Source organism: Macaca mulatta, chromosome 9 (assembly GCF_049350105.2).
Source record: "Macaca mulatta isolate MMU2019108-1 chromosome 9, T2T-MMU8v2.0, whole genome shotgun sequence".
In the NCBI taxonomy this organism is placed as follows: domain Eukaryota; kingdom Metazoa; phylum Chordata; class Mammalia; order Primates; family Cercopithecidae; genus Macaca; species Macaca mulatta.
This window is the reverse complement of record NC_133414.1, coordinates 59,834,057-59,905,486: the sequence shown is the minus strand read 5'-3', so window position 1 is coordinate 59,905,486 and position 71,430 is coordinate 59,834,057. Positions and strand designations below refer to the sequence as shown.

The window sequence follows — 71,430 nt, the reverse complement described above, 5'->3', positions numbered from 1 at the left end:
AGGCCTGTCTGTACACGGGCTCTCATTCTCTTTGCCCAGGCCCTGGCTGTGGGAAACCCCCTGGCTGGCCAAAGCTGCCAAGCCCTAGTGTGGACAGCAGTCCCATCCTTCCCTCTGGTGTCCTCAAACTCAAGCCCAAGTTTGTTCTGCCTCAAGGACAAGTCCCAGTCCCTCCTCTTGTGACCAGTGTCAATCTTCCACCAAACGATGGTCTGGGGATTCAGGGAAAAAATAAGAGAGAAAAGTGCTGAAAATCCCTTCACTTAGGAAGAGCAGCCTTCAGTCCCTACCATCTGCCTCCTTCCTGCTGCCAGCCTGGAATGCTGACATGATGGCTGGAGCTTTGTCAATCATCTTGGACCATGAAGTAACCTTGAGAATGAGAGCCACATGAGGGTGCCGAGAAGAAAGAGGGGAGCCTGCTCCACAATGACATCATGGGGTTGCCTTTCTAGTGCTAGACTACCTGTCTCCAACCATCTTCTTTGGACCTGAAAACATTAATTTGATTTTGTTTTGCATCAGGGTCAGATGACTGTCATCCAGATGTCCCTCGTCATTGTTTGTGAGCTCAGATGAAGGACAGTGGCAAGGGCTGGGATTCTGGAGTTAGGAGCCTTCCTTCTAATTCTAGTTCCTTCACATTCCTAACTGTTGCTTTTCTCTGTGTGAAATGGGAATGTGCTACTGACATTAACGAATATCTATTAAAAACCTATTACATGCCAGGTGCTATGCTGGGGTGGAGGGAGATTATGATAAGCAAGCCTGCCCCGGTGTGATGTGCAATGTGCTGCCCAGAACTCCTGAAGGGAGGATTGCTGCTCAGAGGCTGGTGGGGGGTGTGGGTGGGCAGCCTCCAGCGGTTGGCCCCTTTAGGGTCCCATCGCCACAAAGCCACCTGCCCAAAGGCCCACCCTTCTCTAGGCAGCCCCCATCCAACTACAGATCAAAGAAGCAGGATGACAAACTGGCCATATTAACCCAACTCAAGATGCCTCTGAAGGGCTATGCTAGCCCCAGATCTCCCCATGGTGTGGTCTGAGTCCCCATCGGGCCTCCAGGAATCACACCTTGATTTTTCCCTCTGTCCACACATGATTCAAGCCCCTCTCTGCCATGGGGGTTGGTCCCAAGGGCCGTCCTTAATAAACCTTTTGCCCACCAAACTCTATCTCAGAGTCTGCTTCCCAGGAAATCCAGCCTGAGATAAAGCAGGCTTCTCTCTCTCTGGCCACCAAGTTGAGGAGATAAATGATAAAGCAATTTTGTGAGGACTGTGTAGAGGAGCGAATGAGATTATATGTGTGAAAGCACTTTAGCAACACACAACTACTATTGAAGCTGTGGGTTACCTTTATTTCTAGTGGTTTGGAGTGAGTCAAATTGCTTGGGAAAAAGAAAAAAAAAAAACCCTGCCAATTTTCCTCCTTCCCCATCTTCAAAGCCCGCAAGGTGTGTCTGACCCAGGCAGCGGTGGCAATGCCTAGGGCCTCTCAGGAAGAGGAGCAAAGAGGACTTCAGGTACCCCAAGGAAATCTCGTAGCTTGTGTCTGCCAAACATCTGTCTTTAGCGCAAGCCCAATTCCAGAGGTTGCAAAAAAGAGAGAGCCGTGTGACCCCCAAGCCCAGCTGACAACTTTCCAAGTTCCACTATGCTATAGCCAACACTGCAGAAGCAGAATCCTTGGCTCCAAACCACTAATGAACTCCTTCTAGCTCCAGGTTTAATTAGTTTTCATTGCAATATTAATGATCCTAACAAACCATTTCAACTTTCCTGTTTCACAGTTGGATTTCTTTATTTGGCATTTGGTCTCTTTATAAGAAAATCCCACATGCATCCTCCTCCCCGCTTGCCCCATCAAGAGGGAATAAGTTCACATTCTTATTTTGCTTATCACTTTGGCCAGCCCGGGGATGGTAGCTTTAATAATTTTGAAACTGGGAGCATTAAACACATCACAAACTGCCATACAAATAACACATAACTCCAGGATTTTAATTACAGTGACTAATATATGTACCAATCCTAAAATCTCTGTAGTACCATTAGGCCACATGCATGGACATTATTGGGAGGTTTAAAATTTGCACAAGGTGTGTCATTAGTTGATCCAAGACCTTCCAGATCTAGTTCTCACCTGGGACTCAGAATTCATTTGTTGGGCACTTTGAACTACCCAGCCACAGGCAGAGCTATTTTCATTAGTGACAAGGAAAAATGATTAAACACTGCCACCAGCTCAGGTCAGTTTTTGTTGAGGGAGGGTTTGGCCGCATGGCCGAGCAAGTAGGCATTTGCTGGGGGATTCCACTGGCTCTTTATTTTCCTTGCCTCTTTAATAGAAGAGAGAAGAAACAGCAAACAGGAACTATGCCCTGCCTGCTTCCAGAAATTCTCCAACCTGGCCTCAAGGGCATGTGATCTGGGTTTATGTGAGAAGTCACTAGATTTTAGGTGCAGTGTCTTTCCAGGAAGAGACTGGAATGTGGGCAAGCTGTTGGATGGTGACTGCTGGAAACTGAGTTGCGTCCCCCATGGGCCTCTCCAAAGAAAGACCAGAAGCCTGGACTCAAGGTCCAAGGATGTGCAATGAACTCACACTCAACACAACTGGCAGCACACAGCAGCCAAGCCACACAGGGAAGCCGGGCTGAGCTTGCATTGAGCAGCCAAGCTCAGAGGTGCAGTCCACATGACCAGACCCCAGCAAGCAACCTGGAAAGGGACTCAGGACCAAGGAAGGCAAACTGGTCACACAGATGGGGTGAGGAAAGGGGCCAGTCTTGGACATTCACACTGAGGATGGAGAGCAAACCACTCCAGAGTCCATATGCTAGTGAGGAAGGAATTCCTTGCATTCTTCCAGTGCTTAGAAAGGGAAGGCTTTTACTGCCCACAGCTCGGGGAAGCAGCTTCAGTCAGGACCCTTGACGTCGCCTCCTGAGTGAGAGGCCCCACTACAAAGTTGTCCAGGCCAGGACCACTCCTGGGACAACATCCCCAAACAAGTGTCCCTGCCCCAAGCCTGGTTTTACCAACCCCTGTGCCCGTGGACACACACACCACAGCCAGAAGATTCCTCCTTGAACTTGTCCTATTCCTGCTTACAACCTCTGAAAACCCATAAAGTGCTACCTGCCACACACACCAAGAGGTCGGTGTCCCCAGTGGTCCTCATAGGACCTGTTTATGTCACTGCCCAGGACTTCAGAGGGCCCCAGAGCTCCTGGTAAGATCTCAATAGCCAGTCAGAAAATGGAAGAGGATGAGAGGACCGACGTGCAACCACAACTGTGAATTATTTATTAATAAATTTAACAGAAAATATGCACAATCTATACATTTTCTAATTACTAAATATAAGTGAAAAAAATAAAAGAAAACCTAAGAAATGAAGGGACATATCTTATTACTGGATGGAAAGTCTTAATCTCTTTAAAAATCAATCTCTCCAAATTGATCTATATATTTATTTCAATTCCAAGTGAAATCCCAGGACATTTTATGTTTCTGGAAAGACAAATGATTCTTAATTCGCATGGATATGTGAAGACCTAGAGTAGGCAAGTCACCTTGAAAAAAAAGAACAAAGTTGAAGGACTTGCAGGACCAGATCTCAAGACTTACTAGAGAGCTATAGTAATTAGCAGTTCAGGTTTGGGCATAAGAATAAACAAGGGTACCTGAAAGTTTTCAGAAAGGGAAAATAAAAATGGGCCTCAGCCTGGGCAACATGGTGAAACCCTGTCTCTCCAAAACAAAAACAAAAAAAAAATTAGCCAGGCATTGTGGCATGTGCCTGTAGTCCCAGCTACTTGTCTGGGGGCTGTGATGGGACAATCGCTTGAGCCCAGGAGGTAGAGGCTTCAGTGAGCCAACATGATGCCACTACACTCCAGCCTGGGCCACAAAGTAATATCCTGTCTCAAAAAAAATAAAAAATAATAAAAATAAATAAATTTAAAAAAAAAAACTGGGTTTCCTAGCAAGGAGGTAAAACCATTCACACTTCTGGCTCTGCATCAACCACACTAACCGCTAAAAGATTATGAAGCAATGCCTTTAAAATCCTGGGAGAAAAATTTATTTTCAACCTGAAATTTCACACCCATACAAACAGTGAAATGTCAGAAAGGAATAAAGGCCATGTTTACAGATGCCAAGGTTTGGAAAGTGACTTGCCTCACACCCTTTCTTATGGTTACTTGAGAATGGACTCCAGCAAAACAAGGGAGGCAACCAAGGCTAAGGAAGACACACTGCACAGGGAGTGCTTGAGCAAGCCCAAGAAAAAAAGGAAGGCAGTGCCCAGTGCCAGCTGCAGACAGTACTGAGAGCCAAAGCCCAGGTCAGAAAGGAGGATGGGGGTTCCAGGATGTAAAAAAAGGAACATGACCATGGTGAATTTTGGGGGTTTTCTTTTTGTTACCATATATTTCAGACTAGGCACCAGTGAGCCTGGAGCCCAGAAGGGCCAACAGGCAAAAAGAAAAACAAAAGAGAAACAAATGAACAAAAAGCCCATCTCTGGCCAAAATACAAGGTGTCAGCAAACCTTCCCACAGCTGTAGCACCAGCAGAGCTGGGAAGAGGAGCAGCCCGCCTGCTGTTTTACACTCAGGAGTAGCAATGAATTCAATGCGCCCATGTGTGGCAAGCAGGGCCAGGGCCAGGCGGGCCCATCCATATCCTGCCTCATACAGGCCAGCAGCATTGGGCCTGATCTGCCTGCAGATGCAGAGCCAGCAGAGCCCAGTGGGAACACCCTCTACTGCTTCACAACAGCCAACAACAGTGGTCCAATCTGCCTGGAGCAGTGTTGACAATGGGGCTGGGGGCCAACCCATTTCCCATATCACACCTATGTATTCAATATCTGTGGCAGCAGATTACCATAAAATTAGTGGCTTGAAATAACACAAATTTATTATCTTACTGTTCTGTAGGTCATAAACTGGTTGTGAGTCTCACTGGGCTAAAATAAGGGTTTTGGTAGAGCTGTGCTCCTTTTTGGAGGCTCTAGGAAGAACCTGTTTCTTGCCTTATCCAGCTTCCAGAGGACACTTGCATTCCTTGGATCCTGGCCCCTTTCATCGTCAAAACCAGCAATGGCCAGTCAGATCTTTCCTATGCTGCCATCTCTTCCAATTCTGCTCCTCTATTAAAGGCTCTGTGATTACATTTGGGCCCACCAGGGTAACTTCCCTATTTTAATGTCAGCTGATTAGCAATCTCAATTCCATCTGCAGCTTTAATTCCCTTTTGCCATACAACATCACATATTCATGGATTCTAAAAATTAGGATGTAAACACCTTTGAGGAGCCATTATTCTTCCTACCACACCACCTACAGTGGCAGGCCTATCTCCCCACATCAGCCATGTCAGCAGAGCAGGGAGGACTGCCAGAACCTGCATGCTAAACCTAAACAGAAAAACATCCTGCTAAAATTGAAGATTCAAATAAAATCAAGAGTGTCCTAACATAATATCCAGAATATAACTGAAAACTACTTATCATACCAGAACCAGGAAAATCATAACTTGAGAAGACAATAAACCAATATCAATAGAGAGATGAATCAGATATTGGAACTATCTGACAAACATTATAAGGCAGTCATCATAAAATTGATTCAACTAATAATTATGAATTCTCTTCAAACAAATGAAAAAATATAAAAGTTCAGCAAGGAAATTCAAGTTACATAAAAACCATAAAACTGAAAAATACAAAAAATTTAAAACTTACTGGAAAGGCTCAATAATAGGGTAGAAATGAGAGAAGATAAGATAAATGAACCTGAGGATAGATAAATAAAATGTATTCAACATAAACGACAGAAAGTAATTAGACTAAAGCAAAAAGCTAACAGAGCCTCAGGCCACATTGGACATTAACAAAAGATCTAAAATTCACATCAATAAAGTTCCCCCCAAACTGGAGAAAGAACAGGTGACTTAAAAGTATTTGAAGAAAGAATGGGTGAAATCTTCCCAAGTATGGTGAGAAACATAAACTTACAGATTCAAGAAGCTAAGCAAACTTCGAATAGGACAAATCAAAAGAAAACCACATCAAGATGCATGACAATTAAACTTCTGAAAATTAAAGACAAAGAACAAAACCTTAAAAGTATCCAGAGAGAATGAAAATGAAACTTTACTTAATTATGGTAGATTTCTTATCTGAAACTATGGAGTCTAGGAGGAAATGGAACATTTTCCACGTGCTAACTGAAAAAGACTGTCAACCTCAAATTCTATATCCAGTGAAACTATCATTCAGGAGAATTTGTAGCACTGAATGCTTACCATAGAAAAAAAGAAAAAGTTTCAAATCAATAATCTAAGTTCCTACCTGAAGAAGCTAATAAAGAAAAACAAATAAGCTTTAAAAAGTGAAAATAATGAAATAATAAAAACAAGAGCAGAAATCAATAAAATTGAACAGGAAAACAATAGAGAAAATCAATAAAAACAAAAACTTACTGCCTAAAAAAATTACTAAAATTGATAAACCTCTACCAGGACTGATAAAGATAAGAAGAGAGAAGACACAAATTACCAATATCAGGTAGAAAAGAAGAGATTTCACTACAGATTCTGCAGCCATTGAAAAGAAATTTTTTTTAAATGCTACAAACAACTTAACACTCATGGATTCAACAACTTAGAAGAAATTTGACCAAGTTCTCAAAAACCACAACTATAAAATTCAACCAAGATGAAATAAATAACCTGAATAGTCCTATAACTATTAAAGAAAATGAATTTGTAATTTTAAAGTTCCCAAGAAATAAATCTCCAAGCCCGATGTCTTCACTGGATAATTTTACCAAACAGAATTATATCAATTTTATACAATTTTGACAAGACAGTGGAAGAGGGAATAATCCTTAATTCATTTTATGAAACAGGTATTGCCTTGATACCAAAACCAGACAAAGATATCACAAGAAAACTATAGACCAAAACCTTATGAAATTGGATGCAAAAACCTTCAACAAAATAACAGCAATTCTAATTCAATGATGTATAAGAATAATTATATACTACAACCAAATGGAGTTTATTTTAGCTGTGTAAGACTTCTTCAGAATTTGAAAATGAATCAATGTAATCCACCATATCAACAGGCTAAAAAGAAAAATCACATGATCCTATCAATTGACACAGGAAAAATATTTGACAAAAGACAACACCCTTTTATGATAATAACAATTAAAAAAAAACTCCCAGCAATTTAGGAATAGAAGAGAATCACCTGAAGATGATAAAGAGTATTTACAAAAAAAAAAAAAAAAAAAAAAAAATGTACAGCTAACACTATACTGAATAGTGAAAAAAAGTGAATCCTCTCCCACCAAATCAAGAACAAGGTAAAGGTGTCCATTCTCATCACTCCTATTCAACAAAGTATCAGAAATTCTAGCCACTGCAATAAGATAAGAAAAATAAATAAAAGGCATACAGATTGGAAACGAAGAAATAAAACTGCCCCTATTTGCAGATGCATAATTGACTACATAGAAAATCCCAAGGAAACTACAAAAAAATCTAAAACTGGCGAGTTCATGAAGGTGGCAAAATACAAGACCAACACACAAAAATAAATTGCATTGCTACATACACAAATAAATATTCTGAAACTAAGATTAAAAACATGATGTCATTAACAATTGCTCCAAAGAAAATGAAACACTTGGGCATAAAATTGACAGTGTCTATAAGATCTGTATGCTGATCATCATTAAATGTTGAGGAAAGAAATCAAAAAAGACCTAAATAAGGGAGCTACATCATGTTTATGGATTGGAAGACTCGCCATAGTAAAGGTGCCAGTTCTTCCCAAATTAATCTATAGGGTTAATGAAGTTACTATCAAAATTCCAGCAAGTTTTTTGTAGACATAGACAAAGTATTCTAAAATTCATGTATACGAACCTCAAATAAAATAACTCAGACAATCAAGAAAAAACAGAATGAAGGAGGGTTAATCACTCTACTCAATATTAAGTCTTACTCTAGAGTTACAAAATTCAGCCATTGTGGTACTGGTGTGGGATAAATACATAAAACAATGGAATGGAATAGAGAACACAGAAGTGGACCCACATAAAATGTTTGTGTCCATCTTCTAGAAGTGCCATAATAAAACACCATGATGAGATGGCTTAAACAACAGAAATTTGTTTTCTCATAATTCTGGAGTCTGGATATTCAACATCAAGGTATCCACAGAGTTGATTTCTTTTGGTGAACTCTTCTTGGCCTATAGGTGGCTGTCTTCTCCTCATGTCTGTGTCCTCAACTCTTCTTATGAGGACACCAGTCTTACCGGATGAGGACCCACTCTAATGACCTCATTTAACCTTAATCGCCACTTTAAAGACCCTACCACTAAATACAGTCACATTCTGAGATACTAGAGGTTGGGACTTCGATACCTGAATTTCAGAGGGGACAGAATTTAGCCCATAATAAGTCCAGCTGATTTTTGACAAAGGTACAAAAGCCACTCAATGGAAGAAACAGAGTCTTTACGACTGGAGCAATGAGACATCCAAATAAATGTCTACATAAGTCTCACATCTTATACAAAGATTAACACAAAACAGTGGACTGCAGACTTCAATGTTAAACAAAAAACCCTAAACCTCTTAGAGAAAGACAGGAGTGAATCACTGGGATCTAGAGCTGGACAAAGAATTCTTAGATTTGACCCCAAAAGCACCAGCTATAAAAAGAAAAATGATACAATGATACAATGAGCCATGTCAAAATTTAAAACTTACTCTACAAAAGACCTTGGGAGGATAAAAAGACCTGGAGAAGATATTTGCAAATCACGGATCTCACAAAGGACTTATAGCTAAGTACAAAGAGCTTTAAAACTCAAGGGGAACAAAGCAAATAATCAAATTTTAAAATGGACAAAAGACACGAATTTTACCAAAGAGGATACACAGATAAAAAAGAAAACACACAAAAAGATGTTCAGTATCAGTAATCACTAGGAAAGTGCAAATTAAAACTAAGGAGAGCCATCACTACATACCTATCAGATTGGCCTTTTACAATCTTTAAAAAGTGATGCAGAGAAATGGATCACTCACATATTGCTGACAGAAATATAAAATAGTACAGCCACTCTGGAAAACAGTTTGGCAATTTCTTAACCAAGTAAATATGCAATTATCATATGATCTGTCATTGCACTCTTGGCCATTTAGCCCAAAGGAATGGAAATTTATCTTCACACAAAATCCTGTGCCTGTGACAGCCCAAGTCCAAGGCTTGGGAAGTGGTTGGGTAATGTGGAAACTGACCAGTTCCAAAGGAAAGTGACGATGGATGACCGACGGAGAACCCTGTTTAGAAGGAATGTGTGGGTGTGACATTCATGGCATTTGTTTTCAGGAACACCCCTCATTTCATGCTGTTCAACACTTTCTGTGCCCCACTGCCTATCTGTATGTCCAGACCTCTTGGTTTAGTCACTGCTGCCTCAGCCTGTGACAAACTAGCAGTTTTCAACCTACTTCGGGAACAGCATCTTCCTCTCCTGGACCCCATACCTTAGGCCTCTCTCGCTTTCTGCCTCAGACCCTTCCTAATGCCAGAGCATGTGGGGACTCCTGTGGGGATCCACTGTGCATTCACACAGGTACAGTCCCAAAGTGCAGGGGTGTTAATACCCAGGACCACCCTTGGCCTATGGGAGGAGAGGAACCAAAAGATGAAAGACTCCCTACCTGAGCCCCAAGAAGACAGTTCTGAAAGGCATTTCAAAAGGCTCTTCAGAAGATTCCAGCCAGTGGAGTACCAGTTCTCTCCCTTAGCTGTGAGCAACCCTGTTATGAATCCTGGAAATGTCTCTGACTTTTTATCTGCCCAGTCCCCAAGTCCTAGACTTGGCACCCCTGGAACACTTCCGAAATGCACTGCCTGTTTTTGTCTGCTGGGATGACCCAAAATAAGATGCCTAGCAAAGATTTAACAATGGCTGCTGAGTACCACAGCCAAAGAAGCCTACCCTGTCCCTCACTGCCTCTGAGTAGTGTCGGTCCCCTTAAAGCCACTGGTGCCAAGGTTAAGAAGTAACAATGGAGCAGGTCAGACAGGGAGAGAGAGACTGGGTACTGAGTCCAGCCCAGGTGGAGCTAGTTGAGGCCAGAAACCAGGTCGGTGACAAGAGACATCAAGCCTAGATGGAGGAGGGTGGACACCACCTCCAAGGGGCAAGTTCAAGGTCAGAGCCAGCAGATGAGTGACAGGCAAGGCAACAGAATCAGGGGACTCACAGAGAACATTGCACAAGAAATAATCTAGGTGTAGTCAGTCCCCTCTCAAAGGTCTTCTGACCCACCTGACTCCACCCAAGAGCTTCCACTGGTTTTAAAGGACGAGTATCAGACAGAATCCAGCATCTGGCATCCAGGGGCTCCCATGGCACAGGTAAAAAGACGCAGCCTTGAGAGTGCCGGTGGCATTTTTGTCTTGCTGAAAGACCTGGCTTTGAAAGAATGAATACCCTCTGGGAGGTGACCAGCTGGCCTATAGGTGAGGTTGTGAACTGGCCTGAAGATTCTGAGTTACCAGATGGTCACTCCAGAACCAATGGGGCTCCTCACAAGGGCAGGGAGTTTGGTAGGGTGTGGTCCTCCTGATCCAAAAGGCTGAAAACTGATATTGGATGAAGGAGAAACTTGTCCAGAAACCCCAGATATCTTGAAGAACAACCTGTCATATCAAGTGAAGAAAGAGACTTGACAATGTGCTAGCCGATTTTTAAAAACAATGACCCAAGGAAAGAATGGGGTCAGGAACCCACATCACACAGCCTTGTACGCCTGCTTGCAACAGTGAGAGTGTGAGTAAAGTCCAAGATCACAATACTATCCATCTGTCCATTCATCCATCCTACCATTCATCCGTCCATCCACCCATCCATTTGTCCATCCATTCATTCATTCACCTGCCTGTTCATGCACTCATTCATCCATCTATCCACCTACCCACTTATCCATCCATTCATCCATATGTCCATCCACCTATCCATCCATCAACCCGCCCATCTGTCCATGCACCCATTTATCCATCTATCTATTCATTCATCCATCCAACCATCCATCTGTCCATCCACCCATTTATCCATCTATCTATTCATTCATTCATCCACCCATCCACCTGTCCATCAACCCATTTATCCATCCATATATCTATCCATTCACTCACCCACCCATCTGTACATCCATCCATCCATCCATCTGTCCATTCATTCATCCATTCATTCATTTATCCATCTGTCTGTCAATCTACCTGTCCATCCTTTCATTCATCTATCCATTCATTCATCCATCTGTCCATCTGTCCATCCATTCATTCATTCATCTGTCCCTCCATCCCCTCATGCACTCATTCATCCATCTGTTCATCCAACCACTCATCTGTCCATCTATCTATTCTTTATTTCATTCATCTATTCATCCATCCATCCATTCATCCATTCATGTATCCATCCACCTTTCCATCCATTCCTTCATTCAGCAGACCTTTGCTACATTCTGGGAGCCCACATGATGCCAGGCCCTGGAAGATATCAATGACTATGACACAGTCCTTGCCCTTGAGCAGTTCATGGCCTCTCCAGGGAGGTGGATGCCACATCCAGTGCCCTTGGCTAACGAGATACCCCTTCTTTTCCTCTCATTGCATCCCACGCTTCCCTCATCAAAGAATGCCACAATTGTTTGTATGACTTCCCCCTGGGCTGTGAGCTGTGTGATAGAAGAAGCTCACACTCATACAGACGAACACCCATAGCACCATCCTCAGTGCTCTGCATAGATAATTCTTAGCAACCCAAAGAAGCAAGAACTTCACAGCTGAGGAAAATGAAGCCCAGAGGGGTGGAGTGATTGGCCCAAAGTCACAGAGGTAGTTCAATCCAGACACTCTGGCTCCAGAGCCTGTGCCCTGGTGCATGACCTTTAATGTCTGGTAGGAAAGCTGGCTGGGATGCTGTGTTCACTGCAAAATCCCAGAACCTTGTGCAGTGCTTGGCCCCTCGAAAGGCTCAGCAGAGCAGTAAGTACAAGGTGCACAGCAGCACAGGGAAGGGGTGTGGCTGCCTGCTGGGTACCAGAAGGGAGAAGAGGGAAGGGAGAGAGGACGGGGGAGAGACAGGGGAGGTGGGAGGGAAGGTAGCAGCCTTGAGCAGGGCTCCTGGGACTGGGATGTATGACTTGAAAGAGGATCAGTGACAGTGATATGAGATGCCACGTGAGCAGGGTTGATTCTGAGGGGCTCCTATCCAGCAGGGGTGAGAAATCATTCACACACTTGGGCAGGGAATGTGACAAAATCAGAGCATCAGTGGCAGGGCTGTGTGACATAAGCCAGCAGCAGGGAGCCCGGGGCAGGCAGAGTGGTCAGGATGCGGTTGCAGGGACCTGGGTGAGGCTGCGGGAGCAGGCCAGAGTTGGGTGGCACCTGGGGAGAGGGGAGGGGAAGGGAGGCAGTGGAAATGTCCAAGCTTGTGTGAATGAGTGTGTGATGGTGCCCCCAACCCCCAAAATCAAAACTACCATTTCCTGAGTGCCTACTATGTGCCAGGCCCTGGGGCAGGCCCTGACATAGCATCTAGTTTTGCAATGGCAACAGTGCTACAAGTGGGTTTTTTCCTTCTCATTTTATGGAGGAGAAAACTGCCTGAGCTTCTGGAAGGTCCCATGGGCAACTCACGATGTGGAGGATGGGGCGGCGGGTCTGTGTGACTCCAGGGCACCATGCCCCAGGAGGCCACACTCAGATCATCTTCACTCAGCAAAGAGCATGACACGGGGACAGTTGACCAGGCTTTGTGAGTGGCGTGGTGGCCAAGAGCCAAGCTACAAATCATGCCACATTGCCACGAATCTATGTGTGGTCTGCTTGCTCCAGCTGTCTCAGCTCAACCGGATCTATTGACGATTCACTAATCCAGCCGATAGCTGGGCAGCTGACCCACAGACTTACGCTGCCTGTTCCAAGGCGCCACCAAGCCTACTCCCAAGCCCTCAGATTAGTGGGTGTTAGTTCATCATTAAAGAGTCGCCTTCAGCATGATTTACCTTGCCCAGGGTGCCCTGGACAGCGCAGCAGCAGGCACCCCGAATGTCTGCTTTCCTCTGTGGCATATCTCTTCCCTCGAGCATCCTGGTTTAACCCATCTGTCCATGGCCGTCTCAGTAAACTTTATTCCTGACAACAAGCTTCAGTGGCCTGAACAGTGGCCCCCAAAAAGATATGTTCAGGTCCAGATCCCCAAAAATATGTGGAGGTGACTTTACTGGGAAAAAGGGTCCTAGTAGGTGCAATTAAGGATCTTGAGATGAGGAGGTCATCCAGTGAGTTCTACATGCAATGACAGGTGTCCTTGCCTAAGAGAAAGAGGGTGTTTGAGACAGACAGAAGAGGCGGAGGCAATGCGACCACAGAGGCAAATATTGGAGTGATACAGCCCCAAACTAAGGAACAAATGCAGCCACCAGAAGCTGGAAGAGGCCAGAAAGGATGTGCATCTAGTGCCTTCAGAGGGTGCCTGCTTCCACCTCGCTCGGACTTCTGGTCTCCAGAACCATGAGAGAATGAAGTTCTGTTGTTTTCAGCTGTGCAGCATGTGGGTAACTGGTGACAGCAGCCACAGGGAAGTAACTCTCACACAAGCTGACTTGGGTTTCTGACTGGAGCGTGAGTTGCTATTTGCAGGAGAATTTGTGATCTCATCCCTCAGGCCCACGAGCTGGTCGGGTCCTGTTCTGCCCTTGGCTGGAAAGGGAATCCCGAGGTTGCATCTGCTGCTTGGGTGTGGAGCTCTGGGCCGGAGCAAGATGAGAAATGGGCCTATTTATAAACGAACAGAGCCAGAGGGCAGGCGTGGGGTCGGCCGAGGGCTTCACCAAGGTCAGAGGCCCAGTCCCAGGGGGACAGGAGCATTACAGAGAAGAGCCATGCCCTGAGAGGAAGGCGGGGGTGGTGCCAGGGCACTCGGGGCCTCTCTGAGTAGCGGGGCTGTGGTCTCTTTCTGAAAGGCCTAACATAGGAATGTCCAGCTGGCTTCCAAGTCATATCTGGTGTCTTGGGCAAAGGGCAGGCCCCAGTGGGTGGGAGCAGATTCTTTCCTGCTGCCTCATTGCAACTCTGAGAAAGGAAGTGTGAGTGCCCAGGGCGGGCGCCCTGCACAAAACCCGCAGCCTGTCTGTGGGCAGTTGAGCCTGCCGTCTCGGGGGGATGCTGTCACGGTGAGTGGGCCTCTGTGCATCTCTAAGTTTCCTGCTCTCTTGGCAAGGCCAGGTTGGAGGGACTTAGTGGGCAATGTCTCAGCCTCGGGCCATCACACAGAGGGCAGGCAGGAAGCACAGTGCCAGGGATGCAGGGGGACAGGGACCCTACTGATGAGTGACTGAGTTGGACCAGGGGCACAGCTGGGCGAGAGGAAATCCGGGCACACTGGCTGGTTTACTCATCCCCTCCCACAGCTCTGTGCCGGGAGGCGCCTGTGCACCAGGGGCCTGGGAGCTGCAGAAGGCTTTCTCCAGGGCAGGAGTGGCCTCTGGCCCAGCTACCAGTGAGGAGCCCTGGATTCCTTCACATCAGTGACCATATCATGTGTATGCCTGAGTCTTACAGGCCTTCAAGCACCTCTACCTGAAGGAGTCCATCTCTGACTGAGGAGCTTTAGCAGGAAGAAGAATGGTTGCAGCCTTTTACCTGCTCAGGCCTAGAAGGGACAGCTTTAGTAAGCCTCGAATCCCAGCTCCATGCCCTCCTTAGCTGTGTGACATTGGACAAGTCACTCAACCTTACTCAGTCTCGTTTCTCATCTGTGAAATGCAGATAACAGGCCTACTTCGTTGAGCTGCTAGGGAGGTTAAATGAGACAGTAAATGTGACCAAAGTTCTAATCTAATGCAGATGTAATTACACTAAGAATCTTGAAATGAGGAGATTATAATTATCCAGGAGGGCCCTAAATTGAGTGGCAACGTGCCGTTATAAGAAGAGACACACAAAAAGGAGAGAAATGCCTGGACAGGAGAAGCCAGGTGAAGATGGGGACGGAGATTGGGGCAATGCAGCCACAGCCAAGGAAGCCACCAGAAGCTGCAAGAGTCAGGAAAGGATCCTCCCCTGGGACCTTCAGAGGGAGCACGGTCATGCCAAAACCTTGAGTTCAGACTTCTGGCCTCCAGAACCATGAGGAATAAACTTCTGTTGTTCTGAGCCACCTAATTTGTAGTAATTTGTTATGGAAGCCACAGGAAACTAATACAACAACCTGCAAAATGGGCTAGTAATACGTACCTCTTACTTTTGTGGGAGGATTTTTTAAGTGTTCATAAAAGAAAAAACCTAAAGATCCAATCATCAGAGATAGGTATAGATTATCTGCACATTGACACAAAGGAATAGCATGCAGTCATACAAGGAAGAAGTTTGTAGTTAGTAACCAGGCAAATGTTCACATTCTGGTATCACATGGGAAAACAGAACATCAGAATATAAAATTGCAAATGTCTCTGAATCTAATTTTGTTTTTTAAAAATATGCTGACACTTTGGCAGCCTGAGGTGGGTGGATCACCTGAGGTCAGGAGTTCGAGACCTGCCTGCCCAATGTGGCAAAATCCCGTCTCTACTAAAAATACAAAAAATTAGCTGGGCGTGGTGGTGGGCACCTGTAATCCCAGTTGCTTGGGAGACTGAGGCAGGAGGATTGGTTCAACCTAGGAGGCAGAGGTTACTGGGACTGGGATGTATGACCTGAAAGAGATCATGAGATCATGCCATTGCATGCCAGCCTGGGTGGCAGAGTGAGACACTGTCTCAAAAAAAAAGAAAAAGTATGCTGAAAAAGGAAAAAAATAACACTGACCACCGCTGGGCAATATGATACCATGTTCTTTACTTTCTTTGTTGTTATTTTTTCTCAAATGCTTCTCAATGAATGTGTTACTTTTATTTTGAAAAAAAAATGGAACTGTTCTAAAATGATTTCTTCCTGCAAATATCACATAATTGTGCAAGAGTCACTGCAAGCCCACTTTCTTTCCACCTGCAATCTCATGAGAGCCTTATAACAGCCCCAAAAGAAGGTCATTATTCCATTATCCTATTCTGCCATTATTCCATTCTGTAGGTGAGAAGGCCAGGCTCTGTGAGGAACTTGTCCAAACACGGAGACAGCCTGTGGCCCAGCCTGAGGGTCAAACGCAGCCTTGTCAGCTCCTGGAGCCCATGTGAGGGAAGCCACATCCCTCATCCCAAAGACAAGAGCTTCTGCCCCAGCCAGGCACTGGCTGCCACCATCGGCCTCCCTCTTTCCCAACCACGCCCAGGACCTGGCTGTGTCCATCAAGTCGGACAGCAAGTAAAAGTCTCAAGTGCCCTCCAGGCAGAGATAAATAATGGAGAGCAAGATCCAGGGATTCTGGTTTCTGATGTTTAAATAGAATGAAGGATAAATCATTTCTGCTAACTGTTTTTACCTGGCTGTGGGAAATGATGCATCGCCATCTTTTAAAAGAAAATTAAGCCTTTAATTCCATGGCACATGTAATAAAATGGTACTTCAGCTCTCTGCGCTGAATATATGGCCCATCCTGTCCTAATTTACTATTTCGACACAGCCTGAAATGTTCTGAAGTTATTAATGTGGCAATATATTCAAGCACAAAATCCAGCCTTCAAAGACTGTTGAAGCACTCAATTAATGCAATGGACGGCTGTGTGGGAGCCAAGGGGGGCAAATGGCAGGAGGCACCATCCTGGGAGCTGGGTGCATGGCTCACTCTGCCACTGAGTGCTGGGGTGAGCTGGAGCCTCCATTTCTTCTTCTGTAAGGCAAAGACTATGGTTCTTAACTCACAAGCGTGAGGTACCTGGATCTCACCCTTTTCCTCCCTTACCTGCGCACCAGGTTGCACCAGCTAGCTCATTCTCATTCTCCTCCAACACTGATTCAAATGCTATCTTCCTTCTTCAGACTCTTTGACAGCCCACGGGAGGACTGCAAATGCACACATATATGTGGAACTGCCCATCCCAAGGCTCTGAGCTGGCACTTTCACTGTTTTTTGAAGAATAGGCCTTTGTGAACAGAGAGTTGGCCCAATGGTCCATGGAAAAACATACAGGGACAAAGTTTCAGTGTACGGTAAAGGATAGGGGCTTGGTAGATTCTAGCCCCTGAGTACTCTCTCTTCTTCTGCCCTCAGGTGATGCTGACCAGAGTAGCCACCACAGCCGATGGTCAGCAGATCCCACAAGCCCTCCCTGCTCCTTAGCAGTTGAAAGAGCCACTGCTTGGAGACATCTGGATGGGGACACTGTGAGTGGCAGCCCTCTGTCCTGCAGAAACTTCCAAATGGGCTCAAAGATACCACTAGGGTCTCCAGGGTCAGACCCTCTCCTCAGCAGAGGGGCCCGTGCAAAGCAGTCCAGCCACCCCATGCGTTCTCCAGGGCAAAGCTCACCTCCTGTTTAAGGGACAGGATTTGGGGTAGTTAATTTAGCTTTTAGCAACTCATAGGGGAATTACAAACCTATGTTTGAGGGGGGAAAGCACATATCGAATTCTCAATTACAGACCTGATCCTGCAGCAATGGAAGTGAGCGAAGACCCTCAAGCTGGTGACCTGAGGCGAAGACAATGGCCACTGATAAGACTAATTTTCCAAAGGAGCCAGGATGCCCGGGCTCCTGGCCAGGCGACCTTAAGCAAATTATTAGACAATAATAGTACCTCACTCTTAGGATTACTATGATGATTTAAAAGGGTCAATATGTGACAATCACTCAGGGCTGTACCTGGCACATGGGCCCAGTCACCATGTGCTAGCTGTGGAATGTGCCAGCTTCCCAAAATTTCACCAGACCGTAAGTGACATCCCCACATTCACAGAGAAAGTAAGGGTTCAGCACTAGGAGTCTCACTCAAGCTCATCTTCCTCATCTCTCCCAGGTAAGCCTTCGGCCAGTAATACATACTCATTGAGAAGAACTGGAAAATATGTAACAAACCTGCACATTGTGAACATGTACCCTAGAACTTAAAATATAATATAAATAAATAAATAAATGAAAAAATAAAAAATTCTGTCCCAAATGACCCCTTCCCTGCCCTCCATGAGCCTCAGGGCCACCTTTCCTCCCACCAGACCCCTGCAGTGGCTTTCTGACTGACTTTCCTGCTCAGTCTCATCCTACAACAGCCTGCTTTCTATTCAGGGCAGTCTTTTTAAAATGTGTAGTAGGTCATATCGGCCCCTGATTGGAGCCACCATTGGCATCCTGTAATCGAATGAAATGCATATCCCATGCCCTCGCCTTTGAGGTTTTATGTGGCCTGGCCTTGTCTGCTCTCTGCTCTCCTCTGGAATCCCTTGCTCCAGCCCCCAAATGCAAATGCCAGAAAGCAAGGACTCTGTCTGTCTTGTGCACTCCTGTATCCCCTATTGTCTGGTTCATGGTGATTACAAAACAAATTCTTCTAGAATAAATGGATGATTCAAATCCATGTGAACAAACTGTACTGCACTGCACCACTGGATACAGGGAATGAATGCTAATAAAAATAAATCACTTCATCTCAGCTCCTTTCAGTCCCTCCCGCTAACCCAGGAGCCAGTGGGCCCAGATGAAGAAGTTTGCATACAGCCAGGTTGTATCTCCAAGGAACAAGGTGGCCCGAGAGGGTCCACTGCATCAGCTGCACAGACTGTGGGCTGCACAAATCCGGGGTGTGCCGTTGGCCCAGAAGAATTCTCCTGGAGTTTTAGATGGAGCAGTAAAGTACAGTAGCCCTGGATCTCCCAACCTCTCTACCAGGGAATGCCCCCACTAAGACCCACCCCCTCAGCCCTGCCCAGACCCAGCTGTGCGTCTCTGCCTCAACTGGTTTCTTCCTTGAGAATTCTCAACCAATAAACCAGGGAACACCACAACTGATCATCGCTTTGGAGAGGAGGCAGATTGGGGAGAGGGGAGACTGTGATACTATCAAACGTGCTTTCAGTCCCATTTACATGGGCTGTGCACCGCAAGCTCACCATTTTTCTGAGCTTTGAGCTCTGAGCACATAGAGATCTCAGAACATTTTGACTACACTGAAATGGATCTCTGTGTGGCAGGGCTGATCATAAAGCACATACCTTGTGGCAGACTCAGTATACATGAATTCCACCAGTGTGAGGCTCTTCGGTTCAGCCACAGTGGACTTGGCCTCACTTCCCTTTATGCACTATAACAGCCAGTGTGAAGCTACCGCTACTCCTTCCTGCAGATGAGGTCGCTGGTGGCCCAAAGAGTTTCAGCGGCTGCCCAAGATCCCAAGCTGCTGGTGGTAAGACAATGACAATGGGGCTCTGCTGATGTGCCCAACAGCTCCCAGTGGGCAGCAGTGTTGCCCTGAGGCCCATGGGGCATGGGAGTCAGAGACTTTGATCTTCAAGACTCAGTCACACGTGGATCTTGGGGACCAACACTCTCTCCATCCTCTCTCCACTCCCCATCTGCCTTCCAGGCGCTTTGTGGATCTGTCGCTTAGCCTAAAATTGGAGTGGAGGGGAGGTGGGATTCCTCTTGAAAACAAAAGCCCCACCCCATAACTGAGCTTGGCTGTCAAGCTGAAGCCTGAAACTAAGTCTGAAAACCTGGGACAGTGCTGCTGACAGCCTTGACGACAGCCTAGCTGGGAGCCTGGCTATATTTAGCCATTTGCTTGACCTAAGATGCTATCTATGAGCAGCAGAACCATAGCACTAGGGAGCAGGAGGGAGGTGGTAGAGAGTCACCGCCCTCACCTCCATGCCGCCCCAGCTGTGCAGCCTCAGTTGGCTGCTCCGGGCAAGTTTCCATTTTCTGAACACATTTTTGCTTCCAATGTTAGGGAAGTTTTGTAATTTGCTTAGTGCTTTTGACCTGAGAGAAATAGGCAGCACAGCAACCTTGTTAAGAGGCAGAAGCTAAAATCAATCAGCTTTGCTTGCAGCCAGAGGAATTTGAGCACAAGGGGATTAATAAACACATCGGCTGTGGATGGCAAAGCCAGTTTTCCTTCAGCATCCCTGAGTAATTACAGCATTACCAGGTAGTTTGTGTGCATTGGCATTCACAGAGTTGTTTTTTGGGAAGCGAACTTGGGCTATTCAGCAGGATGGACTCAAATCCTAGATAATGATGCCTCCCGCCTCTTAGAATTTTTGGAAAAATCAAATGAAATAGAACAGGAGAAACATGCAGCACAATAAACGCCATGACTTTTTCTCCTCTTCCCTCCATCCTTTTTTTGTCGATTTATCCCCATTCTACAGATGAAGAAACTGAAAGCAACACTCCAAGAAGGTGGTTTGCCTAAGTTCTCAGTCAGGACTCTAGCAATATTTGAGTTACAGATGCATCAGTGTTTCCCATCTCTGGGGTTGACTTGTGCTAAGTGGTTCAAGCAAATCAAGGCAGGGGGCACTAATTTTCCAGAAGCGATCTTACCTCTGCTGTTTGAAGTGTTACAAAATTGGCCTGAGACTACTCCTGTCAGCAGCCCTGCACGAGGCTGCTGAAAGCACTTTTGGCACCTGATTAAAAAGGAGGCTTTATTTTCCTGAGCAATTACCAGACTGCATCTCACGATCTCATCCCAAAGATGAAGAGGAAGAATGACGGCAGGTTTACTACCTGACACTCTCCCAGATTCGAGGCGCTGTCAGAGTTGGAAAGGAAGACACAGCTGTCCCCTACCCCCCACCATGGCAACTCCTACTTGCTACAGAGCTCCCAGCACATAGAGACTTCAGAACCTGGCACAAGCAGGTGAGGCCAGGCCACCCAGTACTTCTTAGGTCCAGCATCTGGGTGTAGGCTGTGACCTGGCTTCTGGGGGACTTGGAAACAAAGCCAAGAAAAGAGCTAGCCTGACTTGCAGTGCTCCTGTGGGAATGTCACCCATTCATTTCCCCAAATAGCTCTGCTTGGGAGCTTTTTAGCCTCACAGTATATTAAAAAAACAGAGACTCAGGAGATGATCTCTTCCCACAATCATATGGCCAGGAGCATAGCAGAGAAGGGATTCAAACCTAGGACTACGCCCTAAGCAGCATGCTGCATTACACATCAATGCCACAGGGCACCCTGTGCTGCCTTCTAAGAGAAGCTCAGGGTCTGTGTCCACCCAGGCTTGTTCCATTTGGTCTCCCTGTCAGTAATCAGGAACCCAGGAAGGGTGCCGTGCCCTGGTGGTGACTAAAAGACCACTTCCCCCAATCTATGTGCCATGTGCTCACCGGAAACCCTACTCAGCACACTGCATCTGGCCTCTGACATCACCAGGGGTGTCTCTGTGGACCTGAGGCTCCGTACTAGCAAGGACTGGTAAAAGGAAAACACCTAATGCTGCCAAAGATGTGCTCAAACAGGAAGGCTTACTCATTGCTGGTGGTGGTAGTGGAAAGCGATTTTGCAATATGTATGCATAGAGAGCTTAATAATGCGTGTCTCTTTGACCCAGTAATTACATGTCTGCAAACATATCTAAAGGTAATAAGTCTAAATAAGTTTACCTATAAACATCTTCATCGTGGCATTTTGTAAAGAGCCACATAACATCAAAACCCCATCACATGAATACTAAGCCATTAAAAAATAGTGTTGGCTGGACGCGGTGGCTCACTCCTGTAATCCCAGCACTTTGGGAGGTTGAGACAGGCGGATCACGAGGTCAGGAGTTCAAGACCAGCCTGATCAATATGGTGAAACCCCATCTCTATTAAAAATACAAAAACTAGCTGGGTATGTTGGTGTGCCCTTCTAGTCCCAGCTACTTGGGAGGCTGAGGCAGGAGAATCGCTTGAATCAGGGAGGCAGAGGTTGCAGTGAGCCAAGATCGCACCACTGTACTCTAGCCTGGGCAACAGAGTGAGACTCCATCTCAAAAAAGAAAAAAAAAATGTGTTTCAGAAGAATTCATAGTAACATGATCATGCTTTTATTATAAAGTTTCATGACAAAAAACATTATGAAATTATCCAGATCATAACTATAAGAAAAAAGGAAGTAAAAACTATAAATGAATTGCATTGAAATGGCATACAGGACTATGGGTGGAGTTATTGCTTGTTTTTTTATCAATAAACTTTATTTTTAGAGCAGTTTTAGATACACAGCAAAGTTGAGCAGAAGGTTCAGAGATGTCCCCATCTATACCCCTGCCCCACACACATAGCCCTCCCCATTAGCAACATCCCTGGGTGCAGATTTTTCCCCACTTTCCCGTTTTTTCCCCCAAAATTGCCTATCATGAGAAAAATACATTTTATCAGAAGGGAGAAAGGAAATGGAAGAAGAGGACTCCTTCAACTCAGAGAAAGACACAGACTTTTAACTTGCCAGTACACATTTTTATTTCACCAGCTGTTGGAATTCCTCACCATTTTAAGTGTGTGACCCAAGTATATTCCCCCAGTGAGGGCAGGTCATGACAATGCTTTCCCAACTCCCCAGACCTCCTGAACCCGCCAAATTCCAGCCCGCATCCTAGGGAAACCTCCTGGCTCCCTCTCCGGCTCCCTGAACCTTAGGCAATCTCTCCCTTGGATGCCGAACCCCTCCCACCTGCAGCCACAACCAGAGAAGACTGCCTGGCCCCAGTGCCCAGGTCTGCAGGGGACAACACAACCTGCAGGGTCGGCCAGCGGCCAGCAGGGGGCAGAGTGCTGAGCCTGGTTGGGGCCGCCTGTGCCTGTGCATCTCAGGGTCCCCGGTACCCAGAATCCGGGGGGTGCAGGAACACAGGCTGGATGAGTGGCTGGGTCCGCAGGCTATGTTCAGCACTCAGGAGCTTTAAACTGGGGAGTGCGTTTTTCTGGGCAGTGATGGTGGAGTTCACGTGCATTAGATCACCCCAGAGGAAGAGTGGCCGATATCCACCTGCTTTGGTCTCTTTGTAGGTCATTCTAAGGGCCAGTCCCACTCAATTGTGCTACAGAGAAAAGACGCCTGGCTTGCCCTCCACCTCCAGGTTACATTGGATGGGACTCCTTCGCCTCAGGGCCTCGGTCTCCCGGCGTATGGAGTGACCAGACGCGATGACCTCCTAGAGGCATCCATGAAGCTGCCTATGGCTCCATCTGAGACCCTTGTGTGTACGACGAACTCTCAGTGTTGAAGCATTTCCAAAATACGGGACATTTTAGAGGACACATTTATTTTTTATGGCATGCATAATGACATCCACAGAGAATTCAGGGTAAAGGCCTCAGAAAAGTACGCCCCAACAGTAGAAATCAGCTTCATATCTTTTTGGTAAGATGACAATGAAAAGTCTAACCCACAAAACTGCCCATGTCACACAAGTGCACACACACACACACACACACACACACACTCAGACGCACATGCGCACTCACTCTCGCACACTCACACTTTCATACATGCACACACTCACACACACCTGTAAGCATTTCCCTTATCACCACCACTGCTTAAATGACTGAATTGTAAGGGCACATGGAAAACTTCTAGAATGGGATGACCCGACAGAATTTTAAAAGGAAAAGATGATGGTCGGGTCTGAATTAGGAGGAAACGACACTAGGAAAATGGAGACAACAAGCTTTGTATTGTGACTTAAACTAGATCAAAGATGGGGCCATCTTCACCTTTCTGTGGAGAGACGCATCAAGAGGCAGTAGTGATGACTTTGGGTCCAGTGGACTCACTGGAGGCAAAGAAGCCTCCTGGCACTGCTGTCTGTTGCTAAACCATCTGCCTGGACCCAGAGAGGCAGGGTCTGTGCAAAAAAGCCTCTTTCAAGGAGCACAAACAACAAATCACTCTCCTAACTGAGCTGTCAACCTCAGATCAAGTATGGAGCTAAAGGTTCCCTACACGTTGTCTATGCTTAATATAACACGAAAATGCCAGGGCCATATTATGCCTGCTTCCTAGACAAGACAACTGAGGTACAGGGTGGATAAATAACTTGCCCACACCCGCACAGCTAGTAAGAGGCCAAACTGGAATTTGAAGCCAGATGCCAGCTCTTCTCTGACTGCCTCTCCGTCCCGCCATCCGGGAGGGTGGGGAGGGAGTGCAGGGGTGGCCAGCATTCCTTAGAGGAGGTGGAAAACATTCCCTGAGGTCACAGCTCTGCTTTAAGTCTTGCTCTCTTTCAAACCCAGCCGCTGTGGAGGTTTCCTCTCCGCTCTGGGCAGGCCCGGCATTTCGACAGCAATGGCTATTAAAATAGTTCCCCAAGGGCGTGGCCTGGGTTTAGTGACTTTATCTTGCTCTAAATTAAAACAGTGGTCAATGGCAGTCTCATTTTCTGGCAGATGTCATTCTCCCTGATGCCCTTGGTGGTGGTGACATCACATCCATGTCTGGCCTGCCTAGTGAGGCTATCCTTTAAGAGCTCTTCCTCTTTGGTGTAATCGAGACTCTTACACCCTAGTTAATGGAGGTTTTGTTTGAGGGAGAGGGGTGTCCTAGGTGGCAGGTTGTTTATATGTTTTTTGGACAAATCTAGTTTATGTGGAAGGCATACCTGTATGGTATATATGTCATTGCTTTCATTCTTGGCTCCTCATGTCCCTTGCAGTGAAGTCAGAACCAGAGATCAGACCATTCTGGATCCCATCGGCTCCAGGCCCTTGTCTTTATAGACCCCTGTGATCTCCATGGAAGGGGCTCACGGGACATCTGATCTGGAGTCTGGACTTGAGCCTGGGTTCCAGCTCTGTCTCCCATTGGCTGTTTGACTCTGGACAAGCCATGTGGCCCCCCGACCCAGTCTCCCCACCTATGGAGTGTGAGGGTGGCAGGAGGCAATGTGTGAAAATGTTCTGTGAAGACCAAAGGTTGTAGAGAACCCTCTGACTGGTAAAAGCAGAGCTTTCTGGACCCACCCCTAGAATCTCTGATGCAGTGGAGCCTGAGAATCTGCATTTCTAACAAGATGCAAGGTGCTGATGCTGTCAGCCTGGGGCCCACACTGAGAGAACCTCTTGGAACGTCTTAGAATGTAGAACTTAGAGAACTTCTGGTGAAGAGTGAAGTACCATGTGGTGAGAGGCACTTGTTATGGGGTCGCAGGGCAGTGGGTCACCACCCAAGGGAAGCCGAGACCACACTGCCATTCTATACACTTCAGTGCAGTCTTTCCTGACTCCAGATAAGCCGGGTGCTTGCTTAAAAACAAAACAACAGACTGTTGGGCCCCAACACAGACTTACCAAATTCGACATTCCTGGGAGAGACCTGGTCATCTGTTTTGTACCAAGCCTCCAGTCATTTCTTCAGAGGCATTTGGGAGACGCTGCAGCTTCATAACTAGCTCCAATCGAAAAAATAGTATAGGAAAGCAAATGTCCAGCCCCCCTCAAGTGGGGACATGGATAACGGTGATAGCTCAGTTTCCATGAGGAAGAGGCACCCTGCAGCCTGGCAATAGAAACCTCATGAGGCCTGGAACTGGGGTCTCTGTGGAGGGCTTCGGATGGCATCAGGAAGCAGGATCCTAAGTGGACTGCCCAGAGTGGCCTCATTACCAGCACCAGGAGAAACCTGCCCACAGGCAGGGTATTCACCTGCCTTTCCACAGGAGAGCACTTTGGGAGGCCGAGGAGGGTGGATCACCTGAGGTCAGGAATTTGAGACCAGTCTGGCCAACATGGTGAAATCCCATCTCTGCTAAAAATACAAAAATTAGCTGGGCATGGTGGCAGATGCCTGTAATCCCAGCTACTCAGGAGGCTGAGGCAGGAGAATCACTTGAACCTGGGAGGCAGAGGTTTCAGTGAACCAAGATCATGCCACTGAGCGACATGCCTGAGCAACAGAGCAAGACTCCATCTCAACAAATAAAAATAAAATAAATAAAAATGGTTAAGATGGTAGATTTTATGTTACATGTATTTTACTACAATTAAAAAAGAAAATCATAACATTTTTACAAAACTGATATTTTGTAGAAATGACTAAGGCACCTTTCAGGATAAAGTAGACTTTTATCAGGCCTGGTGCGATGGCTCACGCCTGTAATTCCAACATTTAGGGAGGTCCAAGCGAGAGGATCGCTTGATGCCAGCAGTTTGAGCCCCTCCTGGGCAACAAAGTGAGACCCTCCCTCTACAAAAAATAAAAATAATAAAAATAAATGAGCCAGGCATTTAATGATACAGGTGCACCAATAAATGATGTGCACCTGGAATCCTAGCTATCCAGGAGGCTGACGTGGGAGGATCCCCTGAGTCCAGGCATTTGAGGCTGCAGTGAGCTATGATCATGCTAGTGCACTCTGGCCTGAGCAACAGAGTGAGATACTGTCTCTAAAAAAAAAATGTAGATTTTATCTGAACCAAATGCTTGAGTCAGGGCTGGTGCTAAGGGAAGCATGGCATGTCTGTGTCAGTTTTCAAAACATCTCCTTCCAAAGGCACCCAAGAACCTAGGGGACATTCCACTCTCTTCCCAAACACAGAAATAATCTAGGGAACAATTGTGAGCAAAGAACGTTGGTCACAGAAGTTCATGTATCAATGCTGGGTACACATTTATGATTGTGCCTATTCATTGACTCCTTCATGCTTCATTCATTTGTTTATTCTTCACTCTAGTGTAGAGTTAAAAAAAAAGTGTCGCCAGGTCAAGGAAAGACAGAGGGAGCAGGGTGCAGGTTGTAGCCGACAGGTCCCTTTTAGGAGAAGTGGCCCAGTGCAGAGGAAGAAGCAAGAAAATAGAGAGAAAGACCAGAAAGAGGAGAGGCCAAGGAAGCCGCCACAGGCTGTGGGGGCACCGGAGGCCTGCAGAGGGAGAAAGGAGGCTGCAGAGCGTCCTGTGGGGACCTGGTTTCAGGAGGCTCTGGGCTGTGCCTGGCTCTCCTCTGTAGCCCCAGCCCCTGGCACACAGTATGATCCCAGCAAGTGTTAGCTCGCAACATGTCAGAACATGGCTAAGTTTATAAGAAGTACAAAAGAGCAGCCCAATCTTAGCCTGAGGATAAATTTAAAGCTCAGACCTTCACCCAGTTGCCACCCACCTGTGTCTTGGAGGCCTCCATCTTTGGCTGGGGCACTTTGGGGACAGCCCCTCCGCACACCCAGTCCTCTCCTAAGCCAGCGATAGATCGTTTTCATTTCATTCAAATTGAACAGCGAGACTAAACTCAGACCAATTTCTGATCAGCTTCATTTCTCAGGCTTGCTCGGGGAAGACAAATCCATTAAATTTCCCCTCAGTCCTCTCCACGAGGCGCTGAGCTCCCCTTGGCAGCAAGATGAGAGCTCTTGAGGGTAAAGACTCATTTTATGTGAATCAGTGGCTGGCTTATTGTAGGTGCTTAATAAATATTCAATCATAACAATCTTAATTACTGGATTACATCATGTCTGTCTTAGTGTAGGATATAAATAAATAATGCCATAATAATAATGAGACCCTAACGGAGGGCTGCTCAGTTTGAGTTCCCACTACCTACTACACAGGCAGTCTTAATAAATTTGGGTGGATTTCATATTTCATGAAGACATATCTGCTCACAGCAGGTAAACGTTTCTGAAGATAAGCCTTATGTAGTATTAATGTGAGCAGAAGAGTTACTGGTTTCCTGTTCTATGTCCTCGTGGAACTTAATTAAAGTCGATGTGGCATCCAGTGCTCCCCGTGTTCGGGGACAGCCACAGGCAGCATCGAGAAGATGACAGGACTAAGTGTCAGGGCATCTGGCACTGCAGTTGGCTCGAGATGAGACCGGGAGACAGGTTAGCTTTGTTGTGATCCAGCGATTGTCTCCAACACAGCAGAAGCCCAAGAATAGAGCCGCAAATGCAGAAGTCTTCTGGCCTGGCAGGTTCTGTAAATGAGTGAAGGTAGCAGGTGGTTAGCAGGAAGGCACAGGCCCTGTCTGAAGGACAGCCCTGCTCAGCTCAGCCCCTGCCCCTATATGAGAATGCCACCCTGTGGTACCTGATCTCCCATTAAAATGAGCCAGAAATGAAGCAATCAACACAAAAATCTCTTGATTTTTAAATGCCGCTTATCAATCCAAATTATTTTAGGACAAAACACACCTGTGGCATTTTGGGCCTCCTCTGGCCCGGGGCTATACTAGGCATGTCTGGAGCTCAGAACCAGGGGTGTGCAAGAAAGGCACGTGCAGGGCCCTCCATGAAGGCCAGGAGTGGGAACCCGTGGGAAAAGCCCCTGGCCAAGGGGCTGGGTGCCCAGCTCTGGGCTCTGGCACCAGCTGCTATTCACTGGACTCACCATGTGACTCCCAATAAGTCTCCAAGCCTGTGCTCCCAAGGCTGGAAAGTGGAGGGTGATGAGGCTGCTGGGGCTGTGCCAAGAACCAGTGCAAGAGAGACAGTGACAGGAAGCCCTCTGCAAAACCGACAGCACCACACCGAGGAACAACGACCAGTGAATGTCCAGAAACTTACATGGAAGCCTCTCGAAGCTTCAAGAAACAGAGCAAGTCTGGAGGAGTTGAGACCTGAATGTCAGACAGCGACCCCAGGGAGGAGACTGTAGCATGCAAACCTGTTCATCAGAGGGGGCAGAGTCTGGCTCTGCCCTGACCTTGCACAGCATGCAAGGCCCATCCTTATGTGAATATCTGTTTCCTACTCTAAAAACTGGCCTGAAGAATGCAAAGGAACCTCCTCTAGTGTGTGAGGGCAGGGGTGTTGCCATATTCCTTTCCCCAGCAGGAAGCCCCTCAGCTCTGACAAAGTGGAAGGTGCAGGAGCTGGGCAGCCCATCTGTGGACACAAGCACCTCTGCCTCCCTGCTGGGGCCGAGGTGACCCTTTGAAGCAAAGACAGTGCCATAAAGGAAACTTGGGATCTGCAAGGTTCCAAGAAGCAGCTCCCTGCCCCAGACACAGGTCACCAGGCCACAGCACTGGCCCCTGGGGAAAGTCCAGTGACCAGCCCTTGGGAGAAAGTAGATAGCTCTGGGCTTTCTAGAGAAACTCCACCTGCACTGGGATATTTTTATGCCCACCATCCCATACATCCATTCTAGGGGCATTAACATAACAGGTGAAATTAGCCATTCACCTTCACGTGGGTCCAGCAGGAAAAACCTAGGGACCCTTATGGGATGGGGAAATGGAAAGTGTCCTTCGTCCAAAGACCAGGTGTTCACTCTGCTGCAAGTCACCTCAATGAAAAATGCATTGTTTTTTTAAAGGAGAAATCAACACATACACATATTTTTCTTCACTATTTGTTGTTTTAGGCATTTTTTTCTCTAATGCCTGGTGATACAGTATTTGAGACTATCTTAATGCATAAATACATTTTTGCATGAATACCCATGTTTTTACATTAATATTTGACCTCCATTTTTTACTTGGTTACTTAACAATCTACCATAAATACTTTCTCCTCAAGTTTTTAATTTATAAGGTCAGCCCCAGGCAACCAATCTCTAAAGTTGAATGTTTAATTTTTTCTGATGTTTTGTGTACTTGCCAATGTTTGTAGGGCTGTTGGCCTCCCTGAAGCCACTTTATATCAAATAACCCTAAGTGAGGTGACCAGACAGACTGGAGTCTGCGGGACAGGCCACCTCCTCTGCCATGTGGCCTGAGGGACAGTCTCAGATCTCACCCTGGCTTCCGCAGGGCCCCACCCACATTCTCTGATTCCCTGGCTGCATCTCTCTCCTTCCCGGGAGCTCCCGCCTCCTTGTCAGCTCCTTCTGACCCTCTCTGTCCTCGCTGCCCCAGGGAATTTTCCATTTTTTAAATTATGGAGCATTTCAAATGTACACAAAAGTAAAGAGGATAGTACTACAAATGCCCAATTTCAAAAATATTGCTTCAACTATACTTCAAACCACTTCTCCGTACACTGCATTACTTTGAAGAGGTCCCAGGTGTTGACTTTCATTCATAAGTATTAGTGTAGGTCTCTCTGTACAGTAAAGCCTCTTTTATCAACATAATGCTACTATCACTTCTAAACAATTAGCAGCAATTCCTTAATATAATCAAATACCTAGGCAGCCTTCACATATCCCTGGTTGTCTTATAAATTTTTGCTGGAATCAGGACGCAGAGAGGGTCTATATATGGCATGGGGTCAATGTGTCTCTAGCGTCTTTTAATCAATAGATCTCACCTGCCTTATATTCAACGTGTTTGTTATGCAAATTGGCTCTTGTGCTGCAGAATTTTCCACAGATTTTTCCAATTTTCCTGGATCCTGCCAATTACTCCCTTATGGTGTCATTTATCTGTTTCCTCTGTTCCTGTTCTTCCTGTCATCTGGGAGTTAAATCAAGGTTTAGAGGCTTGTTCTGATTGAGACTTGGTGTTTTGGCAAGAACACTTCCTGTGTTTTTTCATAGGTAACCCAGTAGCAATTATTGTATTAAACTGTGATTTCATTAGAGACTTGAAAAATTATAATATTCTAGTTTGCCTTCCATCTTTATCTTTACTTATTAGAGAAACCCTCGTTCATCCATCACTTGGGGGGTTGGACTGTTTGATACAGTTAATACAGCAGTCAGGCTAAGTTCCCAACCCTGGCCCACTTCTCAGGAGAATGAAGCTGCTCCCTGAGTCTTGCTAAGGGACCATGGAATGCTGTCTGAGCTGTTATTTTTCTTAGTAGTGTTATAAACTCATGGGTTGAACACATTGAATGTGTTTTCTATTCATTCCGGTTTTCATCCCTAGTGCTGTACACAGTGTTCCATCGTCTTTCCTAGTGGGAGCCTCCCAAAGTCAGCTCTTTGGCTCTCATCACATGATCCCAGGAGATTTTCACAGCCTGCTTGCCTTTCTGGGGAGGCCAAAGTTCCAGACTCTTCTTACACATTTTCTGTTCTTTTTAATGAGAAATGGTATTTAGAGACAAAAATCTAGGTATAAACGATGTTCACTGCTGTTGTGTTGGTTATGGCTTCCAGATCTTATCAGTTAAGAAATATTTTTTTAAGAGAAAGTAATCAAGACTTCATATTGATACTCAAATATATGCATAGAGTTTTACTTAATATTTTGGTTTTATATTTGCATCTTCTTTCTCTAACACTAAAAAATCTTGCTTTGAATGACATGAACATACTTACCAATTTAAGCTAATGCACCACAATGACTTCTGACAAACCCCTGTTACAGGAAGTTCTCTAAGATTTCCCATTTAACTGTTATTCCTTGAGTTGACTGTAAATCCTGCCCTTAGGTCAAATAACGTTGTTGTTATCACACTTCAATTGTCTTACACATCCCTCCTGAGCCACCCCTCCCCTGTGGTATATGAGCCCTGAGTCTGGGGGTAGTGGCACAGGAATCCATCATCTTGTCTTGTCACCACCCAAGACACAGACATGCCTTCTGTTTGTAAGTCCATATTAAATATTTCTAAGAAAAAAGAAAAAACCATACTTACCTATTTGCTCTATCTGTTATCTATCAATATTTCTAAGAACAGTTTAAGATTTTATTTAAAAGTTAATAATTTTATGTTCGGGTATATTCCCATTATGGGTTAAATCAAATTACTTATTTGAAAAGCATTTGATATAATTTCCTTTTGTGAAATCATGCCACCTATGTATTAAGTTCATTTGTTTCATTTTACTCTCAGTTTTTAGGTGCTTCTTTTCTAAAATTGTTTATTTAATTTAGTTTTAAAATTCTGGAAGGTATGTCATGGGTCCAAGTCAAATCTACCCAAAAAAATGGTAGATTCAGGGAGACCTAGCTCCTTTTCTACATCCCACCAGCCTGTTTTCTTTATTCCCCATAATCATTTTTTAATTATTCTATGGTTTTCTTTTAATATCAGAAAATCCATATAAATAGGCATACATATATAATCTCTCCTTCAGTGAATGGTAAACACAATGTACCCATGTTTCTCCCCCTTGTCCTGGGAATTACTTCCTGCAAGGATGGAGAGATGGTCTTCATTCCTTTCTACAGCTGCGTAGTGCTGCATGACAGGGAGGTATCCAGCTTCTTGGTCCTCCACTCACCACCTCCTTAGTCCCAAGCTCCCAAGTTCTCAATCATTTCAGACCTGCTATTGCTCTCCAACCCAACCACGAGAGAGCCAAGGCAATCACAATTATGACAAAATGACTTCATTAGCTTATTGTACCTACCCATACTAAGCACTTGCATCATCCCATTTAATATTTGCAACAGTCATATGACGTAGGTACCAAATGCAGGTTTAGAGAAATCAAGTCATATGTCCAAGGTCACACAGCTGGTGTGAGGTAGATCTGAGAGTGCAATGCTTAAGACCCTGCCGCCAAAATTCACAAACTTAGCAGCCCAGCTACAGACTCTCCTGGCCGTACCACCTGGAGTTCTGTGTGGCTCTGCCCAGCAGCACACAGAGAAGTGAAAATAGATGGCTGGACATACCTGGCACCTGTGAGCCATACCCAAAGGCTCCTGGGAGGCCAGACCTCAGAGAGCAACAGGGCAGGATGGGAACCCACCTGAGCTGGGTGCCAGAACCCCCTGCACCCAGCCCAAACCCCATTTATGACTAGTTCTCTGACCTTGAACCATTTATTCAACCGCTTAAGCCTCAGCTCTCTTGCCTGTAAACCACTTCAGAGATGTAGTGAGGAGAAAAGGAGGTTACAAATGAGAAAGCAACCAGATGAGAAAGCAACCAGAAACGCCTGATCCACAGAAAGTGCTCAGTAAATATTTGTTGAGTCAAGTTAAGTAGAAAGCCACTCTTAAACAGCAGCTCCCAGGAAATCATCCACAGCAAGTGTGGAAGAGTCGGTGCAGCCTGTCCAGGAACAGATGCATTTTCTTCTCCAAGGGTGGCCCCTGGACCAGCAGCATCAGCATCACCTGAGGACTTATTAGAAATGCACACGCCCAGGCCCCACAGAGGACCCACTGAAGCAGGAACTCTGAGGGAGGGCCCCAGCAATCCGTGCTTCCTCCTTTGGGGGACTTGAGAACCAATGCTCACACTCATTTATTGCACATGAGGTGCACAGAAGAACATGAGGCAGGCAAAGTAGATGTTGTCTTGGAATTGCTTTCTGGAAGAAGGGAGTGCATAGACAGAGCACAGCCCAGGAACAAAGAAGTGGGATGGTTTCTGTTAGTGATCATGACCATGAAGAATAGAGTGAGGAGTGTGACAGAGGTCAGCTGGGGTAGGGGTGAGGGTCTCTAGATGGGATAGCCAGGAAAAGTCTCTCTGAGGAGGTGACACTTGAGCTGAGGCTTGAACGGTGAGAAGCAAACAGCCATGTCAGGGTCGAGGCAGAGCGCTCGAAGCAGAGGATCCGATAGGCAGGTGCAAAGGCCCTGGGGCAGGGTGGAGCTGCATGCAGAGAGGGGCAAGGAGCCTGTGAGGCTGGAGCTGGTGACTCTTACCTTGGTCCACCTCTGAGACTAAAACAATCCTGCACCAAATCCTGCAGCCACAGTGGGTGTGGGACAGGTAGACAGTGGTCTGCCTCTCCCTGCTCCCTATTCTCTTTACAGGAAAGAGAACAGGTGGCACCTGGGGTGCAGAGTAGCAACAGCATGCTTGGGCTTTGCATTCCAGCCCTGCCTTGAGAGTCTATTTCCCCTCAGCCAGGCTGATCTAGGGAATCCCTCCTCTGCCTCTGCACTGGAGGGGGAAGCACCTCTTTCAGGAAGGCCCTGCTTCCAACAGCATGTTAGTGACATGGCACCAAGGAAAAGATGGTCTAAGGAGAAAGGGAACCCTGACTTTGACACCAGCTCTGCTGCCAAGTACATAATTTGGGGTGAGGGACTTCACCTCTTTGACCTCATTCTGCATCTGGAAATGGAGGTAAGAATGCCTCCCTCCCAGAATGGTTGTGAAGATCCAATCTGCACTGTGTATGAGACCGCTAACCCAGCATGCAGCTTCTGGAGGTGCTTGGAAAATGGCAATGCTCACCATATTTTTCTTCATGTGCATAAAGTCTCATTTTAAGGCCCAATATTTTAGAGACAATGGTGGAAGCAAATAGGAACAACAATACCTGAGATCCAGGAATACATTTGCAAAAGTTTCTGCTTAACAACTGAACTCAGAGCAATCGCAATGGAGAAATTGAAACTCTTTCACCATGAGCAGCTCAGCCCTGATCCCAAGTCGAGTCTGGCCTAATGGACATAGCAGGCAATGAGGGTGAGGGTCCTTGACCAGGAGCAAAGCCCAGCACTGTCCAGTAGAAATATAGCCCACACCACATACGTCATTTCAAATCTTCTAGAGCCACATTCCAAAAGTAGAAATGTGTGAAAGTAAATTTTAACAATATATTTTATTAAATCCAGAATTGCCAAGGTATTGTCATGTCAACATGTAATCAATACAGAATATTGTTGAGATATTTTACAAGGTTTTCTTTGCACTAAGGAAAACGCACACTTTGCACTAAGTGTGCGTTTTACATTCACAGAACATCTGGATTCAGACCAGCCATGTTTCAAGTGCTCATTAGCCACATAGGGTTGGTGGCCACTCAAGTGGACAAAGTGGCTCTAGGGCAGAGGTTGGCAAATTGCCCATGAGCCAAATCCCTGTGCTGTCTGTTCCGAACAGCCCTGTGAGCTAAGAATGGTTGTACACACTTCAATAATTGGAGGGAAAATGTCAAAATAAGAATATTTGTAATACATGGAATTATATGAAAATCAACTTTCTTCTTTTAAACCCTGAAACTGAGTTTTATTTACTGTGTTAGTCATTCCTATTTGTTTAGAGTGTCTCTAATTGATTTCATGCTACCATGGCCTAACTGAGCTCTTTTGACAAAGACCCGATGGCCTGCAAAGCTGAAAATATTTACCATCTGGCCTTTTGCAGAAAAAGTTTGTCAACTCATGCTCTAGGGAGTAGCTCCTCTTAACACTGGGCTTCCAGATCTCTCTGAGTGTGTAGAAATGAGCAACTGCACCCAGATCCACCAGGAAGCCGACCTCCCAGCTTTGTTGTGAGACTTGGTAGCACTTTAATAAACTGGATTTCCTTCAGATTCTGTTTCTTATGTCCAAGCCTTCCACTGTAAAGTCCTAAGCAAAGAATCCTAAAGGAACAGCCTTGAGGAGAGGCCTCAGCCAGGGTGACCTTCAGTTGACTGTGACAGTCGCCATCCCAGCACCAGGCTGGTCAGATGGGGAGAAGGGCAGCCCTGTAGAAGGGGCCTCAGCAACCTGGGCTCTTTCAGGCTGTGAGCTACAAACAGGGCCCTGCCCCCATAATTCTAGCCCCTCTGAGCTACACATTAGCAGGCAACACCCCACCAACCCAGCACTCCTGCAAGAGAGGTCCTCCTGCTCAGGCCCCTTGGCAGGCAGCCAGCGCAGCTGGGCCTGAGCCCCCGAAGCGAGGGCTCCTCCAGTGAGGCACCGTCTTGCTGTCAGCCTTGGAAACACACTCGTGCTGTGCTCACAGTGGGCACAGAATCCCCATAACAAATCAGTAGCTAAGGAGGTGCCTTGCAGGCATTGCCCTCTCTGCAGGGAGAGGCAAGGAGAACAGGTGGGTCAGAGAAGGCTGTGTCCTGCACTTGGGCTGGGAGAGTACTAACTGGATAGGTGGGCAGGTGAGCCCTCATCTGCATCCTCTGTGCTGCTATTAGCTATGGCATCCTGGGACCTCTGCAAGCCTCAGTTTCATCATCCTTAAAAAGGAAACATTAACTGCCATCGTACAGGGAGACTGAGGACTTTGTGGAACAAAGCGCAGAAAGTGTTTTCCTGGCACATAATGAGTGCTCAGGAAATATCAGTTCTCCATATCTCATCCTTCCCTAGCTCCCTGATGGATGGCAATTCATAGGGATGGGACAAAATCATGCAGGGACCTGTGATCAGGAGTGTATACGGTGTGGGTTAATTGATGTGAGGACTTAGAACCATGTGGTGCACAAAGTAAGCATTCTACATGTGCTGGCTAGCATTTTCATTGTGCTATTATTATTATTAAGCCATGGAAATGCACCACCTTCCTGAAGAACTTTACAGAAATGACTACTAAGGAAAGCTGGGTGATAACAAAGAAACGTTCCCCGACAGGAAGTCACATATAACCAGGATGCAAAGTTAAAAGAATCAGTTGAGTGGCTTCCTATCATTTGCAGGGATATGAGTTTCAAATACCCAGAACCAGAAATTGGCCTGAAGGACCCATTCGGCACTGCCCTTATTACCAGCTTTTGAACATTTCTAATTAATACCAATACAGAGCAGATTAAATTTGCTGCAAAATTAAGTTAGCGATCACCACGTGTGGCAAGGCCATAGCTAGATCGTTTTTTACCCACTCTGTTGGGTGGGTGTGCTGCCCTCACAGTGTTCCAGAGGCCTTGCTGAGGGGTGCAGCCAGTGAAGCCACTGCAAGGATGGGCCACCACTGCAAGGATGGGCCACCAGAGCACGCCGCCTGAGGACAGCTTTATTTATGCTCTTGCAGAATGTACAAGTGGCCTTGTTTTTCTGGATGGCTAGGGAGCACACTGGCTCACATAGCATCCATGGTTCCACATTTAGAGTTGTGTCTTCATTCACATTCTTTCCATGCAGCTCACAGCTCCTGGACTGGACAAGAGTGGTCACTTTGCCTGGGCCAGTCCCCTGGACAGATGCCAGCTCTCGGCCATGCAGACCCTGAGCGTTCTTGGTCTGGAGCTTGGGCTTAGTTCTGCAGCTGTGTTTCCAGCTGGGGATGGTCTGCATCAGGATGACCACTGTAACCGACACAGACATGGGGGTCTACTACATGGGGCAGATGGGGGCACTTCCAGGAGAAATCAGATTCTGCAGGTGTCAGCTATGCTCAGGCTTGCTGGATGGAGCCTCCAGCCAAGCTCTGAGGGCTGCCTGCTCCCAGGACAGGCTCTTGCTGGGTCAACTGTGTTTTATTATTCTCTCCCGACCCCTCCTGCTGACGTCATTAACAAAGCTACCCGCCACTGCCCAGCCCCTGGAACATTCCCCAGCCATCCCACGGTGCTCTTTCCTCAATCAGCCACTTCAAGCAAACACCATTCGCTCCTGCTGCAGAGCAAAGCTTGCCGTTCCTAGGATCCTAAACAAGACATGAGGTCATGCTCTCCACCTGTGAAGAATGAAACGTAAGCTGGGGAAGGAAGGTGCTGAGGAGGGGAGGAAAGCAAATTAGGAAGACCAGGGGCCCTGCCGAAGCTTTCAGCTCACGTTACTCACACCCCGAAGCAAACTCCTCCATAAAATGAGATTTAGTAATGCAACATTTTCTAACATCAGATGACATATGAACTGACTGTAAATTTGTTTCAATGTGTAATGGGGGAAGGGAAATTAACAAATATATCAAATCCATGATCTATTAAGTATTGTCATTTTCCATAAACTTCTTCTGTTAAAGACAAAAAGCAAGTCAATTTAAATTTTCTTTAAAGGAAAATAGTAAGTAAATGTTGATACAGATGGTTGAGGTGTAGCAAAAATCATGGGAAAAAATAACAAATAAATGACTAACATTTTGGGAAGCTTTGCAATAGACGAGCATATTCATGTACAGGAACTCCTCTGACCCTGAAGCCCACAGAGCACAGGCATTCTCTCCACTTTAGAGATGGGGAAACTGAGCTTCAGGAAGGGTAAGTATGTGACATGTCAACTGGCTAGGAAATAATGGAGCCAGCACTCAAAATCCTGTGTACTTTTTAAATGTTGGCTCCCATCTCAAGTTGATGGTTTTTATCTGCCCTGTTGGCATGTGTTTGTTTTGGCAAACAGGTGAGGTAGGGAGGTGAGTGGGTAAAATTGAGGGGTTCACTTTGGGCCTCCCTCAAAGCATCTCTGAGTGCGGAGCAGCGAGCAGTCATCCCCACAGCGAGGTTCTGAAGTGCTCATGGCAAAAGGCAAGTCCTGAGGCTCCCAGGAGGAGGCGGGTCTGAATGCTCCTGCTGGTTGGGATCTCACAACTTAGTCTGCAGGGCAAGGAGGAGCTGTTCTTTCTGACTTGGTTTAGACAAAAGTACATAACCTGGGTCCCCATGACCCTGGCTGTCAGCCGGTTCAAGGCTGGAGGTGGTGCCAGGCCCCAACTTGGGGCTGGGACACAGGTTGCCGCCCTTGAAGAGCCCACAGGGGCAGAAGGGACAGTCTGCAAATAGACCCAAAGACACAGCGCACTGCAGACTTGCAGAGGTTTTGAGTGCTACACAGAGCTGGACACCCAGCGGGCGCCAGTCATCTCCGCTTTCTCAGGCCACAGGCAGGGAAGCATAAAAAAGAATCTTGGAAAGAAACGGGGGAAAAAAAAACACTCTTGCATTAAATCCTAGTAGCAAACAGACTATCCTGGAGCCAGCTTGGGAGAGTAAGAAAGGCACTCTGGGAGCTGGCATGGTACAAGCCAAAGAAAAGCCAGTGGAAAAAGTTGGGGAGTCTGCGGGAAGTTTGGGGAGCAGGTGACCCCAGGCCGAGACAGAAAGCAGCCATCGGGAAGGCAGGCATGAGCCCACCTCAAGGTTGCGGGGAGGCCAGCCCTTCCCAGAGATGGAGAGGGGATCCCTTGCCTGGCAGAACGGGACTTGTCCACTGGTGCTTGGACTTTGCAAACAACTGGGCTTGCTGTAGCCAAGCTCACCAAGTAGACACTTACCTTGCCTCTTCCCCGATTATTTCATATCCTTCTGTAACTCTCACCCTGAGACCCAGCCTGGCCTTCCCCCAGCTGCATATTATTCTGCTCCAAAAGCATAGCAGAGGACGGCTCCTTACTCGAGGAATGCGGGCGGCGGTCGTCCAGAGCCGATGATGAAACGGGCTATTTCTGCCCCGGGACATCAGCAGGGCTCCGGGTGCTGGCTCCAAGGCACACACTCTCCTGTTTTTAATGTTTCCCTAAACAAATGTTTTCCTTCCAACCTTGGGATATTTTTATTTGACTCTAGGTGCTGGAATAGCTTTAGCAATCGTTCTGGGTTGAAGTTGGAATCGTGGTTAGGGTCCGGCTAAGCAGCAAGCAGTTTCTCACTCCCCAAGTGATCTGTTACTGGTGGCTGATCTGGATGTAAAAATAGCAGCTGAGGCTGTTTGTTTAATCTGACTGTTACTTGACACCACGCGGGTGTTGCAGTGCGGACTGTTTGCTTCTTCCCCACCAAGAACACCATTTGGTTTCCCCCGGCTGGGTCTCTATTTAGGTAAGCTTCGGGGACTTCCCGTGTCTGGCCAGCTTCTGGTCACTGATCTTCCTCAGGTGGGTAGGTTTGTGAGCTAGAGGAGGCTTGGGTCCTGAGTCTACTCTCCTATCACCTTTGGGCAGCCTGGCTAAAGAGGAAAGAAGTCTTGGCTGCTGGGCAGAGCCGGGGTTCTCTCCCATTCCCGAGGAGGCCTGAGCAGCTGAACACGCAGAGAGCGGAAGGTACAGCCCAGACACTTGTCTGGCTCCTTAGCGTGGGCAGGGAGGCTCAAGCTCATGGCGGAAGGGACGTTCCCGCTGAGCCGATGCTGTGCTGGGGAAGTAGTTTGGTGCCAAAGTGCTGTGCTGGGGAAGTAGTTTGGTGCCAGGGTGCTGTGCTGGGGAAGTAGTTTGGTGCCACGGTGCTGTGCAGGGTGGTATGTGTGTGCCGAGAGCCCATTGGTGTTGGGGCTGAGGTTCTTGGTGTGCTGGATGGGCCTTGGGGACCACGTACCGGGAACCGTGTACATGCATGACTTTGTCCTTAGGTGTCATCTGTCAGGGATCTCTGCTCCCACATGGCTGAGTGAGAGCACAGATGTGCCCAGGCCACTGCGTTGTCAAATGGGGGGCTCCCCATGGTCCCAGGTTTTCGGCAGTCAGGGCTGAGGGAGGCTGGCTGTCTTGGCTCCCCCAGCGCTGGGCCAGGCAGGGACACACCAGCTGTAACAAAGAGGAAAACTGGTGACTGAGACGTTCTGGCCTGTGGGCTCTGTGAGCATGTGTGTCCCCAAAACAAAGCATGCCACAGGCTGCCAGTTCTTACACACCCTGGGAGGGCCCCCACCAGACTCCCACAGGGTAGGCTTGACTGAGTCTAAAATTACCTCTTTTTTTTTTTCTGGTGGAGAAGAATTGATCATTGAGAACGGCAGTGGTCAGTGTGTGTGGAAAGCTAGATAGCCTTAAGAAGAATCATTGTGTAGGTCTTTTGGGTAGCTCAATAAGATAGGAACCTATGTGTGTAGTAAATGAGGTCCCATTTTCTAGCATTTGAGTTCCCTTTACAGTAGTGGCTGGTAACTCTGGTCTGTGGTCTGAGCACCTGGTTTTGTAAATAAAGTTTTATTGACACACAGCCACACTCATTGATTTGCATATTGTCTAAGGCTGCTTCTACACTATATCAGCAGAGACCATATGGCCTGCAAAACTGAAAATGCTTACAATGTGGCCCTTTACAGAAAAAGTTTGCTGACCACTGTGTTACAAGAACACTTCTGGAGATGGGTCAATTTAATACAAAAAAAAAAAAAGCAGTGAAAGTTCTTGCTGTTAGAATAGCTTGCAAGCCAGACCCTTCAGGACCAGTGGCTGGCTGGCTTCTGAGCCTCCTGCACCTTCCAGGGCCCACTTTTCAGGCCTGACTGGTACAGGAAATGTCCAGTTTGCTGTCCTGATGCTGGGAGGGTTAGCTTAGTAGTAGAATCACCAGACACACAGCGTGTCCATGTGGCCTGGGCTGAGCAGGGCAGATTGTGCTTATCGGGGTGATTTATAAATAGCCTTCCCCGGGTGACCCAAGTCCAACACACATCTGCCCCTGGGTCTCTGGGATGGAAACAAGTTTGTCTGCTCTTTGGGAGAAGAAGCTCATTGGGAAGGGAACAGCTGTGTGCAATGGGTAGGAAGGGGGCTGGTAGAATGCTGTGTCCTGGAGCAGAGGGGCTCAGGTCTCCTGGAACCTGGGGAGAGAGAGCTGTTGAGAATAGATAGGAAGGCCAAAGATGGCCTTGTATCCTCCCACCTTGATTCCTTTTTGCCAGGGCAGAAGTAAGTGTCTTTGTCTTTTCCTGACCCTAAGGAAGCCCTGGAGACCCTTACTGAAGAGGGGAAGCCTCATGTCTTGAAATAGCCCTATTCATCCAGTCTCTGCCAGAAATCTCAGGAACCCAAGCCTACTGGTGGCACCGGTACTTCCTCATTGGCTCTCGGGATTTTACTCCATATGCCCTGGATTACTGGAGGGAAGCAAAGGGCTTCGAGAGAAGGCCATGCTACAGGGGCACACAGGGCTGCTGCTCCCCAACAGGGCCCACTGAGGCTGGAGTGGATTTTGGTTTTATTTCCATTTGAAAGTTTAAACGTCATTTCACAAAATCCAGCCAGTCCATAGTCCATAGTCCTTAACTCAATCATATGCTTCATTTAGTTAACTGGAAAAATCTGACACCCCCCTCATTTCAACTTGGTTTCCAAGGATTGCATGGCATGAGCTGGCGGATGGGACAGAGCGGGAAGGACAAGGGATCAGTGGAGGCCTATCAGGACCTATACATGGAGCATGTAGAGCACATGCTGATGCTCAAATGTGTCACCCCCAGTGTAACTCATCGGTATCACTCTGGAACCTGGAATGGGCTGCCTGTGGGAAGAACACAGTGTGATCAATCCACAGCCTCCTGATGTCGAGGGGAGGCAGAGCAGATTCTCAGCAGACCTGGGTTCTCAGGGGAAAGACTGAAGTCAGCTCAGTGCAAAGTGCATTCCCTTCCAAGCCCAAGTCAGACGGCCTGCAGGGAGTCTGACAGAAAGAAAATCCCAACAACCAGTCAACCATGAATAGCTTCCTCCCCAGACTTAGACACCTCCCTGTCTTAGATGAAGGGGAAAGGGACGTTCTTCTGGGCCATGACACGTGGCAGATAGGCAGGGCTTCCTTACATCCTCCATTCTCTGCTTGACCAATCCCAGGGGCTCCTTTGCTTCCCCCCCACTCTGGGCTGTCTTCCCTTGCCTCAGTTGGTCCCTTCTTTCACTACAAACGCCCTTCCCAGGTGGGCTTGAGCTGCTGAGCGGCTGCAAGGCTGGCTGGAGGGAAGGATTTAATCTAGGATATCTCCCATCTCAAAGCCTTCACCTGAAGCTTGTGGAGGGCAGGGGGAAGGGGAGCCTCTCCAATTTGCTTGAGAAGCCTCTGAAGCAGTTTCTGAGGCTCTCTCCCTACTCCCCACTGTGTTGGAAGGCTGGTTCCAGACCTGGCAGCACTGAGCCTGCCTGCGAGGGCCAGGTCATGCCAGGTCACATTGGAACTGCCCTCGGCTTGCCCCGTCCCGGGCTGCCAGGCCACAGTAGCACCACCAGCTCATCCTCTCACCTGGCCGTGTCTGCCACCCTCAGAAGCAGATAAGCCCAAAGACTGAAGAGGTCAAGGGGTGACAGCTCAGGCCCCCTGGGCTGCACCCACTAGATGCGAGCCATTTCTTGCCCTCAGTTTGCCCACCATTTCCCCTGTGGAAATCATTGGCTGTGGACCTCCTGTGTGCACAACTTTGGAGTGTCTGGTCTCATTCTCAACCATCCAGCACAGTAGGTCTTGTGAGCCCCCTCATGGAGGCAGGTGCCGAGGCTTGGAGAGGTTAAGTGACTTGCCTAAGGATGCACAGTGAATGAGGGGCTTGAGATCTGAATGCAATGCCCATGTCTTGTCCTCATTGCTTCCTGATACCTAGAGCTCCCATCACCACCCAACAGATTCTCTAGAAAGGGGGCTGTCCCATCACCAAAGAGTCAAAACCTCCCTTAGGAAAGTCGAGCATGCCTAGAGAGGCACACAGGCTTCACCCCAGCTCCTCAGGACTTCAGGAAGTTGCCCAGGGTGCCGCAGGGATTCCACACTGTGCTGGGAAGCCTGTGGCTCTGAAGGGGCCACAGGACAGGCAAATCTGGGTTCACAGGTCAGCCCTGACACTTCTCAGCAAGGCCTCTAGACCTCAGCTTTCTCCTGTGTAAAATAAGAATAATAACACCTCCCACATCAAACAGTCCTGCGAGCATTAACTGAGCAAATGAATGAAAAGTTCTCAGCATGTGGTAGAAATACAAGAACTGCTCTCCTCACTCCACTGTCCTATTTGGAGATTTTTTTCCTCCCACTTAAACTCTAACTTGGGCCTATACTTTCCAGAGGTCACCAAGGAGAAAGTCCTATGCCTCAGAGTTCAGCTAGTTCATGCTCACAACTCAGTGGGAGAGCAGCTGGCACCACCCAGGACCGACCCTAGCCCCACGGTGACCATGCATGGTGATCACCTCCCCTCTTGTGCGGAAGAGGTCATGGATCTGAGCATCTTCAGCATGTGGGGTGGGTGGAAGATCAAGCCTGAGTGGGACAGTAATATTCCCACCTCTGAGCCAGGCTCAGTACAAGGGCAGACACAGCACAAACCACAGCCATTGACAAGCATCAGACCCGAGTGGCCCAAGAGACTATGACTTGTTAGTACAACCTCCCTGAAGCAGGGGAAACCCATCGCTCAAGACCCAGATCAGCTTTCTCCAGGTGTGGTCTCAGGACCAGCAGATCTCCTGAGTCCTGAGCAGGACTAAGAGCTGTCTGTTAAGCCAGCCCCCAGGGCATTTTGAAAAGTGTGAGGATGCTTCCTTAAGAAGGGAAAGTGGGGCAAGGGGCTGGCACTGTTCTCAGACACAACAGGAGATGCTCCAAGGAGCCAAGTTTTTCACATAAACACAGCCATAGGTTGAAATAAACATGATTGTTAGAGGAGCATCTTTCAGCTTTAAATTTGAAAAGGAGAACCAGGCTGGCCACATCTGAATGGCTTTCCTTGCCGTGAGGAATTCCATGAAGCACTTGGGTATTGGTCAGCTCCTTACACTGCACTGCGGGAGCCTGTTCTCCCCTTTCCTTCTCCTGGCCGAGCCGCCTCAACCCTGCTGTGCTGGTTGGAGAAAGAACAGCGGTCGTCTACCAGCTACTTCCCAGCCTCCAGCAGAGACATGAGGAGAAGGTCAGGCACAGCTTCAGACCTATGTGAGAGGTTTAGGAATTCCCAGGGGTGCTCTGTGTGAGGCCCCCTTCTCCTTATCCCAGATGCACACAGCTTCGTGGTTTCCAGGGCAGGGAAGATGACCTCTGCAGGAGAGCCAAGTCCTACACATGCCTTCTCTAGCTTTACTAAAGCAAATGCTCCCTGGTGGGACCAGACTCAGAGAGAGATAGGTGAGAATTTGCTAGGAGAGAGGTTGCTACCCACTCCTCACCCTGCACAAACCTGTGGCAGATGGAAGACCATCTCATCTCTTGACTCTCTGCCTCGATGCATTCTGCAGAGACCTGGCCCTGAATCCTGGCTCTGCTGCTCTCTGGCTGTGTGACCTTAAGCTCCTTCCTCAACTTCTCTGACCTTCAATTTCTCCACCTAAAATTCCTTTGGCATCAGTCCTACTCAATTTGCCAGTTGTTGCACCCATTGAGTGAGGCCATGGAGATAGAGTGAGGGACAGGTGGCAGGAGTTCCATGAACAGGATGGGTGCCTGGGATTGCCAGGGTGCTAACGCTTGGTGACAGCTCTTCCAGCTCTGCTTCTCAGGCTGTGTCATGCAGTCTCATGGCACCAGTTTACATATGGAGGACCTGGTCTGTAGACGATGCGATGGACTCTGTAGAAACCCTGCCCTCCCATGGTTCTCAGAAGTTCTGCCTGAACCTCATCTCTCTACCAAGCCTGGCACTCTCCAGGACTGCTTTCAGGGGGTTCTCTTCCCCATAGTGCCTGGCTCCCTTCCCAGGGGCTGGAGAGAGGATGGTTCCTGAGGGGATACCCCAATCCCAACAAAAACAAATGCCTCTTCCTCCAGGAGCCCTCAAGTGGGCTTCTGTCTAGACAAGGCTCTCCAAGGTGGAATCTTGTCGTAGGTTACAGTTGTCCCTTCACCACCCACTTCCTGATCCATAATGGGTTTCCACAAGCATCAGGCTGCTGGATCTGCCTTTCCATTTGCCCCAAGGTCACCAAAGCGAGACTGAGGCTCACACAAGTTAAGTGGCAAGTCCAAAAGCTGTCTGATTCTGAAGCTTTTAACTGGAGAGCTGTATGCCCCAGTAAGTAAGGGCCAGGGCAGGGTTTCCAGTTCTTTGCTATGGAATATTTCCATATGGAATAATTCCACCCCATGCTATGGAATCCCAGGTGTGATGGGGTATAGAAGGACATCCTATGGTCACAGGTCTCAAGATGAGCTCTAAGGAGACCTGTGGGTAAGAACCAGGAGTATGGAGGCTACAAGGTAGCCAGGGGCAGGTGGGTCCCCAAAGGCACAGTGTGGTGCTGACCAGAGACTCTTAACCTGTAGCTGGCATTCAAGAAGCTGCTACAGGAGGCTCTCTAAAGACAGGTGAAAGGGACCACTTCTCTGGCAGCCCCAGGTTCCAGCCCCACACCACCAGTATTAAATTCTGCACTACACACGTTTCTCCTCTGTAAAGAACAAGAGTAACTCCTGTGTAATGAGGCCGTTGTGAATACTAATTAAATAATAAATATTAATTAATAATACTAGGTTATAAAGTACCTTTATACGAGGTACTCAGTCCCCACTCAGTGGATAAAAGAAATTTCTCTCATCTACTCATTCACTCACTTGTTTAGCAAATAAATGGCCCCATACTAGGCATAGGCACTGTGTGGAGACTGGAAACACAACCTAGAGCAGAAAGGCAAGGCCCAGCCCATGGACTTGCCACCAGGGAGTGGGGGTATCCTCCTCTACCCAAGTGAATCTGATCAGTCACTGAGTTTGGGCCTTAGGTCTCCAATTCTCCATCCAGATGAAAATCTAGCATTACCAGAAACAGGGCACCCATAAGTTGGGTCTAATTAGGGATGCCTAAAATTTCTGGTCTCAGAGAGTTTTTTTAATCACTGTAAATCATAAGTCATTAATGAGTCCTGAAATCACTTACTAAGTTGTGAAGAGGTTTTTTTGATGAAAGAATAGAACAGATTAGATTAGGATGGAGCAGTACATACACGAAGGGTAAGCTTTGCTTCGTCCAGTTTTCCTTGATACATATGTCTCCAGGCATGTTCTGTGCCATGATGTAAATATGTTTCTTACTACATGTAGAGGAGAAACCTCTGCTCTGTGGAGACACGGAGAGGAGGATGTGCCTGCCATTCACTTGCTCCCCGGTGACCTGGCAGGTGAGGTGCGGGGCTGCAATGGTCAGGGATTTCTGAACCTCCTTCTAGTCCAGGCATCCTCCCTGCTGTGGTGGGGACCCAGGACCTGGTGGGTTGGCTGACTCCAACATGGGGAGACTCTCAAGCAGTACCTGCCACAGGGATCGATTTCATGAAAATTCCTGTGCCCAGCATGGGGAGCAACCTTGGGAGTGGTCAGTCCCAGGGGCAGGCACTGTTGGGCTGGTTTTTATTATCCCTTTTTTCCAGGTGTAGCAGTTAAGTGACACCCATGACAACAGCACTTTAGAGCTGGATCTCCGCTCTTCCCACTGCCGGTACTGCCTATTTGATGACTCTCATGTCAGGTCCTGCCATTTCCAGAATCCAGGGCAAGATGTTCCTAGGAAATGTGAAGGGGAAGAGCAAGTGAATACATGAATAAGTGAAGGCTGGAAGAGCCTGGTGCTGGGCTGGTGCTCCCTCCCTGATTCTCTAACAGCGATTCTCAACCAGGGGTGATTTTGCCCAGAGACCTAGGCAGCGCCAGTGATATGGGGCCTTAGAAAGTCTATTGGGAGCCCCTGTGCCAGGTACATGGCATGGGGTCCACTTGCAGATGAGAAAGGCTCTCACATGCCGTGTCCCTTGAGCATGGTTGTACTCAGCAACCATGGCTAAATGGCACAGAGCAGCACTAGGACCTGTGCCCAGATCCCAGGGGGACCCACCATTTGCATGGCCCCTGTGCTCCTGAAGGAGCCGTGTGTCCATCCTCCAGCGGCTGCCCTGGCTGGCCTGGCAGTCAGGGTGGCCCTGCAGTTTGGATTGGTTACAACAAAGAGGTGCAAGGGTCAGAAGGATGAGCAGCAGAACCATGGCTGCCAGGCTGACCCTGCTTTCTCCCAAAATCTCTGCCCCTCAGGCAACTGCTCCTGAGCAGTAGAGCAGGACTGGCACTCACCTAGCCCTGGGAGAGGAAGACGGGGTGAACAGAGTTGTTTGTGATCAAACATTGTCCCTTCCAGATCTTTCCTGCTCCTACTTTTACCTGTGATGCTGGCATGGCTGCTCCTATAAAGCACCTCTGAGCTCACCAGGAGAAGCCAAGGGTCTTTTGCGCAGGGAGCATCTGGCTGCTGAGGCTGGGCCCCTTGAGGCCTGCAGAGAACACATGAGAGAGTGTCATGGAGCAGCTGGCAGTGCCAGGCCTGAGCTCCTTCCTGGTGGAAGGGACTGTCCAGCAACTGTGTCTGGCTGAGTCTAGCCCATCTGGCCACCAGGAGCTCTAAGGAGTGATCCTCCATAATGCTCCACCTCCAGAAGTGGTCAGAAACTTCGCGAAGAGGTGCTGCTGACAGCTCGCAGGTTAGCCTTTGTGGAGTGAGACTCTACCTAAGTCTAAGCAGCACAAGTTCCAGAGCCTGCTGGGATTCAGAGGCACACCAGAGCCCCCTGCACCCCGCAAGGCCCACTGAGCACACCTCGTCCCAACTCTGCTTGGGATGTCAGGGGAGCAGCAAGAAATCAGTCAGTGCTACAAATCCAGTGCTTTTTGCCCCAGAGAGCTGGTTATTAAGAATTGCTTGGCCTGCCCTGGTCATCAGGGAACAGGAACCAGGAGGGGACAGGTTGTGGGAGACTGCTTGAACCCAGCCCGATTCTCCTCCTGTCTTCTTTTCTCCTGTGACTTCTTGTTTCTCCTGCCATAGGGTTCTTCCCTGGGTCTGTGATACCAGGTGTTGGGCACCCTCACGTCCTGGGTTAGATCAAACCCAGCCTTCCCTGTGCCTGGTTCCCTGGCCTCTAACTGCAGGCACAGCCCTGGGTCTGAGCAGCATGTGGAAGCTTCCGGGGAATGACCTATCCAGGCACGGAAGACTGGCTACCCAAGCCAGAAGTCAACTTCAGGCTGGGCTGCGCTCACAGAGAAAGCATCTCTCCTCCAGTCTGTCCCCAGAGGGCAGCAGCCCCTGCTACCCATGCTCACCTCCAGTTCTGTGGGTCTGGCAAGCCCAGGCAAGCTGGTTTCTTCAACCACAACCCCTGGGGCATACTTGACTTCTACCTGCTACAGGATTTAGAGGCCCCTGCACGTGTAATGTGGTTGTAGAAGATTCAGATTCCCGCCAGGCCAACACTGCCATCATGGCACCCAACCACATCATGTTCCTGGGGCTGGACAAAGCCAAACTTGTTATCTCCCAGGGCACAGTGGCATCAGAGTCAGTTTGAGAGCCTTTGACTTTCCCAGTCTACAACCTGAGTTTGGGTCCAGTCAAGCCAGGTCAGGCTGCAGGCTGACACCCCTCTCCCATGTGCCAAATATCAGGCTAGTGGAGCCAAAATGGCCAGGCCAGATGTACAGTGACCCTTATGCAAATCAAATCTCTGCTTTACACTCGTAAGAGGCACTGCCCAGTGGAAGTCAATCTAAGGCAATCAGAGGTAATTGCGCTTTTACAAAGCAATAACCTCCCAGGATCCATCCAATTCCACAAGGAGAGGGCCCAGGTCAGCCCTGCACATGGCTATATCTCCAGCACCAAAACAGGTGACATGAAGCAGGTGTTCAATGAGTAGTTGTTGAATGGATCAATACAAAAATGAGCTTCAAGTCATGCTTATGAGATCCTACGCTTTCTTCTAGGAGTCTAAATGAACTTATAATTTCTGATTTCCAAAAGTCACAAGGGGTTACAAAGACACAGCAAGTACCACATGGGAGGAGCTGAGGAGGCATCATCCTGGAACCAGAGAGCAGGGCACTGAGGCTGAGGACTGGGTGAGGCCCCACCCAGCACTCCCAGGCTTTAAACAGGGGACCAATGATTGACCAGCCAGTTACAGCTCAGTTTCACCAGCTGTAAGATGATGAGGGGAGCCTATCATGCGGAGTGTTATCAAGGAATAAGTGAGCACAGGCAGGTGCAGGGGTCAACCTACTGCTTCACAGACACTCAACACGTGTCTGCTGCCCTCACCTGAAGGACCTCGACTGAGGAAGTAAATTTTGCCATTTCATTGTTGGCTGCTATGGGCTGAATGTGTGTACTTCAAAATTCACTGAGATTACCCCAGTGGAATGGTGTTAGGAGGTAGGGCCTATGGGAAGTAATTAGGTCATGAGGGTGGGGTCCCTTGTGATGGGATCAGTGCCCTTATAAGAAGAGACACAAGAGGGCTTGCTTATACATGTGCACGCTCACTCTCTCTCCCTGACGTATGAGAATACAACAAGAAAATGTCCATTTACAATCCAAGAAGAGGGCCCTCACCAGAAACCAGGTCTGCCAGTGCCTCGATCTTGGACTTTCCAGCCTCCAGAACTGTGAGGAGCAAATGTCTATTTTAAGCCTCCCAGCCTATGATATTTTAGTTCAAGCTAAGACATTCTCCTCATAAAGCATAGACCATAGACAAGGACATTCCCCTCTAAAGCAAGAGGGCTGTTAGAATTGCACAGAAAGGTCAAGAGCTTGGCCCAAAACTGACCAGCAAGTTGCAGGTTCAGAGCAAGGCACCCTGTGGCATGGGGTGGCGGAGGCTGTGTGTGCTGTGCATCTGCGGGTAGAGGACCATCTGTGAGCAGGGCTCCAGGCTGTGCATAGACAGGGAGGAGCTGTCACACTTCACTCCACTGAACTGCTCCTCAGACATGCCTGAGTTGATGGCTCAGAAAACCAACCCAGAAAAAAGAGCAAGAGGAATCAATTCCAATTTGTTAGAGCCTTCTGGGTGTGATAAAGCCAACCCCTGCCATCTCCACTGTCTTCCTGTTTCCCCTTCTCTAAGAAGTGAAAGCACCATTCAATTAAGGTAATTAAATTCACCCGAAGATCTTGGGCTCAGAAACCACACTACCGGCAAGTGGTCAAACCTAGCAACGAAGCAAACCCCAATGGCTTCCTGTGGAAAGATGGGCAGGGATGAGGAGGAAAATGGAACATATCTTCAGTAGCTCAAGGGTGCACCTTGGGCCTGCAGGGGAGCCCCCAGCTCTGCAGAGTCCAGCTGCCTGAGCCTCCCGCAGCACCAGAGCCCTCCCCAAACAGGAAGGACTCATGTTTACGGGCTGAATCAAAAGTTTCACTTCTGTGGATGTCTGGGAGAACTCAGCCAAGAAGATCCTTAGGACATATCATAAAAGTGAAATGAAACCCTCGTTTTCTCCCCCAGAGCCACCAATTCTCCCATGAGCCAAGAGTGGGGCTGGCACCACCTCCCAGGACATGCCTATGGGAGCCTGAGTCCACAGGCCAGAGATTCAGGGTTTCATCCTGGAGAAAGCAGAAGGTGGTAAGGTGGTGAGCCCAGGCTGACTCTCATCTCCAGTTCTTCCCATCTAAATCCACAGAGTCTTTACATGCTCTGTGGCACTTAGCAACATCCTGCACCTCTCTGTGCCTTTGTTTCTCAACCTAGAAGATGGTGACAACAAGGCCCACTCAACCTGCCTCAGAGGAGTCATGGGAATCAAACAAGATCACGATGCTGAAGTGTGTCATGAACTACAGGGTGATGCATACACTTGAGCCATGACCGTCACTGTGTCATCCCAGTATTGACTCACCGCATTGGCTTCCTCTGATTTGTGATCCACTTTGAGTGCTAAAAGTTGGTGAGACCCTCATGTAGCCAGATGATGATGATGATGATGATGATGATGATGATGATGATGATGAAGTCATCCAGTGGAATTTGAATTTCAGATAATGAATAATTTTGTTAGTATGAATGTATCCCACATATTGCATGGGATACACTTACACTAAAAAAGTATTTATTGTTTATTTGAAATTCACATTTCACTGGGTGTCCTGTATTTTTAATTTGCTCAATCTAGCAGCCTGGCCATGCCAGACCACCAACTGTTCCCTCTGTGCAGTGTCCCCAGGACCACCAAGACCTGGCCCCAAGCCCACTCCATCACCAGCTGTGAGACACGGAATATCCGGGTCCTCCCTCTGAGGGCTGTTTGTCTCACCTCATGGGTGATTGTGGTCCTAAGCTGGGCCCTCCAGCATCACCAAATGGGGCTCTGGTCCTGTGGACCTGACACGCTCCTCAGTTATGTGGGGGACACCTGCAATAGGGCTTGGCATGTAGGAGTTGTGAGTCTTCTCTCCTTACACTTCCTGTCCTTACAACCTGGGACACATGAGGGTCCAGGGTAGATCAGCAGAAGGTGGACTGCATGACCTTCTCAGGACTGGGTTGGCTGCCAGCCAGAAGCCCTGAGGAAGACAAGGGGAACATGGACCTCTGTCCCTCTGCACACCACAGTAAACCTCTGTCATCAGATCCCAGGGTCCAAGATGTGCACTCAGCAACCAGAGCTGAAAACATTTCCCAGTGACCAGGGTGCACCAGGCACGCTGTAGGTAAAAGATGAACCAAGTCAGGGACCTCACACCAAGGATCTCAAAGTCTAGTGGGAGAGATAGATTCACCTCAGTGCAGGAAGAATAAAGCAATGTAAGTGATAAAAAGGGAAGAAAAGATTCTACGAGGAACAGAACAGAGGAGGAAGTTGTCAGCAGTTGCGGCCGAGGACAGGGAGAGATGTTCCAGGCACAGGGACTACTACTTGAGGAATCCGGTCCAGGACACATGGGCCCTGCCCCTCCCTGGCACAGGGCACCACAGGCCTGGAGGAAGGAGGGTGTGGGAGCAGGCAGAGCTCCCCTGCCAACAGGGACTTGAAGGTCATGCATAGGCATTTGTAAAGGATTAGAAGGGAGAGAGAATTGTATCCGCAAAAAGCAGCACATCCCAGTCAATAATAAAAGCATCATGAGGCATGGCATGGAAAAAAAGCATCATGTGAGAAAACATTTTGGAAGAGTTAGAATTTAGCAATGACTGTGCAAAGGGTATTTCAGTGCTCATCTCACGGAAAAGCTGATTCATGAGGATACATGCTCAAATTGAGTTTGTTTGAAGTATTCTGATTCAAAAAGATGACCCTACAATAAGGAGAAGAAAATACACATCCTTAAGTGTAATTCTTGGGGCTCCAAGGCTGCAGGGCACCACCAGTTCACCCGTGCGCATATTCACAGTGGGCATGGAAGACCCTTTGCTCTTCTCCAGGGGATCAACTGGAGAGTCCATTTTTAAATTCCTGCCGGGGGATCCTGTTTCCCCTAGTGTGCTCTGGTGTTTTGCAGAACCTTCTCCACCTGATGCAAGTTTGGCCTGGGTCGGTGGAGGAAGTGCTGTTGAGTCCTGCACAGTTGCCTGGAGGTAGAGGGCAAAGCCAGCATTTCATCCGCTGACCCTGTAATTTAGATAACGCATCACTTAATGACCATTCACACTGTGGCTGTAAACAGAGCCCCGGGTAATATACTCAACATTACGTGGAAGTTTGCTGGACGCTGGCCCTCCAGAAGGCATCAAAACCACTCCCCAACTTAGAGCACTGAGAGCAGTGTGAGAGACCAACTGGGAAATGGCAAAGTCACGATGAAGTCTCTTTTCATCTCCCCCTGATAGAAATGCAATCCGGACATAAACAGTACATGCCACGCTGCTGAGGGATGCCTTCCCCAGAGCCAGCCTGTCAATAGTCTCCAAGAACAATCCTGTCCACCTGTTTCCATTTCTTACCATGGGGGAATTTTACATATTTGAGGGATGTGGAATCAAAAAGTAAATAAAATCCACTTGGATTCAAATTCACTAATTTGAAATTTGTGATAATTCTGCGATTATTGGATTATAATTGACTGTCAATAAAGTAAGTCCTCCTAAGCCTGTCAACAGTGTGAGTAATATCATGACAAGTGGAAGGGTTTTCTCATTTATTTAACAGATATTGCTTGCACTGTACACTGTGCTACATGAAAAAGAAACACAAACGTGGACCCCGCCACCAATAAGCACTCAGGCTAGCAGGAGGGACAAACATTAAACAACAAATCACCCAGTTAAATGCTTAGTTATAATTATGGTAAGTGCTGCAAAATAATGGGTATAGCCTATGATAAAGGGGTGTAATGAGCAGACTTGGAATAGCCTGAGGAAGCTGCATCATCAAAGGGACATGTGAACTGGGCTCTGAAGCACATGTTGGAGTTAACCCAGTAATGATGAAAGGATGGAAGTAAAAAAGTCCAGGCAGAGGGAACACCATGTGTAGAAGCCCTGAGGCAGGAAGTAGGATGGCATAAAACTGGAAAAAGACCAGGGTGGTTGGAAAGCCAAGCATGAGGGGAAAGATGGCACAAGGTGTGGATGGAAAGAGAGGATCTGAGTTAAGGAGATTGATCTTCATTCCTTAAAACTGGAAAGCCATCAAGGGATTCTAAGCAAGAGGTTGATATGAACAAGTTTGAGTGTTGAAAGCTGCCTCTTGGTGGAATGGGCTGCTGCAGTGGCTGGGGGATTTGAGACAGCAGCTTGGTCCACACAGTGACTGTGGAGATGGAGACTGGTGTGTAAGGAAGAGACCTTCGGAAATGAAACTCATGGGACTAGGAAATGGATGTCATAGGTGAAGGCACAGGAGGAGGAAATCAAAAGTGACATCAGGTTTCTGAGGTCCCCAGGGAGAAAGTGGGCTTGCAGAAGGCTCATGGACTCTGCTTTAAAAGTGTGGGTTGGAAGGGCTGTGATACAGGGGCACCCAGCTGCCTGGTGGGTGGGCAGAGGCGTGGACTGCAGCCGGGCAAATGGCCTGGCCTGGACGCAGCCTCAGTGTGTGGATGCTTGCAGGGACCATGGTGTGGGGACAATCACCGCATGTAGACTGTACAGTGAGGAGAGAAGAGGCTCCAGGACTGGGAGCAGAGGAAATCCAGCAGTCAAGGAGAGGAAGAGACTAAACATCCAGACAGGGAGGGGAGAAGGAAAGAGTCAAAGTGAGAGAGTATCTCAAGTAGACGGTGGCCATTAGGCTAGATTGCAGTCTAGAAGTTCAGTCAGATGAGGAGCAAAAGTGCCATCAGAAGATCCATCAGGGAGGAGTGGGGGCCAGACACTAAAGGCCGAGTGAGACAGGTAAGGAAATAATGGAGGGGGGAGATAAGAAGCATTTAAGAGAACAGTCTTTGAAGGCCACAGACATAAATAGGAATTGACCAGGTCATGATTAAATATTGATGTTTATTTCTATGCATTCATGACGAGGTTCCAAGACCTTGTTTAGAACATGGCCCTGCCATGTGCACTGTATCCTCCATCATGCTGCCTGAAGGGAACACACCCTTTCACTGGCAAAGTGCTCTACCAGCAAGAATTTTCGCCAGTTCAGAGTGGCTTCCATCAAATGGTTCAAAGTGGTGAGCAAGAGAGTTTTTCCACTGGCATCTGGAAAATTCATTCCAGCAGCAATGTCAGTGAGTCCATGAGGCAACTGCCTAGGGGGAAAGCCTAAGCACAGGGTGAGGGGTGTCCTAACCATTCACAAAATAAATGCCACTATGTCGTTCTGCACCTCCATCTCACCAGTGTGTGACACCAGATGGGTTTCATCCTCATCCCTAAGTCAGATCTCAGTGGAGCTTCAGGCAGGGGAGTGGCCTTATTATTTAGAGATGCAAATGGATCGATCTGAATTTTTTGGAAGACCATAAGACCCAAGACCAGGAGTCTTTCTCAACAAAGTTCATATTATCTTTTCCCTTCTTTTCTGTGCCTCAGTTTGCCCTCCAGGAAAAAAAAAATCAGAATAAAGATAACCCAATTCAGAGCATTACCACAAACAGTGATTTAGCTTCTATTTATTGAGCTCAGTATACAAAGGTATACAAGACTCCCTTCCTTGGTTCAAGGAACTTCCTTTCTAGTTGAGGAGAGAAAGCAGCGATCATCAGTTCCTGAAACATATGGGTCATGATGTATGAAGTGACAACACGGCTGAGCTTTGGAAAAGGTAAACCCAGTATGCTTTGGGAACATGAAGGAGGCCCATCTAAGCCAGCCTGGGAAGTCAGGGATAGGGCCTTGCCGTATGGTGGTAGACACAGAGCACCTCTGTGATTCTCCAAAGAAATAGATGCCACAAATTCAAGCTATTATGATTATTAATATTATTAATAAACTACCTTGAACTAGATTAATATCCAGGAGCTACAAGCTGGGAAAGGTCTTACGGAAACCCCAAAGGTCCGCATTTAAAATGTGCAGAGTGGATTTATTTTAATTAGTTCACTCTTCATTCTGAGCATTCTGAAAATCCTCCTGGGCAGCTTTTTGGTTCTTTTAGCTGTCAGAAGTCTCAAGCCTTCTGCCAACAATGAATCCAACACTATGCTGCCACTTGCTGAGTGGACTTGACTTTCACTGCTCCAGTTCTCTTTGCTGCAAAACCCAACTTATCAGTTCAGTGGGAAAAGGGCCTTAGGTCAGATTTTATTAGCAAAAAATAATTCACAACTGGGTCAATCATATTAGAAAACTGAAAAGCTTAAAACAGGTTTCTAAAAATGTCTTGGACCATGGACAAATTAATGGATATTAGGAGGGATATAAATTGACCTTATGGTCAAATATGCCTATTTTTGGAATTTTGTTGAGCTCAAGTATGGATTCTTTTTCATTTTTGAAGGCCAATTACATTGTTGTATAACTGTCATTTAAAGATACTTTGGGTCAGGTGTGATGGTTCACTCCTGTAATCCCAGAACTTTGGGAGGCCAAGGCAGGAAGATCACTTGAGGTCAGGAGTTCGAGGCCAGCCTGGCCAATATGGTGAAACCCTGTCTCTACTAAAAATACAAAACTTAGCTGGGCATGGTGTTGCACACCTGTAATCCCAGTTACTTGGGTGGCTGAGGCACAAGAATTGCTTGAACCCAGGAGGTAGAAGTTGCAATGGGCCAAAATTACATCACTGCACTCCAGCCTGGGCAATAGAGCAAGACCTTGTCTCAAAAAAATAAAATAAAAGATACTTTTTCCACTGAACTTGTGCTTGGCCCTTTGGTCAGTTGGGTTCCACTGAAATTATTTTTCTTCTTTCTAGATGGGCAGTGATGACACCAAATATAAGCATAAAAAGATGTTTTAAAACTACACATCCTGAACTCAGCACAGCAGGCACCTGCAGCTTCCAGTACTGTAACAGGTATGGAACTAATCCAAGAGCAGGCATCTAGAAACACCTTTTGTTTTTGGCCATTATGCTGAAAGGTACAATGGGGGCTGGGGGTGGGGGGAGAATGAGGTCAAGTTTCTGACTGTCCCGTCTGACCCCAGGTATATCAAATCAGAATTGAAGAAATTATCTGAATAAAGCTAGCAAGGTGGGAAGGGAGTCTCTCTTTTCCTTGAGGCAGAAGCAATGTAGTTATTTTCTGAATGCTCTGAAAAATCCATGAACATCCTTCACCACTGTTTGGAATGAGGATGTAAACCCAGGATCAGGTAGGGTTCTTCAACCACAAGCAACAGAAGCAGAAACTGAACAAATGAGGTAGAAATGCATATGTATTAAAAGAAAAATGGAGGTCTTGTAGACTCAAGGTGACAGCTAAAGTTCCAGGCTAGGAAACGTCAGGGGTCAGGTATGTCCTTAAGCATAGTGAAAGCTCTACCACCAGCAAGGAAGCCTGAGCATGCTTCCATCCTTGTGTGGCTCCAGGAGAACTGCTACAATCCATGGGCTTGTCCTCGGTCTCACACCTGCTATTGGCCCTGGGGAGCCTCTGCAGGCACCTTGACTTTCAGCCCCACAAAGACCAAGGGGTGAGGAAATTTCCCACAAAGTATCAAGTGCTTTTTCTCAGAGGATGCAAGCTGAGTATTCAAAAACCAAATAGCAAATACCTACTAATACGAGGGTGTGTTTAATTGGTTAGAGGCTTGGTTGACTCTATCTAAGCTTCTAAATTTAGGTCTCCAACTAACCTATTTTCATCTTAATGTAAACTATCTTATTTTCATTCAAAGTGTAGAAACCCCCAATATTACTGAGTTCAGCCATTGCCAAGATCAGAATCCCAGCATTTAGGACATCAGGAGACTCCGGACTGTTTTGATAGGATCTCAGGGTACAGAAAACCTGACTCATAGTGGTCAATGCCACTCAGGTTCCATCAAACCCCACACCAGCCTCAATAACATAAATTCATGTGGGATGGTGCTGCCATGGGCTCACAGCTTAGCAGTGCTGGCCAGGACCTGGGCTCCTCACCTGTCCACCCTGCCATCCTCTGCAGGTTGGCCTTCAGTGGCCATTGCTTGTCTCTCAGGGCTGCAAAGTGAATTCAATGTTACGGTTGAATCATGGCCCCCCTAAAAAAAATCATAACTCTCATTACCTCAGAGTATGACCTTTTGGAAATAAGGCTGTTACAGATGTATTGTACTTAGTTAAGACAAGGTTATTAAGGTGGGCCCTAATCCAGTATGACTGGTGTCCTTATGAAAAGGGAAAATTTGGGCAGGGCGCAGTGGCTTATGACTGTAATCCCAACACTTTGGGAGGCCAAGATGGGCCAATTACTTGAGCCTGGGAGTTCAAGACAAGCCAGAGCAACATGGTGAAACCCCATTTAAACAAAAAATAGAAAAATTAGCCAGGTAGGGTGTAGTGTACCTGTAGTCCCAGCTGCTTGGTAGGCCGAGGCAGGAAGATCACTTGAGTCCAAAATGTCGAGGCTGCAGTAAGTTATGATTACACCACTACACTCCAGCCTGGGTGACAGAATGAAAAACATTTTTTTAATAATTAGAAAATTTTTAAAAGTTTGAAAAAGGAAAACTGTGGACAGAGAGACAAGCATAGAGGGAAGATGATGTGAAGACACAGGGAGAAGACGTGTGTCCTAAAGCCAACGAGAAATGCTAGGATCAATTCTTCCTTACAGCCCTCAAAAGGAACCAACCCTGCGACACCTCGATTTTGGACTTCCAGCCTCCAGAACTGTGTGGCAATACATTTTCAATGTTTAAGCCATCGTTTGTTACAGCAGCCCCAGCAAAGAAATCAAGCAGTTTCTGGCTTCTTGTCTGCATTCAAGGCAGGAAGAAGAGCACTGACAGAGCGGAGACAACAGGAATTGCTCCTTTGATTAGAGAGGCAGGAACTTTCACAGACTGCTGGCTGCTTCCATCCCTGTGATCACAGCCATGTCCTCTGGCCATGCTAACTGCATGGGAGTCTGAAGACCGAGCGTGTGTCTTCTACTGGGGAAGGCGTGAGCTTGGCCAGCCCTCAGAGTCTCCCCTACTCATCACGCGGGCTGATGCTCTCCCCTTGTATGCAGCCTTCTAAAAAGCATATGCTGTCATGAGCATGTACTTTCCAGGGAGCCAGCAGCCTGCCTTTCAAGGTAGGACTGAAGAGCATGTGCAGAGAGGCCTTCCCAGAGCAGGTCATTAGCTCCTCATAAGCTCATTCAGTCCACTAGAACTCAGGTCCCATCCTTTCTCCAGCTTAGTTCTGTCTTTCACAGAAACAAGTCAATCAGCCGATGAATCAGCATTGCTAACTTACCAGAGTGCTGTGGTCAAGACATGGAAACAACAGACCCCAATGAAGCCTGGCTTCCAGGATGAAAGACAAACATTACTGACAGCCCAGCGGCTTTGAGCCTATGCCGGGATGCTACTCCCAATCTCCTGGAGCCTTTATCAGATATGCAGTTTGAAAACATTTTCTTCCATTCCGTAGAATACTTTTTCATTTTTGTAATTGTTTCCCTTGCTCTGCAGAAGCTTTTGACTTGATGTAATCCCACTTGTCTATTTTTGTTTGTGTTGCTTGTGAACTCAGCCTTTTTACTCTTAGAGCCTTCAACTAATTAAATGAGGACCACCTGACTTATAGAAGATAAACTGCTTTACTTAAAGTCTACTGATTTTAGTGTTAATCACATCTTAAAAATACCTTCACAGAAACAGCTAGACTGGTCTACAGTCTAGACGTATAGCAAGCTAGCCAAGTTGACACATAAAATTAACCCTCACAGGCACCATTTTCCACCTGGACCAGCACATATTCTTGCGTAGAGCTGTATACCCTGTTCACACCCTGCATCTTTTTCTTTTGCAGAGAAAAAAACAAAAATTCCCCACTTTGCAATTGCATCTGTGAATGAGAAGCTCCAGTTTTGTGGGAAGAGGGAAACACCTAAACTTGCCAGAATCATCACCAGAGACACCTGCCGGCTGACGAGGACAGCTTTCTTGGAGCCGACAGATGATGCAGGGAAACAAGAAGTGCACAGACGGGTTCAGTGACTCCTCCAGCATCGGCAGCGTGTTGGATGATGCAGACAGGGAAGTGAGCAGCCTCACAGACCGGGCATTCCGGAGCTTGTGCATCTCAGAGGATACATCCTTCCATGACTCCTATCTGGCCGTGTCCCCAGATATCACCCGACAGGTATTTGGGACTTTTCACCAGAGAACAGTGAGCCACACCCAGAGGAAAAGTGGCATTTGGAGCCAGTTACCATCACAGGGCACGGAACATTCAGGCTGGGCAGCCACCTTCCGACAGCTACCCAAGTACGTTCAGGGAGAGGAAAAGTACCCCAAAACCAGCCCCCCACCAACGCCAGTCCAGAGGAGACTGGAGGTGCCAGTTTCCGGCCTAAGGAGCAGCAACAAGCCAGTCTCCAAAGTATCAACACTAATTAAATCTTTCGACAGGACTGAGAGCCAACGTTGTGAGAGCAGGCCCACTACCAGCAAGCCTCCGGCTCTGAAAAATCCCCCCAAATTCGCTCCTCTTCCAGAAAGCAGTGTCAATTTCTGCTTTGATTCTGCATTTCTGACAGTCAGGAGGGTGCCCGCTGAAGTTTCCAACACCCATCAGAACAGCCACCAGCCAGGCAGGAAGCACGGAGAACAGGAGTCCTCCAAGAACCCAGAAATGGCCTGTCACAGCTCCAGCAGCTTCCTCCCGGCAGCCGACGACACGGCCACCTCATCTGAGTCAAAATTCCCCTCTCCACACCACAAGCCAGCCACGGGTGAGCCTGGGAGAGGCAAAGGCACCTTTCTGCACAGTGAAAATAGTGCTTTTGAGTCATGGAATGCCCACCAACCAAAGCTGCTGGAGAGAAAGGACGTGGCTGGAACCGTCCCAGAAAGCAAAGCTCCCAAGCACTATGGGGACACGACCTTGCTAAGTGAACCCCGTCCTCCTGAGTGCACAGTCTCTCCCTGCCAGGTTCAGGCCTGCCGCAGTCAGGAAGAGAACAGACTCACAGCAGGGGCTCTGTCCACATCCGTACCCTGGGGGTGCAGGGATCCAGGATCCCAGGTATTTGCTGTGGAAGGAAAAGCTCCCAGCTCACAGCCTGATTCTCAAGAGAAGCCAGCCCAGCCCCCATGGAGGAAGCCAAAGACTGGCAAAAAAGGGAAAGAAAGTCTACAAGATACCTCGGAAGAAAAGACACAGACCAAAAGGAGAGGCCCCCCTTTGTATACAAAACACAACCCCCAGGGACAGTTTCCAGAAAATGATGCTCTTGACCTGCCTGTGGAACCCAATGAACATTATGATCCCCCCTTTAACATCAGTAAGCTCCTGACCCCCATCATACCCAGCAAGCACACCCTGGATTCAGCAGAGAGCCAGCCGGCAGAGCAAACCCCATCACCCCCGGGACAGCTAAACGGATACCAAGAGAAGGAGCCCAGTGAATGTCAGTCTCGAGACAGCTACAAGTCCAAAGCCCCTAGCCTGCTGTTTAACCTCAAGGACGTGCGGAAGCGTGTTAAGAGCACATACAGTTCCTCACCTCTCTTGAAAGGGCTTGATGAGAAAACTAGAGGTAAGGTTGATGGAAAGCAAGAACCTGTGAGCAACGGTGTCATCCTACCCAATGGGCTTGAGGAAAGCCCTCCAAACGAGCTTTCTAAGGAGAGACCCGCTGATGACCCCACTGCATCACACATCAATCCCCAGAAGGTGCCTACAGCTGACCCCAGTGAGCCCTCTGCAGACAGCTATCTAACTCTTAGCGCAGCTTCGACTATCACCAAAGTTCCCTTCTATGTTAACGGGGAGGCTGCTGAGAGGAGCAGTTATGAGAATGACGAGGTGGAAGGCGAGTTGGAGATGGGTCCTGCCAGATCCGGCTGGTGTCCAGACTCCAGGGAACACCGCCCCAGGAAGCACCTATCCCTCAGGCTTTGCAGTAGGGATCCTGAGCCTGGAAGGGCTACAGAGAAAACGAAGACTCACCAGCTAGAGAATGAGCTCTCCAGATCTGTGTCCCAAGAGACAGAACCTGAGAGGGAGGCAGGACTTCAGAACACACACTTGAACCAGAAATTATCCCCAGGGCCCCTCTCTCCTGAGGAGGAAGATGTGTTTTACAGTGACAGCCAATCCGATTTTATGCCAAGCCTCAAGGGTAAGGCCAAATTCAGCACCAGCTCTTCAGATCAATCCTTTGCCTCATTTGATGATCAGCAGAAGACGTGGTTTACTGAGAACCAGCGGGAAGACAGGAGGAAGGATGTGAGTGCAGGTGACAGTCAGAAGGATGAGAAGGAGAACGTGGTGGGGAAGGATGAGCCGCAGTACTGCGCCTTAAGCAATGGGCACGCACGCCTGGAAGACGGCAGCCAGGGGGAAGCATTGCAAAGAGAAGGGGAAAGTGTGCCTGGAGGAAGAACCAGGAAGGCATCGGCAGAGGAAGCTAATTTCAGAGGCTCTTGGATTGGGGAAAATAAGAGTACGACCTTTTCACAGGCCAAAGACCTTACTCCCTCACCATATTCTGCTTCAAACAGGCACATACTGTTTACCATTAAAGACAACACCCTCAGAGCCACCCCTGTAATTAAACCTATCATGCTGCCTCTCCTGAGGACCATGTCCTCGGAGGACTCCCTCAGCAGTGGCCACAAAGAGGAGGAATTGCCAAGGCCAGAATGGGGTGAGGATCCTGGTTTCTGTGCCCCCGAAAACCAGGACATTCTTGGTACATCGACACCCACTAACACGCCGAGCACACGTGTGAAGTGCATGGCCAACGAGGTCATGGAGGACCCCAGGCAGGGGTCCAGCATGGCCAGGATGGAGGCCTCTCAGCCAGCCCCAAAGGGGAATTTCCCATCTATGCCTCTGGTGGGAGAGGGGGACAGGGTGAAGCCACCACCAGATGCTGCACATGGCCTCATGGCAAGCAATTGCAAGAGCAGCTCTGCAGACTCAGGGAAGCCAGTGGCCCCACGGCACATTCCCACCATCACTTTACCCGAGGGCGACACAGAAGACCAGTCACCCCCATGGCAGCCTGAAACCTGTTGGGAAGAGCAGACACCAGGTTTCAAGAGTCACTTTTTGTCCACACCCAGAGCAGGGCCCCCTGGCAGAAGACTGGTCCCCGGTGAAATGGCAAATTCCCCTAACCCCAGCTCCCCGGGGGAGAGCAGTGCCTGCTCCCCTGCTGCCAGCAGCATGTGGGAGGAGCCTTCCCAGGCCCCTGGAGGACCAGAGCTGCTGCCCGAGGAGCCTCCTCAAGCCAGCCCCTGGGCCAGCTCCAGTCCTGCCAGGGTCACCAGGAGGGAGGACCTGACCCACGCCCTCGTGTGGGAGGGTGGCTCTGACCCCCTACTTGAGCTGTCGGCAGAAGACCTCCGAACCCTCTCTCCAAGAGGTTCATTGCTGGATGTGGCTACCAACCCAGCAGGCACCCCTGGGAGACTTGAGCTTCCTGCACAGCTAGAGAGGGCAGCAAGCAAGCCACCTGCAGTCCCACCCAAAACAGAGAAAGCCCTGCGGCGGGCAAAGAAGCTGGCAAGTAAGAGGAGGAAGACCGACCAGGCTCAGGAGAAGCACGGCGAGTCACAAGAGGGAAAACCCTGCCCAGAGGACTTGGAGCAGACACAGCAAAGGCCACTGTGCCCCAGAGAGAGGCTCCGACACAGTTTCCCTGTGGTCCGTTCCCTGCCCCCTCCCGTGCACCGCCACTCCGTGTCCGGCTTCTCGGAGCCTGTCGGGAGGCAGCCCGGAGGCCCCCAGTCCCTCACACCCCTGCCTGCCTACCCCGCCACCCAGAAGGTCCTCCAGGATCCGCAGTCCGGGGAGTACTTTGTCTTCGACTTGCCACTCCAGGTGAAAATCAAGACCTTCTATGACCCAGAGACGGGCAAGTACGTCAAGGTCTCCATCCCGTCCTCCGAGGGGGCCTCCCCAGAGCCGACCCCACCAGATGCCCTGGCCGCTCCCTATGTGCTGTACCCCGGCTTCCAGCCAGTGCCTGTGACGGCCTTGATGCCACTGCGCTGCTCCTCTCAGCTCTCCGCACCCACCTTCCTCAGGCAAGGCCCTCGTGCCTCCACGGCCCGTGCCAGGCCCCAGAGTGTCCACGAGTCTGGACTACAGCTGGCCTCAGGGCCTCATGGTGACTGCACCCCGCACTCTGCAGGCCAGCGCCCCCATGGGCCTCCCCAGAGCCCAGAAGAGGAGGATGCAGAAGCTCCAGGCCTGGGCATCATCTCCACCGACGACCTAGAGGACTTTGCCACAGAAGGCATTTCTTGAGTTACCGCAGGCTGAGCCCCACCCCCAGATGAACCCAGAGGAGCTTACTTCCCCCTCTCCCAAAACAAGCAGCACACACACACACATATGCAGACACATGCACACGCACACACATACACACAAACACACACACACACACACACACACACACACGATCGTCAACACATGGCCTTTTTAGATCCGTAAAATCCAGAAGGCAGTAGGGATCCCACCCGAAGGGCTCCCTGTCTCTCCTCTGATGGAGGGGCGCTGCTTGCTTGGCCCAGTCCCCTCCGTGCCAGTTCCCAGGTGCACTCTACTCCAGCCCTTCTCCATCCCTTCCTTCCTCCCTCTCCTGGCCTGCCCTGCTCTTCCCTGGCCCTGCCAACCAGGTGGGTGTGGCAAGGGCACCACCTGGTCCCAAGGGTCCCTCTGCACCTGCATCCGCCCACTCACTTGTAGGCTCCTTGATGAGCAAACCCCTGAGGCCCCCAGCTCAGACTCAGCAGCCATTTCAGGTCACCTCAGGCAAACTGGCTAAGGACCAGCGCAGGGCAATTTTGCAGAAATGATCATTTGCATAGAATGGGTTTCCTTCACAGGGAGAAACTTGCCTCTGAAAGCTATTTTCTGATCAAGAAAAGGCCCACTTTTTAAAAAGTGAAACAAGTTTGCAGATACGGTTGTGTCCCTGGACTCCTGTCTTCCTTCTGTGGGCAGTGGGGGTCAGGACTGACAGAGCCACCTCCCTGTCTACCACAGTCTGGTGTCCCACCTTGTCCCTCCAACACCTGTCCATGCCTTTGCAGGGCCAGGCCCTCCAGTAGGTCCTGACTGCCCCAATTTAGTGACCAGTACCTGTGCCCTCCACTTAAAAAGAAAGTGTGTTCACCCCCTCACCCCCTGTCGGTTCCTGACCTTTGGGGATTTGGAGGGAAGTGTCGGGATTCACTCAAGAGTTTGAGTTTTACCTAACGAAACAGGTCCACTGGCCCAGCACAGTAAAGCCAAAATCCACACTGAGGTTTGCAGTGGGAGAAAGGCAGGTGTTTATTTGCAGGGCACCAAGCAAGGAGAATCAGGTAGCTCACGCTTAAAACCTGACCTCCCCCGTGGCTTGCAAGCATGAATTTTTTAATGGCAAGGGAAATTTTCAGGAAAGCCGAAGTAGATGAAATTGTAAATCAACGCATGGAGGGTACACCTTGGTTTGGCGTAAAAAGGCAGGATATCTTGAACCAGGGACTTATGGGTCATAGGATGGAATCAAACATTTTCTGAATTGCAATTGGTTAAGGAAGAGAAGCTTTGTTTTAAAATTTGGGTTAGCAATAAGGAATGTTAGCTCTAGCTTGTGGGTGGGACTTCCCCCAGGTCCCCCAGGAAGAAATTTAGAACAAAGAGCCGTTCTCAGAGTTCAGTCCTCAGCTCCCTCTTCTCTGAGGTCTCTGTGCTAGTGGATCCGTTTGGTGGGGGTCTAGGTTTCTGAAAAACATCTCAGAGTCACGAGTTCAGATGTTCTCTTTAATTTCCAGAGCGAACCAAACACCCCAGGACTCTGGCTTCCTTGGCTGTTGTTTTAGGTTACTATTACCTTCCTGCTTATCAAGTTGCTCTTTTGCTTCTCAGGGCTAGCTAGGTGCCTGGAATTTCCCTTGAAAGAAGCCAAGATTTTCGTGTATTTCCGTGGTTGGGGAGGGGTCCTTGCTCGATCTTAAGAGCAGGTGCCCTCTGGCAGGCAGCCGGCTAGGAAGCAAAACCAGCACCCAGGGTCCTGATAGGTTTCCACACCATGGCTTCTACAGAAGCCTCTTAATGCTTGTTCTACTGGAAACACAGGGGCAAAACGTGCTTCCCTCTTTGTTTAGAAACCTCAGCAGCTGCCAGGACTGTGCTGCCCAGGGCGCAGGGGACCATGCAAGATGCATCGTCCTTGTCCTGTTGGCAAAGGCACCGTTTCCACACTGGAAGGATGAGGAGGCATTCAGTAAACCAAGTCCCAGACTCACACAAATACAGGGGCTTTGAGCACAGTTCAGGTCATGATTTGGATTCGAGATTTTATATCTTTTTGTTTTCCCAACAAGTGCAGCCACACCTGATTTTCATTGTGAAAATACCACACAATGCCCCCTCCTTTCCCCCCAGCCAATGCCATTCAATTTGGCCACACCTGTTGCCAGCCAGGCAACCAGCCAGGAGTGCAGGCAAACCACTATCCCAAAATCTGGTTCACATGAGTCACTCACTGGGTGCAAGAGACAAGAACAAAGTTGCATTTTGACCCTGGCTCCAAATCACCTCAAGCATCCTCTCCACTTTGTTTTCATCTCACTAAAACATGAGAAGGAATAACTCATTTTGCAATTCTCAGGACCCGAGGAAAAGAATTATCTAACAAAGGAAGAGTCCCTCCATTCAATAAGAACCACACTTATAGTAACTATGTCCCCACAGGAGAAAATATTACTTTGGGGAACTCATTTTGGGGAAGCAATCTTCTTCCTTAGAACCGATATTGGCAAGACTGTGGGTAGAACTGAACACATAAAGACTTGCTCCCAGCAAGTCAGCTAGAAGGACACCTCACTCCCTTACAGCAATGGGCCTGTGTTCCTGAAGCGGATAATGCCTCCAGAGAACACAAGCAGAGAGTCTCCATCCAGTGAAGCCCAACTCACTAGCCAGTGATGTTTTCCTCTTTCCATTTGCTTCTGAGGGAGGTCATGTATGCCTCCTTCCTTCCTCACTCCCTCCTTCTCTTTCTCCCTTCTTTGTTTCCCTCCCTCTCCCCTTCTCTCTCTTCCTTTCTTCTTTCCTCCCTCCTTTTTACAAACATTTGCACTGTGCCAGGCACTTTGATGGGTGCTGATGGTACCATGACAATAAGATCTGGTCTCTGCATTCAAGGAGTTAAAATCTAACAGAGAAGAAAGACAATTACAATCCCACATGTTGAGTAATTTAATAGATAGCTCTGAGGAACACCTAACTTGCTCTGGCTCCAGGAGTTGGCACCTGAGCCAAGCCAAGAAACACAAAGCTGTCCATTAATTTATGAAAAAATTCAGAATATCCCCAGCTTTAATCTATCAAAGATGACATTGATTAAATACTAATAGATTTGTCTTGCCATGTCAAAGTGTATTAATTTAGCTAATTGTTCATCAGCATTTCTAATCAGCACAAAAGCTGAACCAGTGTGGCCTCACAGGATAGACCTTGGTTGATATGTCCTTCAGCTTCTGAATTGATATTTCACTCACAGGGGTTGCCCAGCAAAACCACTATTTCTGCCATTGTGTTTAGTAGGACAGTGGTGAGATTTATGAGAACATGTTGTTTGTGAAAATTACCGATGTTGTCTGCATCTTCTGTGTAGTGCCCTGGCCCTTTTCTATGAGTATGACCCCTCTAAATGTCTCCTGGGGAGAGGACATGGAGGTGGGGCACCTCCAGGGAACAGTTGAAGGTCCCAGGCTATTCAGCTAAACATGACCAAGGGCTCACATCGTCAAGCATGTACCATGCACTGGCCCATGAGTGGGGAGCTTGAGCCTGGACTCGGTCCTCCCAGCAAACCCATGAGAGATGCCCTCATTAGCCACATTTTACTGTAAAGGAAACAAAGGTGCCAGGATGGGATTTAACTGCCCACAGTCACAGAGCCACTAAGTGAGGGGCCACACCAGGGACTTGGGCCCCTCTTACTTCTAAGTGGACTTTTCAATGCTCAGCCAGTAAGTGTGGTCCCTGGAGCAGCAGCCTCCACATCACCAGGGGCTTGTGAGAAGTCCAGAATCCCTATCTCCATCTTCACAAGCTTCCCTGGGTGGTTGATCCATTTGTGCATTGAATTCTACATGCTGTCAGCCACTGCTTAGCCTGGATAAATTTTAGGGAGGTGCATTGGATGTCTTCATGTCTCCACAGCAGATGTCTTGTGCAAAGAAAGAGAGTAGCACATCTAGGTGGGGGAGTTGCAGGGAGCTGATTGACACTCAATGTGAAGAAGGCATCTCTGAGGACGAGCATCATCTTTTTTTTTTTTTTTTTTTTTTTTTAAGACAGAGTCTCGCTCTGTTGCCCAGGCTGGAGTACAGTGGCATGATTTCAGCTCACTGCAACCTCCGCCTCCTGGATTCAAGCAATTATCCTGCCTCAGCTTCCTGAGTAGTTGAGATTACAGGTGCGCACTACCGCACCTGGCTAATTTTTGTATTTTTAGAAGTGATGAGGTTTTGCCATATTGCCAAGCTGGTCTTGAACTCCTGACTCAAGTGATCCACCCACATTGGCTGCCCTAAGTACTGGGATTACAAGCATGAGCCACCACATCCAGCCACTAGCATCGTCTTGATATTACGTCAACCACTAGGGATAGCTGAGCTCCCTACCAATGGAAATGTACAATGGAAGCTGATGACCCCTTTCCTAAGACAAGGATGGATTCAGATATCAGAAGGGACCTAACTATCTTTTGGGACCCCAGGCTACTTTTGGGACTCCAGTATGCCAGTGGCAAGGATGCAAGGTCTCAACGGGAAGTGGCCATAGGCACACGATGTAAAACATTTGCATACAAAAGGGGAGCTCTGTGGCAAAACCTGAACTCTGTGTGTGTAGGAAACAATTTGGCCCAGATACACCATGAAGTTGGATACGCCTGTCTGTACAGGTCTTCCAAATCATTCAGATGTGAAGTCCAAAGTGAGTGAGCAAACTCGGAGCCACATCCCCGAGCTGTCACCACCAGAGTCTTGTTTAGGCTTCCTCAGTGTCACCTCACAGAGCCACCTGAGCAGTGGGCTCTTCCCCTTCCACCAGGTGGAAGAGTGGGCTCCTCCCTTAGCTGCTGGCTCCCAGCAGAATGCTCCAGCCTACCTAGGCCTCAGAATCATCTGTGCACTTATTAACACTTGTTATTATGCCAGCCCTATTTCCAGTTCACCTCATCAGATTCTCCAAGTGTGGGAAAGAGTCACTGTAGAGGTGCAAGTTCCTGAGAGGTTCTGGTTCACCCAGTCTCACAAATGCCACTCCAGAGCACAGTTCCACACCTGGACCCCACATACTGGCCAGGCACTGCCAGGCCCAGAGTTCTGCCCAGGGGACACCCTCCTGTGGAAGGTTATGTGGAGGAAGGACCTGGGGCAAGAAGAACTCAGAGGCACTACTTTCTCCATGTGGAAGTGGTGAATGGGGAAAGGCATGACAGCCCTCGAGGGCAACCCAGTGCAGCCTCCAGCCCTGCCCAGAGCCACCTGGCCTATCTGCTTCCTGCTGCCACAACTTTCTCTCCTCCTCCAGGTGTGCCCCAAAGCTCTATCGGGGGCTACTCTTCCACAGAAGGGAGGAGGAGCATTGTTAGAAATAAAGACTTTCCTTTGAAGGAAAACTCAAACTTTCCCTCTGTAGGTTCCATAATTGAATCTGCTGATATAAACTGACAATAGACAGATTAACCAGAGAAAAGGCCTACAAATTTATTAACATGCAAGCACAGGGGAGTTGCACAAAGTATGAAACTCTAAGAAGAACCAGATGGTTGAAACTTAAATACCCCCTTCGTAGAGGAGAAGGAGTTGGGACTTGCAATTCTGAAGAAGAGTAAATGATTTTTTAGAGAAGATAAATGGTCCCAAAACAGACAACACCCTAGAGCAAAGTTCCCCTGGGTCCTGGATGTAGTATCCACTCCAGTCTTCTTTCCAAGCCTTCTTTCCTGTAAGTTCATCTCTGTTTGACAGGCTAGGGAGAGGGGTCCAAGACAATTGCATTCCTTCTGAAGGAACTTCCCTTAGTCAAGAAAGCTCCTCCTTACCCTTTGGGAAAAGCAAAGAGGCAAGGGACAGAGTCGAGAGAAGGTCAGAGGGACCTTGGTTCTGGGGCTGCTTCTTCAGTTCAAAGTATTCAGCATGTCAAGGTGCGACACTTGAGGGTAACACCTTCAACTGGGTGAAGCCTGGGGCTCTGATCAACGCAAGTAGATGTCCGAGGGTGAAGGTGCTCCACTGACCACTATCTCCAAGCAGAGAGTTAACCTTCTTGTGTTCATCATTTGCCAAACTGTGGTTTAGTTTTTAAGTCTTCGCACTGTCTCAGAATTTTTCTCGAGCCTCAGCTCGCTCCAGGCACTGTCACATGGATGCCGTTTCCCTGGGTCCTTGCCTGGCATCAGTCCTGCTCCTGGGTCCCAGCCCCAACTCCCATCCCTTGTGTCCATCCTTCCTGAGCTTTAGAGCCCTCCCTTAGGCCCCTTCATGAGAACATTGTCAGCACCTGCCTTCCTGTCATTCATGATCATTCCTCTATTTTCCTCTGAATATGGAAACCTTTGGCTCGTGTGGTCCTCTTTCCCATTTAGAAAGGTCATATATGTGGTTGGTCTCCTTCAGCATTCCTGTGCTTTCCCAGCCCGTTCCTCCTCACTGATGTAGCCTGAAAGAGTCAGCAGGCCAAGTCAATAGTTAATCGAATGGTTGGCTGCTAGCAGAGACTGCCAGCCACTGCTGACAGAAGTGGAGACTTCGTTACTGCTTTCTTGCACTTGTAGTCCTCATGTATTTGTGTGAGGAGTGACCCCTGCACAGGGCAAGGTAATCTCAGTGCCCCTGCCCCCCATCTGTCCTGACTCACACACAATTACTACATCTCCATGCACAGGGCAAGGTGATAGTGGGTCTCCCCATCTGTCCTGACTCACACAGAGTTACTATGTCTCTACGCACAGGGCAAGGTGATCTCAGTGGCTCTCCAATCTGTTCTGACCCACACACAGTTACCACATCTCCACTGTCCAATGTGCTAGTTTCCCAAAAGGTGGATACCTCTTGATTGAAACCTTTTGACCAATGCTCCACATCACTAGTCATTAGGGAAATGCAAATCAAAACCACAATAAGATACCACCTCACACCCAATGGATGACTACTATCAAAAAGAAAATGGAAAATAGCAAGTGTTGGCAAGGGTATAGAGAAATTGTACACTGCCTGGTGGTCCAAGCCATAGTCCTGGTTGCCATCCCCCCTGTTCCCAATCTCTTGCCCCCAATTCAGTCAGGCCCCAAACCTGTCAATTATGCCTCCAGGTATTTATCAGTCCATCATCCATCTGCACCCACCATCATCCCTCACAGGACTGGCATCTCTTCACTGCTCCCACTTCTATTATGACCTCCCTCCCAACTGCTCCCACAGGGTAGCCTGAGGTCCTGATTAATGCACCTTCCTGATCCAGGAAGTACCAAAATATTCCTGCTCACCTCAGGATAGAGCCGGGCTCCAGGGCACAGCATGCAAAGTCATCATGCATTGGAGTCCCATCTTCTTCAGCCTCATCACCTGCCTGTCCCTAGAGCTTCTTTACACCTCAGCTTTCCTGAGCTTCTCCAAGATGACCAAACAGACTATTTCTAGCCCTTTCCGCATGCCCTTTCTTCTGTGGCTGTGTTAAAACCCCCCTGCCTCAGAAGGTGAGAAACTTTGACCCCCTCCCTCAAAGGTGGGAAAACAACATGCCACTTCCGCTGGTCTTCTGGGATACACACTCCTGAAGTCCCAGTGGCCACAGAGACAGTCTGTATATCCTAGGTCACTCCACCATAAGGAAAGCCTTATCAGCCCATATGGAAAGATGGTCTGGAGGTGCCCTGGGACCACATGTACGAGAGGCTGTACTAGGCAGGTTTTGTGTGTGTGTGTGTTTGCTTTGGGGTTTATTTTTTTGTTTGTTTGTTTGTTTGTTTGTTTGTTTTTGAGAAGGAGTCTCACTCTGTTGCCCAGACTGGAGTGCAGTGGCACAATCTCGGCTTAT

At 48.1% G+C, this 71,430-nt stretch overlaps 1 protein-coding gene and 1 long non-coding RNA gene across 5 annotated transcripts; one reads left to right on the top strand and one right to left on the bottom strand.

Moving 5' to 3' along the window:
• Positions 1–26,642: 26,642 nt before the first annotated feature.
• LOC107000122 (uncharacterized) lies at positions 26,643–39,052 on the bottom strand. 2 transcript variants are annotated; one of them, XR_013398035.1, is made up of 2 exons: positions 38,783–39,052; positions 26,643–27,898 (listed from the first exon to the last, which is right to left on the bottom strand). It is a non-coding gene; the product is annotated as an uncharacterized LOC107000122 (long non-coding RNA). The 2 variants fall into 2 exon arrangements; XR_001447087.3 differs by having other exon boundaries at positions 38,664–39,046.
• C9H10orf71 (chromosome 9 C10orf71 homolog) lies at positions 37,018–66,747 on the top strand. Of its 3 annotated transcripts, none has more exons than XM_015147017.3 (3): positions 37,018–37,146; positions 56,146–56,247; positions 59,179–66,747. In XM_015147017.3, the coding sequence occupies exon 3, from the start codon at positions 59,326–59,328 to the stop codon at positions 63,631–63,633; it is 4,308 nt and encodes a 1,435-aa protein (XP_015002503.2). In that variant the 5' UTR covers positions 37,018–37,146; positions 56,146–56,247; positions 59,179–59,325; the 3' UTR covers positions 63,634–66,747. The 3 variants fall into 3 exon arrangements, with proteins under 3 accessions (XP_015002503.2, XP_002805682.3, XP_015002502.2); XM_002805636.4 differs by lacking the exon at positions 37,018–37,146 and adding an exon at positions 38,972–39,207; XM_015147016.3 differs by lacking the exon at positions 37,018–37,146 and adding an exon at positions 39,166–39,428.
• The last annotated feature ends 4,683 nt before the right edge of the window (positions 66,748–71,430 follow it).

What these genes read in the sequence shown, in the direction of transcription:
- C9H10orf71 (XM_015147017.3), top strand. Translation starts at nt 59,326, where the DNA reads ATGATGCAGGGAAACAAGAAGTGCACAGACGGGTTCAGTGACTCCTCC.